A 60,948-nucleotide genomic window follows, 5' to 3' on the forward strand; every position below is an offset into this window, starting at 1 on the left:
AGAAATGTGTTTATGATGCAAACGAAATATTATTTGAAATAATTCAACAATTCAAACACATTCATTATTATTTTATTCATTATTTAAAAATAAAATAATTATTTTTTTTACTTTTTTAAGTTCAAGTTTGAGTTTGACATTTTGAACTCATCGATCTTGAGTTCGAGTTTCACAAAATTAAGTTAAGACTTGATTGGGTTGGACCAAAATTCGACCAGATTGGCTCGTTTGCACCCTAAATGGCTATATACTATTCCAACTCCAATACAGAGCAAGAAACGTTGCCATGTGTTTGGAATTGACAAAAACCAAAAGACAGACAAGTGTAGCCAATTAGCCATGTGGCACCAGTATCCACTCTAGCCGTCCATTTGTTCAAGAGCAGCGGCCATACCCAGTTGCTCATCACCGATTTTTCGGCTAATTACTCAAATTATGGTTGAGAAAAAAAAATTCGAACATGTACCGATCTGATAAGCTTGTGGTACAAATCTATAGGTACCAGGCCGTGTCAACCCGACATCCAAACTTCATCAAAAAATTTTTTTTTTGACTTTTGACACCACAGCCTGGCAGCGAGACTTTTTTTTTTTTTTTTTTTAAAAGCTGTCAGCTACTGGGCTGACAATGCCTGGTAACCGATAAGGTCTGAAAAAAAGTTGGCTGCCGGGCTCAGTCAAATTGTTTTTTTTTTAAAAAAATGCAAAGCGGTCGGCAGGCTTGTGGACCAAAAAAAAAATTGACTGGCAGCTCCCGTGAAGCAAAATATTAGTAAGTGAAGCACAATACATGCTTAGTTGAATTAGTTTAAGTAGATTAATTAGTTGTTTTAATTTGTTTAATAAATGTATTTAGAGTGATTGATTAAATGAATGTAAATGTAACTTAGCCTAGGTTTATTGACTTATGATTATGAAAACTTGTTAATTAGTTTGGCTAATCGACTTAATTGAAATAATTGACATCTATAATAAATGCAGTACATAAAATTGTGTCATTAGCATAGCTTAATATCGAAATTAGTATTATTGGTTTAATGCAATTCACCTTATTATGCAAGTTAGTTGATAATTAGTCCACGTTATTTAGTATATGATTAGTTTAATTAGTTTTGTGATTTAATTAGTTTATTTAGTTGCTTTTTAATTAGTTGAATAAATTAAATTTAATAGGTTCGATTAAATGAATTTAGATGTATTTGGTGAGGCATGTATTGAGTCTTAATTATGATAGACATTTAGTCGTGATAATTTAAGTATTTGAAATAATTGCTACATTTAATACATTAAATGCATAAACATTTTCATTTTTTTGCCTATTTTGTTTTTATATTGTACAACAAATTTATATTTATAAAATTATATAGTCTATTAAAAATTATATAACAAATTTAACAAATAAGTTCTCAACAATTTGATACCTACATCTTATTGTAAAATGAATGAGATTTTTTTGTTTAAAACAGCCTTTATTTAGTTTAACATCTTATAGAAGTAATTATTGATTTAACAAATCTATTTTCATCTAGTTCTATTGTTTGAATTTTGATATATAATTTAATTAACTCCAAAAATAGCCCGATTTAGTACATTAGGCGGCATAAATTTTGGATAAAAAATAAGGGCGAAATTGTTGTATTGGAAAATGGATGAAATTTTCAACATTATTTAGTGAATTTTGTATATGTCAAAACAAATATTGTGGTACATTTTATTTTTTAATTGAATTTCATATTTGAAATAATTGAGGCGTAAATATAAAAGAAAATTTAGTGCAAAAAAGAAAATTTTAATATGAGTATATAGTAACTTTAGTTGTAAATAGTATTAGTTATGAGTTTCAATCGATTATGATCAGGTATTATAATTATAATAACAAATAAAGGTGATTACTAATATAAAGTACTTATATGAATTTTTAAAAAAATTCTTGCCATTTCATCTTGTCTTTCCTTCATATTAAATTAAATATTTCAATAATACAATTTAATGTATTTATATTTATGTTCATCTTAAATTGATAATTTTATTGAATAATTTAAATATTTATAAAATCTTTATTTCAATTGAAACTTAATAAACAACTAGTTAAAATGCCAAAAAAAGAAAAAAATATTATTCATTCGACTCAATGTCATATAGTTACTTATATTATAATAGAATATTTAATTAACTATTTTAATTTATCAAATATAAGTATTGGACATTAGATGATGAATAAATTTTTAAGAGAACTTTTATTGTGATTTTAAAATATTTAATATTTTTGATCCATGCATACTTCGCTTTCTCCGGTGCCCGAATATACTTCTTCGTCCGTCTCTACATAGTAGAGTTGGTCTTCTTGCATTGTTTATGCTTCTTATGCGCAAAAAAGTGAACTTTTCACCGTAGACGTAACCTATTGTTCGATTTAGAAAGTGGAGTGAAGAGGTGATTTCCGTCCTACTGGAGCGAGTCTTCCGAACTGGAGAAGCGTCTTTATCCGAGACTGCTCCTAGGACGAGGTCACCTGCTTAGATTGCCAGAGGGGCTGAATCCCCCGGTGTAACTCCGAACCTTAAGTTAGTTCGGCTTGAAAGAAGCAATAAGGTAGAAGATGAACTTAGTAAAGTTTTACCAGAAATTGGTCCTCCCCTTCCTCAATGGAGGTGTTAGGTATTTATAGGGTACCATTGGGAGAGAGGAACTGTCAACACAGGTCCTCAGAGATTTGACAAGGACATCGTATCAGGTTGATTTGACTGGTCAGTGTGGGAAGCTGCATAACGGCAGTGGTCAGATACGGAGGGCAGGTGTCAGAGCAGCTTTTTATCATTCCAATGACCTGTGTCAGACGCCCTTTCCCGCCTTCAGTAGTTGTTTATTATTCTGGTGTCACTTCGGCGTATGACCCGAAGTTCTTAGCCGAAGTGGTAAAATAGGCTGCATTTGCGTTGGTATTCAACGTGCCGATGTGGGGCTTCAGGAGACCACACAGGATAGGGCCTCGGACTGGCCGAGCCGAAATGGCCGCCCTCACTAAGCCCCCCAAGCTTCGAGAAGGGCGAGATCGTGGTTTCTCGAGGTCGTCACTTCCTAAGGCTAACGAGCGTGTAGAGCACGGAACATAGCAGGGACATGTCACGACTGTGCAGATGGGACTAGGAGAGAGGTGAAAACGGGGGCTGTCAGCTTTAACGTCGGATCAGTAAGATCGAGTGTCAGATGAACAGCACCTTTATTAATGAGGAGAGAGAGAGGAAGTTTTAGGGAATCCCAAATGTCGCGCCTCTTCGATTTTCCCCTGTTGCCTATAAATAGAGGCATCTTTTCACCGTTTCATTTTTTACCAAAATTTGAAATCACTTCAGAGCTCTGTTCCGGTGTCTTTTCACTTCGGCGATCCTACTAGACCACATCTTCTTCAGTAATTTCTCCAACCCACATCTCCTAAGTAAGTCCACTTCTTTTCCTGTACTAATGGTTAGAACAGCTCGTACACACAAAGAAACAGTAAGACCCGACTTCATCGAGGCAGAGAGGCCCGACCCCTCCGAAAAGAGAACAGCGACTGAAGTCGAGGGAGGAGGTGCCGAGGCGTCTCACCGAGCCGAGGGTTCACACCAGGCAGAAACGTCTCATCGGGCCAGGACTCCGGAGGAACAGCTCGAGGAAATCGAGGTCGAACCCGAGGTCCTGTACAATGACGACCTCGGGAATGAGGTCCCGAGGGACGAGGGTGTTCAAGAACCTTTCACTCTTCCGAACGTGGCAACGCTCAACTACGGCCAGATGCCGAGTTTCAGCAGTAGCATGGGGCAAGCCTCCGTAGCCGAGGTGGTCCGTAAGTACCCCTGGAGGAAGGACTACAGCATTTATGTACCCCAACCACAACAGTCAGCCGCCCTGCCACCGAAGGATAGGGTGGCTATCTATGTAGACCAACTGGAGGCCGGGTTCAGAGTGCTAACAATGAGATTTCTTCGTGACTGCCTTAGGTATTGGGGGGTGAGAATCACTCAACTCACCCCTAACGCGATTCGCGTTCTTGTCGGCTTCCAGTTGCTCTGCCGACATCAAAAGATAGAGCCCACGGTCAACCTCTTCCGCCGATGTTACTCGCTTAAGAACAGCGGGAGTGAGAAGGGCTGGTTCTACTTCGGAAATAAGGTTCCGAAGTTGGTGTATGATGCCCCGAGTTCAATAAAGGAGTGGAAAAGAAACTTCATTTTCGTCCCGGCCGAGAACTTTCCTCGGGGGTTCTGGTGAAGGCCTCCCACCTCGGTAAAAGAAACCTCCCAGGGCAAGTGGGAGGAACACAACCTCAAGAAACTATTGGGGTCGGGTCTCAGAATTAATTGTTGGGACTTCCCTGAAAGGGTACTCGTGGAAGGCGGGCTCAGTCGAGCCTTAATCAGCTCGGATCATTCTATCTTATTCTCTTCTAGGCTCTAGAGACCATGTACTTTTCCATTTCCCTCCTTTGTTTATCTTTCTTGAATTCTAACTGACTCTGTTTCATTCTTTGCAGTGGTGAAGGTTTCTGACATGATCATTTCGGGAGGGCTCGAGGTGGTGAAGAGGGCAGCTAAGAAGCGCAAGGATTCCGCTGAACCCTCCACCAGACCGGCTAAGAAAATCACTACGGCAACGGGCGATTGCGAGCCCGCCGTGGTGATCATAGGCGACGGCTCACACACCTCGGGCGCACGAGGGAAGTCCAAATCTTCTGCCATTCCTGTGGGAGTTCCTTCCCGTGGAGTGACTATAGCCTCTCCACCTCGGGGTCGAGCGGCAGCCATCACCCCGGAGAACCCCGTCACGGGGTCTTCATTGTTCAACCTCCACCATATGCCTTCTGTAGCGGCCGGGGAGGACAAGAGGCACTCCGGCGCACAGTACTGTCCGGAGTGGGATATAAACGTAAACGACCGATGCAAAGATCCCCGAGTCGCACACGAGCTCCTGGTGCATTCAATTCTACCCCGGGACAATACTTACACCAGGAAACTCTCTCCCGCCGAGCTGATGCAGAGCGCCTCGGTCTCCTGAGCTTCCACCACGGCGTTCTTGGTTGAAATGCACCAACGCTTTGGGCACTTCATACAGACGTATGAATCACCTGCTGAGCTCCAGAAGAAGATCGCCGATCTGGAAGAGAGGCTGAGGACCACTGAGCTGGAGCGAGACAAGGCTGAGCTTGCAAAGAAGAAGGCCGAAATCGCAAACAACTCCCTGATTACTGCCCTCGATGAGGAGAGAGGAAGATGGGCTCAAGAAGAACAGTCGGCCAAGAAGGCCATAGACAAGGCCGGGGTTACTGCTGTGGAGGCCTTCCGGAAGTCGGAGGCTTTCACCCGCGACCTCGGCGAGCTTATCCTACCGAGTTACATGTTCGGCTACACATCGGCTGTCCACGATGCGACGCCCTTTCTCTCTTCTGAGCAGTTGGAGTCCCTTCAGAACGCTCCTTATTACAACGAAGATGCCAAGGAATTGTGCGACCGCATGGCCGAGGGCATCTAGGGCTGTCAACGGTTCGGGTCTGGACCCGGATCCGAATCGGACCCGTCAATATTTTTCGGGTATGAATAAATATATAGAACCGCGACCCGGACCCGGATTCGAACCCATTTTATCTAACAGAAAAACGGGTCGAATACGGGATATATCATTTCGACCCGTATTAGACCCGACCCGTTTTAATTAATTAATAATTAGAAAAATATACCAATCTATCTATCAAAAATCACCAAAAGACATACACCTTCTTTCATTTCCCCAATTTTTCGAACCCTAATGCCCTAGCCGCACATCTCCCTCTCACTCTCTTTTCTCTTTTGCTGTGCCTCCGCCCTCCGCCAGTCCGCCGTGGAACAGGCGAAGCCAAATCCATTTCTGACGCCTACGCTGATGGTTGCAGCTCCAAAGAAGCCCAGCTCTTCTAGGCTTCTAGCAGTTTCTGTTTTGCTGCCTCCGCCAGTCCGCCGTGAAACCCGCGACGCTCTCTCCATCTCTGACGCCTGACGGTTGTAGCTCCAAAGAAGCCCAGCTCTTCCAGGCTTCAAGTAGCCAAGCTCTCTTTCTCACAGTCACATGTAAGCTCCGTAGATGCTCCTCGTCTAGTAAGCCTTACGGCTTATGGTTTAAGCTATAAAAGTTGAGCACGGAATTCTGGATTGTTTGGTCCTCGTGTCACTGATTCAATCAGAAGCACTTATAGCAATTCTAGACTGGTCATCTTGTTTGTCCGCAGTAATTAATTTACCCAAATGTGGCAGATTTCTATTTCGGCAATAAAAAAAAAAGATTTTTATTTGGAGTAAATTTTTGGATTAATTGCATTTTGCACTCCTCCACTATGTGTGGATTGCATTTTGCATCTTCAACTATGTGAACTCATTATTATTTTGCATTTTGCAGTGAGCTATGTGAAACTCGAAATTTTCATTTTTTTTTTAAATCTCTAAAATTTTATTTCAATACGACAAGATTAGTTTAATTGGTCTAATTATGTGAGATCCTGTTGGGCCACGCTTTCTTTGTAGTTCACTTCTGAAACCTCTCAGAGTAAATTTACTTCCTTCACATAAATTGGCATTGGCCGTATGCCTCAGTTTGCAAACATTAAACGAACTTGTATCCTACTTTTGAATGCTTGAGGAAGCAAAATGCTGTTTCTTTCTCCCAACCCTTGGCTAAGATTTAATGATGATTGAAGTTAAATAATCTGGCCAGCTGCCTAACATTTTTAGTGAAATATTCTGCTTGAATTGGAATCTTACCGGACCCGGACCCGGGACCCGGCGGGTGCGGTTCCGGGAGACAGATTAAGAGACCCGTCGGGTATTTGGGTCGGATCCGAAATTAATACAGTGTGACGGGTCCGGGTTCGGATCTATCAATTCCGGCCCGTACCCGGCCCGTTGACAGGCCTAAGGGCATCCAGGCTGGAAAGGACCTAGGCGAGGTCCGAGCTGATTTCAACAAGTGGCTCCAGGAGTTCGAATTAGATGGCGAGGGCAGTAAAGGGAACCAGGCCGGCAGGGGAGCTGAAGGACAACAAGACGCCGAGGCGGAAGGTGAAACCATGGGAGGTCAGCAAGGCGCCGAGGCGGGGGGGGAGACCATGGGAGGTCGGGACCCTGGAGCAGGGAGTGCTTAGAAGCACTTGCTTTGTAATAGAGGGCTGAGATCGTAGATAACCTCGATTTTTTTCCTTTCGCACTTCAATAAAGTTGACTTTTTGTTCTTGCACATTTTTGCCTTCTTTTTGATTGAGTTCAGTTTTCTTCTCTTGACTACTGCTTTGTCCCCTTATTTTTCACTTGTAATGGAATGAGACTAAGTGGGAAATAACTTAAAACTTAAGATTGAAAATACGTACCCTTCAAGGGTAATACATTTTGAGATTTTCGGCATACCAAGTTCGGGGCACCCGAGACCCGTCTCGATATGCCAATTTACAATATCCATTTTGGCTGGACTCGACAACACGGTATGGTTCCTCCCACTTGGGATTTAATTTTCCCTGAGGTTCAGCTCGGCTGACTGAGTTCTTCCGAAGAACGAGGTCTCCCGGATTGAATCGCAAGTGCTTGACCCGGGCATTGTAGTAGCCAGTTAGGATATTTTTATAAATGGCGACCTTGGCTGCGGCCATATCGCGCTTCTCTTCGGCAAAGTCGAGGTCAACTCGCCGCTCCTATTCGTTGACCTCAGCGGTGTACGCAGCTATCCGCGGGTTGGGAGTGATGAATTCGGCTGGGACGACAGCCTCGGACCCATAAGTTAGGGAAAACGGGGTCTCTTGGGTTGCTGACCTCGGCGTAGTCCGGTAGGACCACAGCACGCTGGGGAGCTCTTCCATTCACGACGATCCAGGAGCCTGGTCTTGAAGCCATGGAGGAGAGTTCGATTGAAGTTTTCAACTTGTCCATTTGCCTGAGGGTGTCCAACCGAGGTGAAATGCTGTTTCATCTCCAAGTTTTCACACCATGCCTTGAAAGGATTATCCGCGAATTGCCTGCCATTATCCGAGATGACCACCCGGGGCAGGCCGAAGCGACAGACCACACTCTTCCAAAAGAATTTTTGAACAACGGCTCCAGTGATGCTTCTCAGAGACTCGGCTTCAACCCATTTGGTGAAATAGTCCACGGCCGCAACCACGTAGGCATAATTACCTAGAACCCTGGAGAATGGATCAATGATATCAGTTCCCCACTGCTCGAAGGGCTATGGCGAGGTAATAGGGATCATGAGGTTGGTCGGCTGGTGGTGCTCAGGGGAGTGGTGCTGACAAGAAGGGCAGTTAAGGACCATGACTTGGGCATCTACCCTCATGGTGGGCCAGAAATACCCAAGTAATAAGGATTTCTTAACGAGCATCCTGTAGCCGACGTGAGCACTACAGAGTCTCTCGTGTATGTCTTGTAGGATCCTTTCGCCTTCTTCCGACGTAATGCACCGCAGCCAAGGGCCGAGGTAAGACCTCTTGTACAAGAGGTCTTGTCGAAGGGTGTACCGACCTGCTTTACGTTGAAACTTCCTCGACTCTGCTCGGTCCTCGGGAAGTTCATCTCGGCTGAGAAAGCGAACTAACGGCCCCATCCAGGTGTCCCCAGAGTTAACGGGGTATACTACTTCTCCTTCGTACCCCGGCTTGGCTAGGACCTCTACGAGGACCGTCTTGTTCAGGTCAGAAAATGAGGTAGAAGCGAGTCGGGAGAGGGCATCAGCTCTCCTATTTTGTGACCGCGGTATCTTTTGGATTTCAAAAGACTCAAAGTGTGCCACCAGCTGGAGGACCTTGGAGAGGTAACGATGCATCACCTCCTCCCTGGCCTCGTATTCGCCTAATATTTGACACACGATGAGTTGAGAGTCACTATAGACCAAGATATGCGAGGCCCCGAGTTTACGAGCTAGCTGCAGGCCGGCAATGACAGCCTCGTATTCGGCTTCATTATTAGAGGCGACGAAGTCGAATCTCAAGGCGTATGAGCACACCTCTCCCTGGGGGTCTTCGAGAAGTAAGCCTGCTCCATTACCCTCACTATTGGACGAACCGTCCACACGCAAGGTCCAGCGTTGATGTTCGGCGGTGGACGAGGTGGTAACCTGGGTAGTAGCTGGGATGGCTTCGTTCGCCTCATCAAAAGTAAGTTCGGCAAGGAAGTCCGCGAGAGCCTGAGCTTTGATTGCCGTGCGAGGCTCGTAAGATAAATCGTACTCCCCCAACTCGATGGCCCACTTGGTAAGGCGTCCGGAAGCTTCCGGACGTGATAGAACTTGTCTGAGGGGCTGGTCAGTTCTCAAACAAACGTGGTGAGCCAAGAAATAGGGCTTGAGACGGCGGGCTGCGTGGATCAAGGCCAGCACGAGCTTCTCTGCTTGAGTATATCTGGTCTCCGGACCTCTGAGAATTCGGCTGACGTAGTAGATCAGAACTTGTACAACTTTTTCCCGGACCAGCACGGTGCTAACGGCCTCGACCACGGCAAACAGATATAAAAACAACTTATCCCTTGGCTGAGGTGAGGTGAGTGTCGGGAGGTGGTGAAGGTACTCCTTCAATTTCTCGAAGACCTGCTGACATTCCTCGGTCCAAGAGAAACTGTCAGCCTTCTTCAAGACCTTGAAAAAGGGTAACGCCTTGGAAGCTAATTGCGATAGGAATCGGTTCAGGGCGGCTAACCGCCCTGTCAGCCTCTGCACATCGCAAACACACCGAGGTGGAGACATTTCTTGAATCGCTCTCACCTTATCCGGATTTGCTTCGATGCCTCGTCTCGAAACGAGGTATCCCAGAAATTTCTCCGAAGTGACCCCGAAAACACATTTCTTGGGGTTCAACATCATCCGCGTCTTCCGAAGGACATCAAAGACTTCTCTCAGGTCAGAGAGGAAGGAAGAGGTCGTCTGGCTCTTGAGTAAAATGTCATCCACGTAGGCTTCGATATTTCGTCCGATCTGGGATTTGAAGGCTTGGTTGACCAAACGTTGATACGTGGCCCCAACATTCTTTAACCCAAATGGCATGGTGGTGTAACAATATGTTCCTCGATCAGTGTAGAAGGCCATTTTTTCTTGGTCTTCCTGACTCATTCCAATTTGGTGGTACCCCTTGAAGGCGTCGAGAAAGCAGAGGACCTCATAACCCATTGCCGAGTCCACGAGGGTGTCGACTTTGGGCAAGGGGTAGCAGTTCTTGGGACAGGCCTTGTTGAGATCGGTAAAGTCGACGCACATTCTCCAAGCCCCGGTGTCCTTCTTTACCATGACCGGGTTGAACAACCAGGTCGGATACTGAGCCTCCCGAATGATCTTCGCAGGGAGGAGCTTGTCCACTTCTTCACCAACAGCTCGACTGCGCTCAGGGCCGAGGTGCCTTCTTTTCTGTTTGATCGGGCGGATTCGGGGGTCGACGTTCAACTCATGTATCATGAGGTGGTGCGGGACTCCTTGAACCTCCTCTGCGGCCCAAGCGAAGACGTCCCGGTATTCTCTGAGGAGATCCACCATACCTCTTTTAATCGGACTTGGCAATCGGATGCCAACACGAATCGTCTGATCAGGCTTCGTGGGGTCCAAAGGGAGTTCTTCCACCTCATCCCCAGTCTCCAGTCTCGGGATCTTCTCAACTTACTGAGGATCAATGCTATCTATTGAGAGGATATTTGACCTCTTCTCGGGTCTCGTTTCGGAGGCTGATGGGGAGGCCGCTTGTAGAGTGGCGAGGTAACACTCTCGGGCAGCGCAGATGTCGCTGCTGACCTCGACCACCCCCGCAGGAGTAGGAAACTTAAAACTTAGGTGGTTGGTAGAGTATACTGCTCGCAAAGCATTAAGCGCAGGCCGACCTAAGAGTAGATTGTACGGGGAATCGACCTTAACTATTACAAAGTTGACGGGGATGGTCCTGCAGCGGGAGTGACGCCTTACGGTTACCGTCAGAGTCACCATCCTCTCGGGATGCACAATGTGTCCCCCGAACCCTACGAGAGGAGTTCTCACCGGGGTCATGTGCTCCTTTGCTAGTTTAAGCCTCTCAAAGGTGCGGAGGTACTTGACATCCACCGAACTCCCTGGGTCGATGTAGACCTTCTTCACAATGTAGTTGTTGGTGAGCACCTCAATCACCAAAGTTTCATGACTACTAGAAGCAGCTGGAACAGGATCGCTGGGCCCGTAGGAGATCACCTCGGATAGGCGGGAGCTAGACTCGACCTGATTAGGGTTAGCTTGCCTGTAAGTCCTCTTTCGGGAGTTTTGACTATCCCCTCCCGTCGGACCTCCGGCAATGGTGTTGATGACTCCGGCAATGTTGGCCCCATATCCTAACCCTTGACCCGAAGATCCATCTCGGGGAGGCCTCTTTGTCTCTCTAGGATCCTCAGGTGGTCTGCAATTGCTTCTCAAAATTCGTCTTTCATCCCGGCGTTGGTCACCCCGTTTGTCACGTTGATTCTCGTCGCGCGAATGACCTCCACTTCGGCGGATGAACTGCTTGAGGTGTCCTTGCCTGATGAGGTTCTCGATCTCCCTTTTGAGATCATTGCAGTCCTCCGTCTCGTGCCCTATATCTCGATGATATAGGCAGTAGAGGTTCGAGTTCCTTTTATCCCTGCTGCCGGACATCTTAAGAGGTGCCCTCCCGAGGTTGCTCTGTTCCATCACGGACAACACCGGGGATCTAGTGGTGTTCAAAGGAGTCAGCTCAGACTCAGGGATGGACGTCTTCCCTTTGGAAATCCTGTCGAACACGCTGCGGCGGTCTCGGCTGGGACTTTGGAAGCTACTCCCCGTCCCTGCTTCACTTCGGCCAACATCTTTCCCCCTTCAAGGGTCAGCCCTTGAGCGGGTGGTTTGGACCTCCTTCTTCATGCGGTTGAGGTCTTCAACTTGTATGCCCTTCTCGACCTTTAACCACAGCTCGTGGAGAGTGCGGGGATATTTTTTGTGAATCCCCGTGTTGAACACTCCGGAGACGAGCCCATGGGTAAAAGCGGCAATGGTAACCTGCTAATTGGGATCAGATATTTGCACGCTTTTTTCATGGAATCTCTGAACGTACGACCGAAGTGACTCTCCCGGGTTCTGCTGCATGTTCAGCAGGTAAGTCGAGGTTCGGGTCGTAGGTCGGAATGAGATGAACCGATGGAGAAATCTCTCCACTAATTCCCCTAGGGTTGAGATGCTCCTAGGTTCTAATTCTCAGAACCATTTTCGAGCAGTCCCCTGAAGGAATACTGGGAAAGCCCGGCAAATGACGGGGTCAGGGATGCAGTATAAGCGGAAGGCCGAGATGAAGGCGTGAATGTGATTCTCGGGATCATCTCGGCCGTCATAAGACGGTATCGCGGGGAGCTTGAAGTTTGGAGGAAGCCTTTCCTCATTAATGTCATCAGTAAAAGGTGGGGCCCTCATATAATTCACCCCGGGTATTCCCAGGGGCCGAGATTCTTCCTCAGGTCGTCGCCCCAGGAGATCTCGGGAAAAGGCCTTAGTCAGGGAGGCTACCTTGGAGGTGGCCTTGGAGAACGTTCGTTTCGACGCACTCCGGCTTGGGCGCCTCCCATCAGACTCCTCTTCAGATGAACCTTCAGGAGATCCATCTAACTTCCTTTTAGAGGATTCAGCCTTCTGCTTGCCTTGCCTCTTTAAATATCTCCCCAACTCCTCAAAGATGTTGGGGTTCTCAGTTACAAATTCGGCCATACAAGTTAGGGCCTCTTCGTTGGCGGGCTGAGTCCTTGGGGACTCCTGCCCTTCAGAAATATCTTCCTGTTGAGCTGCATTGCTTTGCTCAGCACCTATAGTGAGAGCTTTTCTACTCTTAAAACGCGTAGGTTTCATACTATGATGTCTTCGCCTTCTCACAGACGGCGCCAATTGAAGAGGTGATTTCCGTCCTACTGGAGCGAGTCTTCCGAACTGGAGAAGCATCTTTATCCGGGACTGCTCCTAGGACGAGGTCACCTGCTTAGATTGCCGGAGGGGCTGAATCCCCCGGTGTAATTCCGAACCTTAAGCTAGTTCGGCTTGAAAGAAGCAATAAGGTAGAAGATGAACTTAGTAAAGTTTTACCAGAAATTGGTCCTCCCCTTCCTCAATGGAGGTGTTGGGTATTTATAGGGTACCATTGGGAGAGAGGAACTGTCAACATAGGTCCTCAGAGATTTGACAAGGACATCGTATCAGGTTGATCTGACTGGTCAGTGTGGGAAGCTGCATAAGGGCAGTGGTCAGATACGGAGGGCAGGTGTCAGAGCAGCTTTTTATCATTCCAATGACCTGTGTCAGACGCCCTTTCCCGCCCTCAGTAGTTGTTTATTATTCTGGTGTCATTTCGGCGTATGACCCGAAGTTCTTAGCCGAAGTGGTAAAATAGGTTGCATTCGCGTTGGTATTCAACTTGCCGATGTGGGGTTTCAGGAGACCACACAGGATAGGGCCTCAGACTGGCCGAGCCGAAATGGCCGCCCTCATGGAGCGTTAGCAAATTTTTATTTTTTTAAAAAATTAGACTGGCTGCCATAGTAAACTTTCCACCGTAGACGTAACCTATTGTTCAATTCAGAGAATGGAGAATTCGGCATCAGTCACCAACCCCAAAGGTCTGGCTGGCTGATTCACTAGCTTTCCAGGTTTGCATTGGCCAAAAACTGCAGAAGGGCAGGCATGATAAACTGATAGATTTCTTTTTTCTTACTGCTTTTGTGTATATGATAAGACATCATTACTGTTATGATTATATTATAAGAGTATGGTTAATGAACCTTGCTGTTTTCTTGATTTCTTTTTATTTAGCTACTTGCAAGACAGCTGGAGGGGCATGCAAATGTGACTGATGCTTCAGAACGAGTTCGGCAAATTGTTTTTTTTTAAAACAATTTGACTGGCTGCCGGGCTCTCTTTGCCCAGCAGCTAGCTTTTTTTTAGACCTTGTCGGCTACCGGGCATCGTCAGCCCGGTAGCCGACAGCTTTTTAAAAAAAAAAAAATTTCCGCTGTAGCAGTGTCAAAAGTAAAAAAAAAAATATTTGATGAAGTTTGGGTGGTCCGGCACCAATAGATATTTGTACTAGAAGCTTGTCAGATCGGTATATGTCCGAATTTTTTTTTTTCTCGACCATAATCTGAGTAATTCGCCCCATTTTTCAAGCTCAAAAGTTTTCCGTATCCATTTCGCTAAAATGAATTGCTCTGCCCGACTATCTAAATCTATTCGAGGTTTCTACTGCTCCAGTGTTAGATTCGATACTGTTCCCTGCATCCATTTCCTCCATTTTCGTCAATATGCTCCACCTACCTATGTCAACTTCAGGTGCACTTCTGTCACTCTAAAAAATATTGACTTGGGAAGATTTGATGCCATTTGGGTAGTTTTTATTTTAGTTATTTTATTGTGTTTCAAGAAATAGATGCATGTATGTCTTGTGAAAGTTCAAGGCTTTTTTTAGTATACTACAAAATTTTTTTAAAACAAATAAAATAAAATTTTGTTTGTAGGATATAATACGAGGATACTAGTCAAAATCATGTTGAAAATAGGCAGAAAAGTGCAATATGAGGATGTAGTGGAAAGGCGTAATCTTTGACAGAAAAACTGTGATTAGACGAAATCAACCTGTTGGTGGGGTAACTAGACAGGAATACTCTAGCCTGTGCTTTGTGTATGCGTTGCTGCTTTGTTTTTAGAATGTGTGGCTGGTCCTGAGCTGAGATTTAGTGTGAAAAGGTGCATTTGTTAACCCTAAAGTTACCATATAAATTCGCTAGATTATATGGTGGGAAATGTGGTTTTAAGGATAAGGGGTTAAGCTGGCTGGGCACTTGGGCTTGAGTTCTTGAAAAAATGAAAGCAGAGGCACCAGGGAAATTGTCTCTCCTCTACCTCCTAATTGGTCCATCTGTGTTTCTTTAAGAGGAAAGAAACCGAAAAATGCCAACTGATTTAGATTTATTCAAGAATCTGGCACTTTAATTTTTCTCCTGCCATCTTGTTGGAGGAGAGATAGATTAGGTCACGTTCTTATAGCAAAGGACGGACTGGAATGCATGAATTCTGGGAAGCACTGCTATTCTTGAGAACCTGGAGTAGGAAGGATTTGGGTTCGCATCAATTTCTGGGAAGTCAACTTAAAGTCGATTCTCATAAGTCAGACTTTAAAATCAATTTTCAAGACATCAACTTCCATGTTTTTGGAAGACTTATGTTATTTTTCTCTTATTTTGAATGAAACAAGTGATATTTCAGTAAATAGCCCTTACGCTCAGTTTTGATATGTATGAGGTGATACATTTGACCTCATATCTGATTGCAGATATGTGTCAATTATCTTTCTACTTTGCGAAGCTGTTAAGTTATAGAATCAAGCAATTTGCTCAAGAAACATTGTGTAGAGGTACAATGATAACAAAGGATTACCTAAAGCAGTAGCTGCAGATGACTAATGAGAGCCAAATTTTGATGCAATGTATACCAAATATTGCTTCTCTCATGCTGAGTATGTTATTCTGAAACAAAAATATTGGTCATACTTTGGTGATTAAATACCATGGAGAAGGTTATTAATAGCTTGGGTTGTTTTAGATAATTGATTAGTCTGTTTCATGCACTCCCAAACTATAAATAGCAAGAGACCATGGAATTTTGGGGGGTGAAGTTGACATGCTGTGTTCTGAGGTTTTGAAAATGATCAAGCATGCTAGTGTATACAACATTAAGATGGAAAGTGATGTGGGATGCTGTCGAAATTTTGAGTATCTTGAACAATCCTTTTAAACGCTATGATTTTTGAATAAATTGTGGCAGCATTGTGTCTGTGGCCTACTTAAGAGTTTGTATTGCGTGTTCTTGAGTTATTCAAGGAGTTGGACTTATGTAACAATATCTCGTAGTTATTATGTATCAAGGGTTCATTGTAGATTAAAAGCAGTTCTATTTAGCAGCTTCCGCACTTCTTTTCAGTTTCTCCAGGTCCATTTCTCGGGCAAAGTTGAAATATTTCAATTTAAACATTCAGTGTTGATTGATAGCCAATAAGTATATAGTTAAGTATTTTTTTTGTATGAAAGAGGTGGAGGACTTGAAAAAACTGTTACTAAGGCGCATAAGTGTTTTTCAATTCGCTTTCTGTAGAAGTGTCCTGCTATGCTTTTAGTCTACTTGATATTCTTCTAAATTTGATCATATTGCAGAAACAGTAACTAGCTACATTGTAACTGTATTCAGGTTGAAGAATTCTGTAACATTGAAATTACTTCCTACGTGTGCATCAAAGACAAATTCCTCAGAAGGATCTGATAGGAAGAATGGCGAAACTGCCCAAGGCCCTCCATTCCTGACCATTTTGGCTGGTTTCCTTGTATTTTTCGTTCTATGTTGGATCATTGGATCTATTGTACTGTGGCTCATTGGTCTATCTGTCCGTGCACCTCCATCCAAATGACATCAAATTTGTACTCTCTGTAGGCAACTTTGTTCAATAGCTAGGTTCACTTTTCTTGACCATCGCATGTGGAATCCAATATGTTCTATTTCCAAGCATGAAATCATAGAATCCCTTTAACAAGCTGTTCATATTCGCAAAGTGTAATGCAATTCACTCTGGAGACTTTGGCTGGCATTGAAGCATCAAAAGTTTACTTCTTCAACCAGACCACTGATGAAAGCCCCCTTTTACTCTTAGCTTCTCAGCATGTTCTGATAATTCTTTTCTTCAGCAGTGCTCATTTCATGCCACCATTTTTTCTGGTCAAAAACATCAGGGATCTAGATCAGATTGAATATGAGTTGCCATTATCACACAGAGAACTCTACCACTGCCACTTCAATCCCTCTTTAATCTTCAATAACTAGAACAGTCACCCTTTCCTATTCCTCACCAGTTTTTGTGAAATTGGAAAGCATTCCCTACCCAGCTTACCCAATACACTCGTCATCATTTTGTTTATTCGTCATGATTTAAGTTGCCGATAAGCATGATTAAGTGAACCAAGTGTAGCAAGGGGGCTTCTCTCTGAAGGATGGAAATGCCCAAGCAACAAGAATAAGAACCATGTAATACCCGTTGCTGAAAATTGAAATGCACCATGCCACAACCTTTCGTGGGATGGGGGATGTTTACTATCTCTTCTAATTAACAAGGTAATTAATAAAATTAAAATTTCTCAAAGAGTTATACAATTTTCTACCAAAATATTAAAACAACAATCTAAATTACAAATCTATTTGGAATCTTTTCCTTGCACTTCATGATTATCATCTGCAAAAGTAGCTGTAAAATTACGTCTTTCATTGGAATTTGCTGTGATGACTGGCATCCACACATCAGCTGTACTACTCAGGAGAGATCGCACCTCTGGATCTGAGGATATCATTTTGTCAACATCATCCAGTTTTGAGGACAGTTTATCCAGCTCCTTTGCTATTTCAATCTAAATAAAAACACAATAAACCAACAGAGGTGAATAAAACAGTAAAAGCATACTGCTGAGAGCTGTGAAACAATCAATCTTGTCTTCAAAGCATTTAGTTGGCTGGAAAACGGCCTTAAAGACTACCTCATCAAGATCTTGCGCAGATTTTGAAGGGACTTTAGTAACCTCCGATCCCAAGGCTTCAATCTTGGCACGTAATTCTACTTCCTCTTGATTGGTTAATGATTCAACCTGTAAAAGTTTGTCATTAATGATCTTAGACAGAACAGAATACATCTCAGCTGAATCCCATTACCAAAAGAGAAGTGCCCAACTCACAAATAAACTGTGCTAACACAGTTTACCAACTGAAATGTCAAGAAACAAATTAGGTAGGAAGAGATTATGACCCAATAACAGTCAAAGGCATCTTAGTATGCTGCATCTGAATTTGAGTCATGAGTTAGTAAAATTTGTTGAAGCAATTTTTACTTATGTATGGTTTTATCCTTCCTAAAAAGTTGTTCTCAAACACATCCTACACAGAAGAAAAGGTTTATTATGGTATACACCCTTGGTTAAGAACTTCTCAAAGAGCTGGCTAGCTAATCATGAGCTACAAGAGGAGAAAAAAATGGTGGTGATCCATAGCAGGATTCTTAATCAGATATTTTAGCCAGCAATAACGGGTTGCACCTCACTTCCCTCCCAATCTCTCTCTTCTTCTTGTCAAGATGAAGCAATAGACCAGCTTCTTTTCATATTTATAACCTTCCTTCAGATGGGGATGGGGTTGTTGGATGGTCATTAAATCACTTTAGTAACCCAAAGGAACCATTTCTAAGATGCAAAATGGCTTTAAAGGTATGAATTTTGGGCTCATACTTTCATTCAAACCAATTTAATAATAAAATAATTCCTACCTTACTCCAATAAAGAAGTGAATTTTGGTTAAGGTATCAAAGCTATGCAGGTCATGGATGGACAGTAAAACAATCGATAACATTTTAAATTTCTATATACTTGTGACTGAAAACCTATGTATACCCTGCAAAAAAGAAGTTCTTGGTTTAAACTTTTGCACATAAAACCCTGAACCTGCAGATAGGAACATAATGCCTCTTCAATCTTCACTACAACATATACCTTTGAATCAGTTAATAATTACAGCAATGGCAATTACAAATATTTATATCTCAGTACCCTCCTTCACCAAATTGGAGATTTTAGACCTTAAAGTCCAAAGTGCTACTCAAACCTGGTAGCACCCAATAACCAATCCGAAAATAAGTACTATTAAGCATATCCATACTTGGAAATGTCAAGTGTTTACCCGAATTACCAAGAAGCAGAAGAAGTGCTAAAGTCAAAAATGTTGAAGGCTAAGCTGGATGCAGTATGTGCAGAAAAAGAACGTATAGTATGAAAGGGCAGAAATAGCTAAGTTCTTTGCAGGATATCGCTTCTTTCTCTATCAGTCCCAATAATTCAACAAGAGCACAATCTGAACCAAGCTATAACCTCCCAGTCCTTTGTGAAGTATAGCTCCCTAAGTTAAATAGAAAAGTGCAGCTCCTGTCAGGCTTTGCTTCTTTTCGTTTCACTTAAAAGACCATCTCAACAATGTATACGTTCCCCAAAATGTGTCCCCATTAAGCTTACTACAACAATAAAACAGACTCTGCAAACTCCAGTAATGGGAGAGTCAAGTAATATGTGAATTGCAAAAATTGCTCCTTAAGCTCGAGAGAAATCTAGCCACCAAAACAGCATTTCTCAACGTGAGGCACACTACAGATATCCATCCAGCAATGCAACAAATCAACACATTTTCTTTCGTTTACCATTTTACATGTAGATTACCAACGAAAGGGCTGCTAATACCTTCCCATCAAATAGAATATGCAAACAAACTCACTGTTGCCTTGCTGGCCTACAGGATTCCTAAACCGTTCTACTCGATCAGAAAGACACCCATAAAAGATCACATTTGTAAGAAAGGTGAACCCTTCAACATCACTTGACAAAATAAGTACTTAGAGATCTAACCTTCCTAGGTGCACCTACTTTGGTTGATTGCTCAATATCATTTTCAATCTTGGTCTTGTCTGTATCAGAAAATTGAGTGCTGAGGAAGCAAAAATAGAATGAAGAAACCAGTGCTAGTTCCCACTTCTAATTTGTGTGCCTTGTTAAAATGTAGAGACTAGAGAACATAGTAACTCGTTCTTCAAATATTCTTTCTATACAGTAGTTTTATACAAGTTACATATCTAACCAGAAACTTACTGATAGACTTTGGATCAATGGCAGTGTTGGAGAAGTAAAAAGAAACACTTGTGTGGGTATACAACATATGGCTAGAGCGGCATCAAACACACTTTCCTCCATAGTGAAAAACTACAGACGTGACAATTTCAAAAATCATGCCCATAAATCCATTCCTAACTGAGTCTTTGGACAGCACTCCAAATTCAAAGCATGAATGGCAGCATAAGGTGACACGGGGAATTTATTCAGAAAATATCTTCTGTTTTGGATGAGCTGTGTTTAAAAGACTAATAGTCATCTTAAATGAATCAAGAACTTATTTTTATCTTTTTTCTCAAGGAAGAACTTAATAAAGCACTATACTAACTATCTACATCACCAGCTGAAGGGATATCAACCAACAAGGGCAGCTAAGAATCAAATTAGAATTGGAGCTGGAATTGGATTCACATTCTACTAAAATTGAGCTAAAATTTTGTAGTATACAATTCAAATTCCAGTTCCAAGTATGATAGGCCCTATTTTCCTACAAAATACTTTTCCATTTTCACATCAACTGAAATTCTCTCAAGGAACCAAACACATCATCTCCTTCTTTTAAGTTATTCGACTTACATGCAGGATTCAATCCTCAATGTCTCATTTCCTCCCTTCTCCTCCCCTCCTAAAAGCTCGGAAAAAGAATATACATCCAAGACGTACAAAAACGAAAAAATCTTGATTACACAAACAGAAAAGGAAAAAGGAAAAATGACAACAGAGCCTATTCAGAAAAATCCAGAATCAAGCAATCAAGAAAAACCAATAAAAGAACTTAAAATTGACGTTGACCAAAAAAATCCCATAAAGAAATCTATCTATCTACCCGAACTCAGATAAGGAATCTTTAAATCCCAAGAAATTATTAATTCCAAGTTCCGTGTAGAATGCAGATACCTGTTGGAGGAGACTGGACAGGAGACCAAAGAGCTGAGCATCAGCAGGAGGAGAAGGTGCTTCTTGTGATGATTTACCTTCTGCCATTTTCGCGATTGCAGAAGATTTCTGGGCAGAATACCCAAGTTTCCTTTTGTGAAAAGCCAAACACGGGCTTGTACAGTTAATGGACAGTTGGAGACCGGAGTACGTGCCCCGGTTAGCTGAATAGTGAATACTCTTGTCTTCATTTTTTTAAATTTCTTTTTCCTCGTGGAAGATTTTTATTCTTTTATTCTTTTTTTTTTTTTTGCCCTTTTGAAAGTTATATCCCCTCTTTTTTTTTTTTTTTTTTTCAACATAAGTAGGAGAACTAGTAGAATTCGAGACCTCTCACTTACGCTCCCTTTCCCCGTACTACTCAACCCAACCCTCCCCCTAAAGTTATACCCTCTCTTAATCCATTTTTTTTTTCTTTTCATCCAATGCCTTTTTTTTTCATAGAAATTGATTATCCACCATCTCGATAGCATAGCAAAATTAGAGAGTAAAAATATACATGTTATAATGAAATTACCTACCTATTTAGTTGTCTACCTTTAATAGATAAAGGACATTTGATTCTTATTATTTTAGCAAATTTGTTAAGCATAATATTTTCAATTGTTTACCTAAATTCTTCGTAGTATTTATGTTTGTGTTTTTATATATGGGAAACAAAACAGAAGAAAGCACATTTTAATTATGACCAATAGGAATAATTACAATTATATGGTCATTTGATGAAGATTTTGATGTTTTCCTCATTAAAAAACTATGCTATAGGAACAAACAAAATTTTGAGTATTTTAGCACTAGCAAAACCAATTGCGTTCTCCAATATTTCTCCAGCTGAAACTAAGGTGAAAATGGTCTTTTTAGAATATAAGAAAAAATTTAAAAAAAAAAAATATAACACTTTCATTTATTTACTTTTAAGCAAAAGATAAGACTGGATATTTCTTGGTGGTTGGGCCTTATCTTTCCTATCAGATTTTTCCTATCAAGTGCAATATGATTGAGCAGGGACGGGTGGCACAATCCCATGAAATTTTTTTGGGTAGAAGTAATTCATTCATTGTTGAAGAAAGTAGAATGAGGTCATTGACAGTAATTGGCCCTGTTAGCCACTTTGGTGGTCCAGTCCAGGAATTGCCAATTGTTTGCTAACTTGGTAGTTTCCTATCCCAATATACAATTTGTTCCAAAAAAAAAATAAAGGAAAATAGATAAAATAAGAATTTTTTTTTAAAAAAAATTATTATTTTCTAGTAGAGAAGTGGGATATAAGAAGCGAGAGGGAGAAGGAGGAAGGCGAATTAGAAATCAGGATCTCTAATTTTGGGACTTCTACCTAATAAAATGAGAAGTAGAGTAAAAGCATATAATATTATTATTATCAAAAAGTGAAACACCTTGGTCTGAAAAGGAAAAAAAGAAAAAAAAAAAAAGCCATCATCTTCTTTTATGGCAACCTAAAGCTCAACCTTTTTTTTTTTTTTTTTTTGTCTTCATATTTTATTCTATTGGTGAGGTGTTGTTCGAGTGGTATATGAAATTAACTAGGTGTTTGAGCACTAAGACATACAGCTGGTGAAATTAAAATTTTGTATCTTGAGCTGGTGAAATTAACTAAAAGTTTGTACTCCTTTATCTTTCAAATGGAAAATACAAAGTCACATGAATCCTTTTTATCTTGAGCTGCTTTATAAGATGACCTTTAAGGCCCTACCAGATTTTATAAAAACAAATAAATGAAGAATTATACATGATAATGACCCGCAATATAATCTCCTCTTTAATAAAGAAAAAGAACACATGAAATATTGACAATGACATACATGGTAACGTGCATCTTAGAGCCCCAAAAAGAAGTCCTTTGAGTCAATGATCAAACAACACACGCAACCAATTAAATTAACACTCAGCGGAAATCAAAAGAATGGTCCAAACGGACATTTCACCAAAAAGAAGTCCCCAAAAAGAAGTCATTTCACCAACACTCAAGTCTTCCAGATCAGTCTCAATTCCCAGAACTACAGAAAAATGTTTGAAAATTTAGTTAGGTTACTTGATGGAATGTCTCTATTATCAGCCAACACAAGTTGATCAGTCCGCAACAACGAATTAATTTCTTTTTCTTTTATAGATATAAAAAAAGTCAAATTCTGCTACTGATGATGATGTAAAGATTGTACTCTGCAAACGGGATTTGGGGCAGGGACGGTCATCAGTATAACCGTCCCTGCACGATTAAGGGTCAAGATTGATTCTCAAAATTTTGTGCGGCTGAGATTATATCATGTAACTCGATTTTCGCGTCAAGTGTGGGGCCCACTACTATCTGTTGTGAAAATACATCCTGTGAAAAAAAAGTTACACGATGTACAAAGAAAGTTACGCCAAGTTGATAATGACTAAAATTGGCAGGGACGATTGCACCTGCAACTAGAAGTGGCAATTTGGATTGAGATCCATTTATCCATCCATATAATCCATAATTAAATGGATAATGGATTATCCATTTATAGTATTGGTTTTAAATGGTTGATCAAATTAAAACCATTAAATTAAATGGATTTATATGGATTATCCACAAAAACCATATATATCCATTTACTTAAAAACCAAATAAAAGAGAGGGAAATGAAATGACTAAAAAAGGAGTCATCCTAAAATTGCAGTTGGGGTGTGAAAAAGCCATCCCCGTGAATGGTAACCAACCCTGAAACTGAATGTTGGGGTTTACTGCTGAACTAATTAATCATTCCTTTGTTTCTTCTTCTAGACTCCACAGTACCTGGGATTTCGATTGGCTTTGAAGAGGTCAGGACAAAGGGAACATGCCCTGCTTGGTACACCCATGCACCTGATTACTAGATGTTGAGCTCAAAAGTCATCCGTGGCTTTAGTAGTAGACATTGCAAGTGTTGTGTGAGTACGAATAAAAGCCAGTGTTGGTATTTTTGTAGATACCCTACATACGGTCTATACAGGACTTCTATTGTTTGGGCTAGTTTACAATATATGCCTACTCTGTAATATGTAATATATATATACATATATATATATAATAATAATAATTTCAGATAGTTTTTTAGTGAAATGAAGGTTCATTTTGCTTGAATTTACATCCGTGGTATTTTGTGGCTTGAATTTACAAGAAATGGTAATACAAAAAAAAAGTAACAAAAATATTTAAATGGATTATAAATGGATAATTGGTTTTTATTTAATCCATTTAGATCCATTTATTAAATGGATCTAAATGAATTGGATAAATTTCATCCACTATCCATTAAATCAAAACCAATTATGAACCATTTATTCATATTGCCACCTCTACCTGCAACCGTCCGTGCCCCGAGTCCTCTGCAAACAATCTTTGATTACAGAGACATACTTTAATCTATAGTAATGATTGAAATCGTACGCATCTAAATTTTTTAAACAAAAAAAATTGGATATATATTACCAAATACACTAGAAAATGTGATCATGAGAATCTGCCGACTGCCTTGCTCACTTTGTCATATGCAGTGCTCCTTATCTTGATCCAGACTCCAATATGGAATTTTATGAGCTAATCTTTTGTCCAAGAAATAGGTCGGTTGTGTTCATTGTTTACGAATGGTCTATTTCGGCCCCACAATTTCGGCCCCACTCTAACACTAGGCGAAAGAGACGCGTGAGAGTCAAACCTCTCTCACATCAAAAACCCATTTTGTCTCATCCAGAGTAAATATGACTCTAAACCACCGGGCCAATGGCTCAGTGGCCACCACATCAGGAGGGGCTTAAATTCCTCTTGGATTGTAGGCGAGGGTTCAAATTTTATTTGTAGCGAAAAAAATTTAAGGGTTGTGTCAGAATATTTTTTTGGTTTAATTGAATCTGTATATCCACTAGTCTCCTATCACAGCCTTCTTAGGTTCTCTCTCCCCCTAGATTAGGATGAAATAGATTATCTATATCTATATGTATTCAGGAAGGGATTTTTAGCAGAAACCCTCTCAATGACTTCTAAACTTCTCATTCTTTTTTCTAGATTTTTGTATTTATTTTAATACATAAAATGTAGTAGGTTATAACCCACCTTATCACCCATCAATATTCCCACTATCTTACTCCCACTATCCCACTATCCCACTATCTTAACTCATCCTATAACCATTCCTACAAATTCTCTATTCCCACTATCCCACTATCTCACCCCCACTCTCTCTCATTTTCTTATTTGTTTTTGGTTCTCTATTCATTTTGTAAATGTATTGATTTTGTTTCTTTTATGAGCAGTAGTGGAAGATATTATGTGCAGAGACTTTAGCAGAACTCAACCTTCTTGTGGAGAATTGGAAATATATTCTTGCCAACTTAATTTTTCAGGTCAGTCCCCTCTACCTTTTAAGTATGTTTTGCTTTTGCTTTGCTTTTTGTCATGAATGATATTGCATTGATTTCCTGATCATCCATTATTTCTGAAAATTTTTTACAAAATCCTATGAACGATTGTTTGCTTATTGTTACACTGTAAAGCAAAGATAGTCAATAGTGGGATAAAGTATAAACACAAAATCACAATCGCATTTCTAACATAAGGTATTGCTTGCTTATATAATTGCGAATGGTATAGATTCATGATTGAGGGTTTTACTATTTCTAACATAAATTGTATATTATAAAAATTTATTTGTTTGTATTACTGAAATTTTTTTAATTATTTTTTATTGCACATTTATCACATAAAAAAGGTGTTACGATAGTTATTTTCATAATTTTATTCCAAAAATGATCGTGCATGAAATAAAAAAAATATTTTTTTGATAATAAAAAATAATTAAAAATGATTTATAATTAGAGAAAAACAATTCAGATACTACTAATAACTAAGGCACTATACGCCCATTATTAAAATTGGATTAATTTTTAATTTTGTCAGAAATTCTTTTGGCAAAATTGCATTCTAGCATTTCTTTTCTTTATCATTTTCTCTCTGCATTGACTGCAATAATTTTCACTTTACTTTTAATGGTTGGCCTTTCAAAATTGGTAGAAAGAGAGTTTATTAGCATTCAAATAACTGTTCTATGTTGCATCTTTTTAAGATGCTAAAAAAGGCATGAAACTTCTTGAAAGATGGTATCCTACTTTTTAGAGTTTGAATCACAATATTACCTTCATTTTTTTTTATTTTTGTATTTTTGCATCCATTGGATTAGAAAAAACGCGTCATTCTAAGTTTGGATAATGTTCAGTAGTGATGCCAAAGACCTAACAATATCTATATGAAAAAAAAATCCAAGGGACATAATTATATATCATACCAGATATCAGGAAACTAACTGCATAAAAGAAATAATCCTGACTCATATTTCGGCGCTCTACCTGACTCAAGACAGTGATTTTAAAAAAAAATCTGGTTTCTCTTGGTATTTGAAAAATTCTGAATTCAAACTGAACTTAAACCAAAAGAATAAATTAAAAATTATAGAGGCTGCCAAATTAAAAGACAATATTGAATTGGATATTAAAAGATGGTTTAAACATAGTAGGGACTACGAACCAAAATCTTTGAAAAACAATTCTGTATCAAAAAAAAAAAAATCTACAAGAACAAATTCATTTTCCAAAAAAAAAATAAAAATAAGCCTATAAGAACATACGCCCTTTTCCAAATTTAATAATTTATCCACATTATGAACATATTATAAACTAATACATTCATTTTTATTTAATATTAAAAATTGATTTTAAATATACAAGTGATAGCAGAGGGAATGAAGCAGTTAGCGACATGTGAAAAAATCGAAAAGGACAAAAGCAATTAGAGGGATAATTTCGCATAAAATTCATGGGTTAAAGTGCAATTTGAGGTATAGATGGGAGGCATTTTAGTGCATTTATTGGTTTGTTTTCAATAAGTGGTGATTGGTTTTGCGGGATTTGGGGGGTCTACATATACCAAAATATATTTATAAAGGGATTACTTCATTAACTATGAGTGCTAATAACAATTCTATTGGTGCGTAATTTTCACTTGATTACAACACAATTGTATTAAATTCTATTAATGCTACTTCTATATTAACTATTATATTTTTTTGTTAACAATTCTCATACAATGTATCACTTACTACACATAAAATAAATACAAAACTATTTATTTTTGATTTAATATATATATTTTTTCTAGATCAAAGAAATGAAAATATTGTCTCTCTTCAAGTTCGACAGCCATCCGCATCACCAATACTTTTGTGTGATCATGGTAAATATACAGTTTTTTATATCGTCAAAGATCGTGCATTTTCATTTGTAGTACACACTCCACAAAATTCAAAATAGTTAATTAAATTATCAATTTTGGCTTTCGTACTAAAAGTGGATTGGTGTGAAGAGTGTTCGCACCTTCAAGAAAGATTATCAAATCGAATGCTTAGTATTTGTAAGTATTTCATTTTAACAACATTCAATTGCATTCATTTGTAGAAATATATCATTCACTTTTTTAATATAAATTTTAATTTTTTTTTCAGGATCCATCTTTCGAAAAAAGACAGTTCTTGAATGATATACACATTCTATTATATTTCAAACTATTGTTAAACAGATATTACATTTAAATTTTGTTGGTTCAATTTTTCACCTTTAGTTGTTCACCATTTTATTTTTTTCAATAATATCAGCACCGTGCGTAGCACGGGTATTCACACTAGTATAAATGTATCGTTGCTGACGAAAAAAATAAAAAGTAAATACGACTCTAAAATCGGGAATATGGCCAAATTACCATGGCTAGAAAATCCTCAGCGCCATGTCGAAGTCAAATTTGTACGAAACAAATGGACCCAATTTCGGACAACTATGAAAGCAGGGATAAGTAACTCTGTAGGGTACATTTGACACACACAGCTAAATACGACCGCATGAATTTTTCATATTCCATCCAAGCATCGAATTTTTGGCCCAATCCTTGATCAATTTGGCCTTGAACGTGAATCTCGACCATCCAATTGCAAAATAATGCTAATTAATTTTTTTTAAAATCTTGCTACAGAAAGAACTCTTAATATCGGTCTGAGTTTTAAAATCTCGAGTTTTGTTGCTGTATTGATTTTCTTCATTTGTTTATTCTTTGCCAAATTACTATAACAGTCATGATAGTAAGATTCTTTTCATCATTCAGTAAGACATAAATTATAACTCTTAAAAAGGGGCATGCCCTGCAATCAAATTTACAAGGGGCATGAACCACTCGTAAAATTTCATAACAGACACAATTATTATTATTGTGCATGAAACTCGCATGAACAATAACAAAATATTGCACTCCTATTGTACGTGTGTACAGGTAATTAAAAAATACTTCCTCCGTCCCACTTTGATAGTCCTGTATTCCTTTTTCATCTGTCCTAAATTATAGTCCACTTTCCAATTGAAGAATGTAGTTATACTTTAATTTTCCTAAAATACCCTTATTCAATGTAAGTAGTTGTTACTATAAACCTACCCCATTTAATGAGAGTTGATTCTTGTTTTACCATCAATTCAAGTTCCCATAAAGTTGTACCATATTTAATGTGAGGGTATTTTAGGAAAATAGCAATCTAAATTTACTTTTTCAATAAATTTAACTACTTTTTCTTAAATGGTGTGAACAAAGAAACGGAACTATCAAAGTAGGACGGAGGGAGTAATTACAATTTGTTGAAAAAATGGTACACTATTCTGGTCCGTGCCCCGAGTCCCAAAGAATGTGGGTCACAAAATCCCAATCAAGAAGGAAATTTAATACTATAAAAAGATTGCCTGCTTGGCCATTTGGATTACTTTTGTTATATTATGTTGTGCATGGTTTTTAGCACTGATCCCTTTATCTAAGGGCGCAATTCTTGAAGCTTTCTTGTCCTTGTCCGTGGAAAAGGCAGTTGATGACTGTGTGATGCTTTTGAACAAAAACACAATAATGCACAAGATAGGAAGCCGCCTTTTAATGAGATAAGATATGCCATTTAGAGTGGACGAATAGTCATTTATGGCAAAGGGCAAGTGCGGCCCGGAAGGAGTATAGGTTCGGCAAGAATACACAACAAATCAACAATCTTTTTTTGCTTTTAAACCCCCCAAGCAACGCATACTTTTCACGAAAAATGTTACTATGTTTTACCATAATAATCCACTTTATGCAGTGAAATTTTGTAACGGTAAGGTTTTGAACATATGAAATCACCTAATTTTACTCCTGTTGTTAATCTTAAAACGTATGAGCAATTACACATTAATGATTTATTCAAATTTGTGATGAAGGCAAGTCAACCTTAGTATAGGAGCTCACGTAAATTAAGAGTTTAAAATAGTATGCATTTTTTTTTATTTTGTTTTTAGTTTTAGATTTTTCTAACGGGTGTCCAATGAGCCATCGTCAGTATTTTCATTGAGATCGCATCTATTCTATAACACCTATTACATGAATTTACATATTAACAATTGTTACTTTTTTAAAATATGAACACATAACGTGCCGATTACAGATCGTTTTTTTTTTAAAAAAACGTTGTGTGAATAAATGAGTTACATTCACTGTTTCGTTGTGTAAATTTAAAAATATGGTTGTTATCCACGAATTGGCATTCTTATTCCTTGGAAGCTGCAATCCCATTTAAAACTCATGAAATTCCTAAACCTCAAACAAATAGAAACCGACCAAAACTGTGTGAATTTGCTACCCAATTTCATGGAAGTTATAAAAAAAAACCTTAATCCCCACAAAATATTCCCCCTCAAGAGTGAAAACCTTAAAAACGCCAAAATAAATAGGGGATACTATTAGGGACCTTCGCTCAGGTTTCTCTCAATATCACTTAGCATCCCTAAAATTTTAAAAATTTTATTTATTTCCTTTATTTTTATTATTTGAGTAGCAAAATATTTTAAAACCCTGAGCTATTATTTTGCTTATTTTACTAAATAAAATGCTCCTAAACCACTTTGTTTACTCAAAAAAAAAAAAAACCACAACCTAAAAAAAATCTCTAATAGTACCATCACATCACAAAACTATAGTCTATAAAAATATAAATTTGGAAAATAAAAAAACATTTGTAAATAAATACACTAGCACTAATTCAACTCTATTTTCTCAAAATCGATTTCTTATGAACATTTTTTTCCCCAATCTCTTTTCAACCCATTCTATAAACCTTTAAGTTGTAGTACTAAATTACTATAAAAATTATGCAAAATACACAAAAAAATCATACCCTACTCTATCATAATCATAAAAAGAAAAAGATAAACAAAATTAATTTACTATGTTTCCAAATAAAAAATTGCATAGTCATCAAAATAAAAAAAAGAGTAAGAGAAGATATTGGAGAAAGGGAAAAGGGAAGAAAGTGAATTTTTGTTTCTTTTTTCTTTAATTTTTTTGAGTTTCATTTATTAGATATGTCAATTATATATTCAGTGAGAGATAATATAGTCATTTTGCAATTATAAGGGGGAAGACAAGTGATTATTTTTAAAACCTAACGAGGAGGTTTGTGATATTATCCCAGTAATTAGCCACTCTTTCACCTTTGGTCCATCTTTGGTCACTATTACTACAAGCAAGCACTAGCAAACTCTAGTTCGTTCGGTTGCCCGCCTTAGCTTCTTTCCTTGCCCATAATGTTTTTGCTTACTTTCATGTCAGTTAGGTGCCGCCTTCTCTTCGCTCGCTCACTCTCCATTTATTCTCTCTTTACACGTAACTCTCTGTACAGTCTTTTCTTAGTCTTCTCACACCCGTACACCTGGACTTCAACTGTTTTGTTCCATTAAAGCCATGGTGTGACACTATTTACTGCAGCTCCACTGTCCCATTCCTCTGCTCTGGAAGCAGCAGAGTTTCAAGAATTTCCTAAATAAAATCTTTCATGGTAAATTTCTAGTTGTTTTTGCTGTTCTCAAGTCATCTGTGAGTCCCTTTACCTGTACTGTTCTTTTGGTAAGCTTTGATCACCAAACAGAGAAGAAAAGCACGCTGAATTCTGTTTCTTGATTAAAAGTAGGATTTTCTCTGTTTTGTTTTTTCAATTGATAAGCAGCCTGGTGTTAGTTTGAGTCACTGTTGGTTAAATTCGAGTTCAGTTACTTTTATGTTGGAAAGGAAGTTGAGGTTTTGGAAAAAGAAATACGAGTTTCGATTGTTTCAGGGATACGAGAAACCGTATTTCCTCTGTTTTCTGAGGGGATACCAAATATGGGTTTTCAGGGTCATTCATGATTAAATTCTGTTTTCTCTGTAATACGTTTTGCTGTTAATTTGATGTAATCAGAGTAGAAATGTTAAGGGAATAAAGAAGGAAGATGCAGCTATGGAGGGACTAGTCCAATTTTGCCATGTCTTTAATGTTTCTTGAAAGAAACTAAGTGGTTCTCTTCTTGTAGTTAGAAAGAGATGAGTGGAAATTTCTTTCTTTCTGTTTTTTCCCTCTGCGGCGACTCTTTTCCTCAGGCCACTAAAGCTGAAGAGCTGAAATTCTTGTCTTTTAGTGTTCAAATTCTTATTAAATAGTTAAGGTGTGACATTTTGTTCATTTCAATTTTGGGTTTTGACAGGTGAATTGTAGGGTAATTTGATTTTGTTGTTGAGGTTATAAATTAAAAAAGGATGGCTTACCAAAGGAGGGGATCGGACCTCCAACCGCAGAGGCGTATTCTGCGGACACAGACTGCTGGTAATCTAGGGGAGTCTATGATGGACAGTGAGGTGGTTCCATCATCACTGGTAGAGATTGCACCAATTCTACGTGTTGCCAATGAGGTCGAGCCAACTAATCCCAGGGTCGCTTATCTCTGTGAGTCCATGACCATTTCAATATCCTTGTGTTGGTTGTTACTTATTACACAAATATGTGCATATGACATCTAAGCAATCCATCATCTAAAAACCGTTGGTGGATATCAACTAATTGGCTGTAAGAGCTGAGTGCATGTCTAGATGAATTTTAATACTGAAGGTTGTATGGCTGTTCAGCTGATAATGTTGTACCAACGTGGTATGAGAAGAAAATATGAGTTTAAATGCTATTAATTTACTGACTGTTATGCTACACTTCTTAATCTCAAACTAGTGTTTCAGTCTGCACAAGTCATACAGGCATCAAATTCTAGTTAAATGTTGTGGTACTAATGCTATCGCCCTCCTTTTTTGTGACTATAGGAAGGATGATAAGTTGTTTGGACATGCTAATGTTTATATGGTTTCCTGAAATTCACTTGTTACAAATTTTGTCTTTTAGTAGATGATTAGTACTCAAACTTTTGAGGCATTTAGAAGGGAATGAATGAAATGTATTTACACCATATTACATACTCTAATGGCCTTGCTGGGGGACTCAGGTCGGTTTTATGCCTTTGAGAAAGCTCACCGTTTGGATCCAACATCAAGTGGACGAGGAGTCCGTCAGTTCAAAACAGCCCTGCTTCAACGTTTGGAAAGGGTAATGTCAAATTTTCATGAAATTGAAATGAAAAAATTGTGTCTAGTTACTCGATGTAACTTTAGAATATTCTAGTGCTTGTATCAGCAAGAGGACTTTGTTATCAGGCTAATCCACCATATTTGGATTACCCAAACATATTCTTGCTGCTTGTCTTCATCTAAAGATGAATGAGCCATTTCTATTCCTACATTTTCCAGTTAAGTTTGCCTGAGCAAATTCGTATAATCTGGATATCTTGACAGGAAAATGATACAACAATAGCTGGAAGGACAAAGAGTGATGCTCGAGAAATGCAGAGTTTCTATCAGCACTACTACAGGAAGTATATTCAGGCGTTGCATGCTGCTGATAAAGCTGATCGGTAGGTTTTCTGCAGTCGTGGGCATTTATTTCTTAACAGCTAAGTGCAGATTCCTTGCTTAATGCTTCTTTATGATCTCTTTTCTGTCCAGTGCTCGACTCACAAAAGCATACCAAACTGCTGCTGTACTTTTTGAGGTCTTGAAGGCCGTTAATTTGACAGAAGCAGTTGAAGTTGCTGATGAGGTATTCTACTTTCTTTCCTTGTAGATCATAGATAATCTTGATTGTACAGGAAAGTATACTGGCAATTTGCAGAGGAAGTCTTTTCTATGCATCTGCTTGAGGAGGTTTCATCCTGTTAATTGCTTCAGTTCTCCATGTACATTTCTTCTGCAAAAGAAGTGGAAAAGGAAAAGAAAAAGAGAGTCAATTACAATAGTTACTCAACCTGTTAATGACAAGCCCCTTTGCTCATGCCGAAGACAAGTTCCTCAATTCATACTCAAAAAAGAGTTCCTTTAGTCATAACAGATTATGATAGCAGTCTCCACTTTTTCCAGAGATATAGATGCTTCCTATTTCCTTGATCTTACATCTTTCCAACCGTTTATACATCCCTAGTTTTTATGGATGTAGATTTTGGAAGCTCACACAAAGGTTACAGAGAAGACAGCAATTTATGTCCCTTATAATATACTACCCCTGGATCCTGACAGTGCAAGTCAAGCAATTATGAGATATCCTGAGGTTCGTTTCTAGTAATTTCATCAAATTATAGGTAAGGGCCAGTATTCAGCATATTTATGGACCTTTTGCATTGTCACAGATTCAAGCTTCAGTTTCCGCACTTCGTAATATTAGAGGACTACCATGGCCTAAGGGTCATAAGAAAAAAGTTGATGAGGATATTTTAGATTGGCTTCAGGTTATGTTTGGTTTTCAGGTAAGTGCTGCTTCTGCTAGAGCTGTATGTGTATATACATGGATGACTGAGAAGTAGGGCATGGCCAAATGGTTGCATATGCGACTGGTTGCATATGCGACTTAGAGATGAACAGCATTGCTCATTGCTTCTTGTAATGATTTTATTCGCTGAAGTATTATTCATCTACAGAAGCATAATGTATCAAATCAGCGGGAACACTTAATCTTGTTGCTGGCAAATGTGCACATTCGTCAATTTCCAAAGCCTGATCAGCAGCCCAAAGTACTTCGCTTCCATAATTTCACCTAAACTGCCACCCCTCAACTTTTTCTACTTTTTTTTGTGGGATCGCCCGTGTTCTGATGATCTGTCCTGTATGTCTTTGTATTCTAGTTGGATGACGAGGCACTTACAGAAGTTATGAAAAAGCTCTTCAAAAACTACAAGAAATGGTGCAAGTATCTTGGTCGCAAGAGTAGTCTTTGGTAAGTGAATTCACCTCCTCCTCCATAAGTTAATATTCTACACTCTGCTTTTTGTTTGTATCTTTACATTCTTTTGCCTCATTTTGTTGGTTTTTAGACTTCTTATTCCATTATTGTCTCCATTTGCAGGTTGCCGACAATCCAACAAGAAGTGCAGCAAAGGAAGCTGTTATACATGGGCTTATATCTTCTTATCTGGGGGGAGGCTGCAAATTTACGATTTATGCCAGAATGCCTCTGTTATATCTACCATCATGTACGATTACTTTTTTCCCCCTGTTTTATAGTGAGATATCCAATCCTTTTTGTCAACTTTGAAGGTCTCTTGTTACTTTTGGCTCTCTTCCTGCCTATTGCAACTAAAATTCTGTAAAGTTTTGCCTTTTCTTGTAACTCTTTTCTGTTATGCACATAAAATTGGAATCTGATTGAGTCCAGAAGAAGCATGTCCAGTTTGTAACACAAGCACTAAAAGATGCAGTTTTTATATATTTCTCAACGCACGTATCTGTTTCTGGTTCTGTACTAGAGCAATTTCATCTTATATCAATGCTGTACATGATATTTAGATGAAGAACAAGTGCTTATTTGATTCCTTGGTTGTTAGGTTAAAATACTATTCCTCAATATGTTGAGATCTTATTTTAATTGGTCTGGTGAATTTGAGCACAGTCAGTTACAGCATAAAAAGGAATGGTTTTGTATCATCTGCATTTAGTAACCACAGATGGTTTAGTTTGTTTTCGATGCATGATTGGACTGCCTTAACAGCTTAGTTTTCCATATATAGGTGAGCCTGTTATTTGGGTGATCAGAACATGTAGGGCAATAGCTTCAGTTGCAACCCACAAATTCCCCTGCTCTAAAGTCATGTTCTTTTGGTGTGAAGTACAAATTCCCTGGAAAGATGCATAGGGTTGGCTGTAGCTAGTGAGTTTGGATAATTGCTTGATTCTTGATGGAACTGTCTTGTCTGTATAGCCTGATAACATAAATTGTTGTGATGATTTGTCTGCCTGTGATATTCATAAACTCCACTTTTATGGTTAAAGGATTGCGTTTGTTTTGAGTGTATTCTATTCTACTTTACATAGAGAACTGATGCAGATTACGGTCTTCCTATCTTAGCTGCAAGTCAGGTCACTTAGTAGTGTCGAAAAGAAAACTGGTATCGGAGAAGTGAAAGGAATTTACCAATGGCAGCAGAAAAATGGGTATTAAGGATGGTTGTGGCCTTCTTGAATTGCTGAAGGTGTTGGGAGTTTTGTGCTTTGTTGGTAGAAGAGAGAAACACAAAGGATCCAGCCATTAGGGACTAGCGTCAAATATTAGGAAATAAAGAGAGAAGAAGAATAAAAAGGCATTGTAAAATTGAGCATCTGCAGTATCTTGGGGAACATACATATTCACTTTCTGGGCACTGGATTGTTGGAAACCTTGTATGACTGTGAATTCAAAAGAAAAAGGAAAGGCTGTTCCCAATGAAAAACAAATCTGATCAACTTGTCTACAGTAGCATATGTATTTCAATGCTTGTTGAATGCTTTAGTATCAAGTTGTTAAGGTATTAAATGAACTATGACAAAACTATTATTAGTAATAAATTTGTTGCTTCTCAAAGAACTGCACATCCAAGCTGACATATTTTTCAACTTATTATGCTCAAGTTCTGATTATATTGAATTCAATCAATCTCCTCGATATTAAGTTATTCTGCTGTTTATATTCAGATGGCCTTTGAACTTTATGGTCTGCTTGCTGGAAGTGTTAGTCCTACAACAGGTGAGACTATTAAGCCTGCCTATGGTGGTGATGAAGAGGCTTTCCTGAAGAAAGTCGTAACTCCAATTTATAACACTATAGCTGGGGTAATTGCTTCTTGCTGGCTTCTGAGATTCTAAACTTTCCTGTTTCCATCTTTAGCTTAGGTGGGTTTTGTCTCTTACTGCTTTTTCTGCCACACAGGAAGCTAAAAGGAGCAAAGATGGAAAATCAAAGCATGCTCAATGGAGAAACTACGATGATTTAAATGAGTACTTCTGGTAAGCTTCTTTAGAATAGGAGTCAATGTTTTCCAGTTCAAAAAATGTGCAAACTCAGTAGTGCTTGGCAACAAATTGCAGGTCAGAAAATTGTTTCAGGCTCGGATGGCCAATGCGTGCTGATTCCGACTTCTTCTGTATTCCTGGTGAAAGGCATCGCAGTGACAAGACTGAGGTATATACTATTTTCTGATTATACCATTCTTACCTCATTATTGTCAGTTACTAGATCCTCTCTTTTCTAATTGACTTTGAAGAGCAAAATTATTATCCTCTATTGGAGGCACAGTTCTTACATTTCACTTCAGGTTTTTTTTTTTTTTTTGTTTTTTTGTTGTTGATAGGGCTAGACCAAATTTTGTCTTTCAAATATTATATCCTCCTTTTAGCTGCAAAAATAATTGAACTTTTACCTGTCTCTGGTGATTAGGAAAGAAGAAGATAAAATTAGTAATGTTTCTGATAATATGTTAATTGGTTGGTTGAATGGAGCTCTTTTAACGAAATTTCCTATTTAAATATAAATGTGAAGTTACTTGTAAGTTGAGTAAACGGAACAAATTCTCGTAAATACTTTGTAAAGTTGTTCTTCCTTCTCTGTATTGCATTGAGTATCCCTTCATAATCTTTGTGAAGCTAACTGTTTTTGTCCAATTTCAAAGTGCCAAATTCTTTCACAACAAAAAATTCTGGATTTTCTTATATGTTGAGGCATACCCAATTTTGATGTCATTAAGCCTATTGGTAGATATTCATACTAAAATGCTCCATATGGTTGAGCCAATTAACTTTTTCATTGCTGAAGACTACAATATTTAGTCTTTCAGTGATAAAGGCGCAACAGTCAGTTTGGTAAGACAGCAAAACTGGTGCTTAGATTGCTGACTTCTATTGGATGATAATCTTTCTGAGGATAAGAACTGATAAATGATGAAAGCAGAACAGGAAAATTGATACTATTTACATTTGCATTTCAGAAAACATCAGAAATACAATGTTTGCAATATTCTAATTATGTGAAAGTTTGTTCACTGCCCTTCTCTTTCTCTTACCAGAATAATATACCTTTAGCTGTATGTTCACTATTAAAAAGCTTTCTTCTACCTGAAATGATTGATTACCTCTTTCGACTACTTGACCATGTTATTCATGTCATTCTTGTCTTTTGCAGCTTTTTATTAAAAATGATTTTCTTCTTAATCCCTAAATTGTTCATCCAGTTAATTTCTCTTGGACATTTTATCTGTTTCTTAATGAAGATAGTTCACTCGTTATCTGGATATATGACCTAAAGACTTGCTCCTATGTGGATGTGATGCTACCAGGAAAGTGAACGAAGTACAGGGGATCGATGGATGGGAAAAATTAATTTTGTTGAGATACGCTCGTTTTGGCACATATTTAGGAGTTTTGATAGGATGTGGAGCTTTTTTATTTTGTGCTTGCAGGTAATCATTTTATTTATGTTGTGAATATATTTAGCTTTTGGCTAGAGTCAGCTTACCTCCTTGAAGTTGACACTTAATCCTTTTCGAACCTATCAAGTTTAAATGGGGTTAAATTTTCCTGTTTCTAATGGTTATATTTGCAATGTCAACCAATACTTATTTCAAATTTGAATGAGAATAAAGATCCATTCACATTATAGCACTTATACCCCCATTAAACCTGCTAATTTAAAAAAAAAAAAAAGATCCAATGCCTAGCAGGAGATGAAGTGGAATGCAACTGTTGAATGAAAAAGAGAAAAAGAAAACTGGAGAAGCCAGAATTTTACTTCCTTTATGTTTTTTTGTTGAGGACTTCTCATCCTCGAGGTTGTATCACTTGTCTTTGTTTTATAAAATTTGTTCTTCTATCTTGAAAAGAAAATCTGTACAACTTAATAACAAAGAAAGAAGGATTATATTCACTCTCTCTTTTCCAGCTCTTCAACATCCCAAGTTTTTCCTTTCTTTCTCATCTTCTGCTGCTATTCATCAACTTCTTGACACACTTGACCTATGGCAATAAAACAAGGACCAGGTTACTTACTTCTCAAGTTGTAGTTCCATTATGCTGACCAGCAACTTGTTGGGAGCAGGGGCAAAAAACGCCTGCCCAACCTAGTAAAGTGGTGGGCAACCGAACGAGTATTGCAGTTAGGGGGTGGTCAGAAGCATACCCCAAGCAGCCTCCTGTGAGCCCAAAAAGCGCCGGGGGGGGGGCTGGGGAGATACTGGCTGCCCTCCAAAGAGATAATACAGCTCTAGAAGGATATTGTGGAGGTTTCCCTACACTTTAAGAGTACTTATAGAAAATCCCTCAGAACCTTCTGGAAGAGCATCATCAGAAAACTTATAATTGGCCCGTTTTACTTGGAGTTGTAATTAAGTGTCTCAGTAATCTGTTTGTTTTTCCTTTACCTTTTTTTTTGTTTTCTATTCCTCCAAGTATAACACCTATTATGTCATTAACACAGGCTATGATCATCGTTGCTTGGAATGGCTCAGGCGATCTTGGTTCTGTATTTGAGGCAAATGTATTCAAGAAAGTCTTGAGCATTTTCATAACTGCTGCAATACTGAAACTTATCCAAGGTGAATGGATATCATAATCTCGTTCTGTTAGATTACATTTTTGTGATGTCTTAATGCTCTATATGTCAACTAATAGTGACATGTGCGGTCTTTCATGTTCTTTGTTGTTAACATTTTTGCTTGTTCAGTTATTTCTTGATACGTTATTTTCAAGATATTCATGCGTATACTGGATATGCTTAACCTTGTTAAAAATTCACATTGCTACTGTAAATGTAATCCTGGGAAAGGATTAGGATTTTGACAATCACACCAAATGAATCAGCAAGGTCAGCAAAAATAGTGTTCTTATCTGGTTTATGGTGCTGTACTTTTGGTCCACAATGCATAAAACCAAAAATGACTGCTTAAGTTTTGTAGGAAAGAGGAGGTCATTGTGTGTCTACATTTTTCTGTATGCCACATATGCTGCACAAGATTGTATTTAATGTATGGCTTCTTTTTCATCATATATTCAGCTGTTGTGGATGTAATTATGAGTTGGAAAGCATGGCACAACATGTCTCCACATGTGAAGCTAAGATATGTATTAAAGGTGGTTTCTGCAGCTGCTTGGGTGATTGTTTTGCCAGTCACTTATGCATATAGTTGGAAAAACACTGCTGGAATTGCGATGACCATTAGGAATTGGTTTGGAAATGGTGCAAGTTCCCCTTCTTTCTTTATTATTGCAAGTCTGATATATTTGTCTCCCAACATGCTCTCTGGATTATTGTTTCTGTTTCCCTTCATCCGCCGGTATCTTGAGAAGTCGGATTATAAAATCTTCAGGCTCATTATGTGGTGGTCTCAGGTATATAAGCTCATGCATTCTAAATGAGTTAGTCTCCTGTATTTTAAGCTTCAGATATTTTTTCTGATTCTTAAAGTCATCTTGTCATGCAATCAATTTCCTTTGCTTGAACAATGCAGCCTCGACTCTTTGTTGGCAGGGGGATGCAAGAGAGTACATTTTCTCTTTTCAAGTAAACTTTCTGAGCTTTTCTCATTGCCTGGGAAGATTTATGTATGATGTATCCTGATCACTATTAATAATCATCTATCCCAGATACACTCTATTTTGGGTTCTCCTATTAGCAGCCAAGCTGGCATTCAGTTTCTTTATAGAGGTGATGCCACGAATCCTCTTTGTTTACCATGATTGCATCTCACAGAAAGTAAATGAAGCTACACTTTTAGCATGCTTTAAATATAATATTAATCCCAGTATTAAATCAGTAGTCTAGTCATGTCACGAAAAATTTCTGTCTCTTGGCGTTCCACATGATTGATTGATTATATCATAGGTATGATCGTGAAAATGGATTCTTCCACAGTTCGTAAAATACCTATAAAGTCAATGGCTGTGGATAAGATTTATGTAGGAGAGAAGTGTATACTTTGTATTTTTAAATTACCACCAAAAAGCAGAAAAGACTTTTGTATTCAGATTCTTCTTTGTTCTTGGTCTTCATGGTGCTGGATTAAAAGGTGGGTTTGAACCTAGCAAGACTTGATGCATAATAAGCTGTCATTATACTCTATCAAACAGAATCCTTTATTAACTGGGTGTAACTTGACCTTTAGCCGCATGCATCCCTTATCTGTTCTTTTAGTCTTATCCTTTTTTTCCCTGACTAGCACCATTTAGTTTCTTGTCCATCAATTCACATTTGAGAATCGATCAGTTTCCTTGTGTCAATAATCCTGTGATATATAGTATGATTTGGACAAATTGACTCTGCAAATAGAAATTAAGATAATTTGGAGGTGTAAGGGCTGCGGTGGACCAAATTAATGACATAGTGTTTCAGGTAGATTTGTAGCTGAGACCACCATTCTGCCATGACTGCTTTATGTTACACAAAGTTCTTTGTTCAAGGAAATTAATCTGGAGGTCAGTTATCAGCCTAGATGTAAAAGATAGGCTTGACAGATTTTTATTGCAGATAAAGCCTCTCGTAAATCCGACAAAAGAAATAATGAAGGTTCACATATCACGTTATGCGTGGCATGAGTTCTTCCCTCGAGGTATCCAATTATGTAAATCTCCCTTAGAGATGTTGTGTAAATGTAAAATTGCTATTCCTCTAAATGTCTATTTATGATCATTTTACAGCAAATAAAAATATAGGAGTGGTGATTGCACTCTGGGCTCCTATCATTCTAGTAAGTTCCTGGTCATAATAATACTAATTTTTTGCAGTTCCTAATGAGATAAGTTGTCCTCATTCTGATCTTCTCTCTTGTTGCTTTATGTCTTGCTTTCTTCATCTTTCCTTTTCTTTTTACAAAATGCAGTTTCATTTTGTTCCCAGGTCTATTTCATGGATATACAGATCTGGTATGCTATTTTCTCCACAATATTTGGCGGCATATATGGAGCTTTTCGGCGTCTAGGAGAGGTTGGTTAAACTTCTCATACTCTTAGTTTCAGTCTCTTTTTTTTTTTTTGGGGGGGGGGGGGATAGTAAGGGGGGGAATGAGAGCAGTTTTTTGTTCCTCTAATCTTAGGAGGAATCAGCATTAGGTTGGTAACCTTGGCCACTTGGTACATGGACTGAATTTCGTGCTATTGAATATCAAAGATATATTTGTTGTGAAAAGACTGAATAATTACCCCTTAATCAGATCTTTTAATCAGATCTTTTGCTTAGTTGATACACAATAACTGGTCCAAACAATGAGTTGCTTAGGTACATGTTGTAGCAAACCAGAGGGGCTGGTAAATCTAGCAGGTGACTTTTTAGAATTCCTACAAGGAAGCAATATTGGTATTTGTTATAAGGGTAAAGAATGCATTTTATCACTCTGTGGTTCAATTAAGCATTTTGCATTGCTTTATTATTGATTCATTGATTCTCTGTTTCTCAGTATCAGTTGAGCTTCATTTTAAGGGAAATTGGTAATTTGAAAGTATCAGTCTCTCTATGTTTTTGAAATGACCATATTGCATTTTTTTCTGTAGAGTTCAATCATTTCTTTGAGACATAGCATGTTACACACTGTGCTCTTGCTTTCATTAATTTCCAAAACCTCCATGAATTGTTTTTGGGTTTGCTTCATAAGACTGGTAGAGGCCTACTATAGCTTGTTGTCTTGTCACCTAGAGTTTGGGAAGGTAGAACAAGGAGGAGGAAGGAAAAGATAGCAAAGAAAAGAGAAAGGGGAAAGAAAGAGAGAAATGATGATCTGAAAAAAATTCATTTAAAAAATTGCCTGCAACTAATGTGGCACTTTTTGTAACTTGATGTGCTACTTGGACTGAATGGCAAGATATCACGTGTTTCTAATGTTGAGTGGCTGAAGTGTGACTTTGAACAGTTAAATTGCCTGGAATAGTACGTTTGAAAAAGTTTATTGACCATCACAGTAATCTAAATTATTCTTTTTTGTTCTTTAGGAGATCAGATGCTTTTTGATATTTAGCTTATGAATTTGGAACATATCTTCTGTCAGATAAGAACATTAGGAATGCTGAGGTCTCGCTTCCAGTCATTGCCTGGTGCTTTTAATGCCTGCTTAATTCCTGTGGAGAAGGGTAAAAAACCTAAGAAGGGACTGAAGGCAACATTTTCTCGGAAATTTGATGAGGTTCATATTAGTAAAATAACTTGCTATACTATGTCAGATTTGCTGTTACTTTATTTTTGTTGGTTTCTCAAAAGTTGTTGGTAACATTTGTGTACATATTGTTGCCTTCAGATCCCATCCAGTAAAGAGAAGGAAGCAGCAAGGTTTGCTCAGATGTGGAATAAAATCATTGAAAGCTTCAGAGAGGAGGATCTAATAAATAATAGGTATTTGATGATGCTATGCTGGTAGTATTTTTCCATTTCATGAAAGCCTGAATAAATCATTTTGGAGTCATTCAATAGGGAAATGAACCTGTTGCTTGTGCCTTACTGGGCAGATCGTGATTTAAATCTCATCCAGTGGCCTCCATTTTTACTAGCTAGCAAGGTATTGTGGCACCTGAATGTCTTTCTTTTATCTCCTGGGAGAAATATGTTCATCTATCTATTTCTACATATAGCTTCCTATTGCACTGGATATGGCTAAAGATTGTGCTGGGAAAGACCGTGTCCGTGAGCTGAACAAGAGACTGACTTTAGATGTTTACATGCGCTGTGCAATTCGTGAATGCTATCTTTCATGTAAAAGCATCATCAATTCTTTGGTTGTGGGTGAACGTGAAAAAGTGTAAGTTTTACATTAGAAAAATGGAGTTAAAAATGGAAGTTAGAATTCCGCCTTTTTTAGTTCCTTCTGTATTTACTCGATGTTTCTTACGTTCAGGGTCCTAAATGAGATTTTCTCCAAAGCTGATGAACACATAGAGAAAGGTGATCTAACAGTAGAATTTCAAATGGGTGCCCTTCCTAGCCTTTATGAGCAATTTGTACAGCTTATCGAGTACCTGGTACTTAAAATTGCACACACTTTTTGAGTTGCATCTATTTTTGGATTGTCTTGATACATACTGAGAAGTTTGTGAACAATACAGAAAGAGAATAAAAAAGAGGACAAGGATCAAGTAGTAATTGTGCTGCTCAACATGTTTGAGGTTGTGACCAGGGACATAATGGAAGACTCAATTCCTAGGTAAATTATAAGCATCTGATTTCTTCTGCATATTTGCTTGATAAGATAGTCCACCTTTTCTGATTAATCCAGTTCTACAGTATTCTAGACTCTAGTCATGGTGGCTCTTACAGCATGCATGAGGCAATGACGCCTATTGATAAACAATATCAATTTTTTGGCACACTGAGGTTCCCAGTGACAGAAGAAACAGATGCATGGAAAGAGAAGGTAAATTCTGCCAGTGGTGCATGACATTTGGACATTTTGATGTGTAATTTTCTGCTTATTTTGCAATAATTATAGTTGCATGTAGGATTGGTGATCTAGACTCATTAGGGGTTTGTACAACTGAAAAGAATTGTCATCTTTAATGAATGGCTCATTTTCTCGATTCCTTGCTTAACATTTTGCAGTATTTTTTATAAATTTTTTAATACTAACTTGTAATTTCATTAGAATATAACTGGCAAGTGTACTTGTATAGAGGTCAAAACCTCAGTATGACATCATGAGCCAACAAAACTATTTAAATCTTCTGTACAAAATAAGAAAAAAAAACCACTGCATGACCTAAGTATGCATGCTCAATCTTTGTTAATGTGGCAAAAGAAAGGAAGATCAATTTTGAGAGACCAATCTGAATTTACCATTCTTTTCAGATACAAAGGCTACATTTGCTGCTTACTGTCAAGGAGTCAGCAATGGATGTGCCCTCTAATCTAGAAGCTCGGAGGCGTATCTCTTTCTTCTCAAATTCATTGTTTATGGATATGCCTGATGCTCCCAAAGTTCGGAACATGCTTTCCTTTTCGTAAGTTCAGATTAACTATTATAGATATTCCCACATTGAAGAGCATGTCTTAGGAATGGAGCTTAGTTACATCATTGTCTCATAGGTCTAAGAGCTAAGGATTTCATTTATGGTGCTTGAGATAGTTGTTGCTTACATACATACCCTCATATGCCTGTGCATGTGTATTAGAGTAATGTCAGCAGATATAAGCTTTGCAAATAGGACATTGATTTTGTTATATAAGTCTACATTCCGCTATGGCTCACAACAATCTGCTGTCTTTTTTGACAAGTGGTAATTAAAAAAAATTAAATGTTTAATGCTTACAATTTATAGTGCAAGGCATGCAGGTATTCGCTGTATTGTGTTTACCAGAAACATAATTATTGATCTTCTAATTTTACATTTGTTTCTTAACATGTCATCACCAGGACCATGTAATACCTTAAACTTTGTTTTATTTGCGCACTCTGTCATGTTCTGATTTTTATCCAATGGTCTGAACAGTTTGTTAGGACCATGGTTTCTGTTCTTATTGTACATCAAAGTGCTTCTTGTTACAATATGCACTATAACTAGGACTATCAATGTCAGATCTCTATTCTGCTGGAGGTAGAGTTCATATTCTGAGTAGATTATGATTTTTGCACCTTCATTTAATTATTCGGCCTCAAATTATTTACCTTCTATGATGGCCACTATGCTCCTAATTTCTGTTAGTTGTTCCTGTTTTTGAGTGCATTTCTGAAAGGAAGTATTTCAGCTGCTGCAAAGTTGTGCTTCTTCTAGATAAGCACTATTGTTTGCTTATTAATTTCACAATCAAATGTTGGTTGAGTGTGGTATTCTCATAGACATATGGATCCTTACACCTTTTAGGGAATGCATGTGGGAACTGACATCTTCTAAGCTGAAAGTTTTAACCTTCTGGAGGTACAAACATCTGTTTTTTTGTCCTTTCAGCAAATCTTTTGGGAAGATCCTGTCCATAAAGCTTCAAACTGTTTATGTGGATCATAGTATGCTTGTCAATTTTCATATATTGCAAATCCTGCAGTTTCATGAAAAATTGATATTATGACCCTTCCTATGCCTATCGCGCGGAATGGAACTTGATTGTAACTGTTGACTAGACGAACATATCTAGGGAGGATTCCTTCCACTTGAAATTATCTTCTTTCTTTTGCATCTAAGTTGGCTTGCTTTTATTACTTTGCAGTACCTTAACTCCTTACTACAATGAGGAGGTTCTCTTCTCTATAAATTCGCTGAAGAAACCTAATGAAGATGGTGTTTCAATACTTTTCTATCTGCAAAAGATTTATCCAGGTAAAATATTTTCATTTTTTGGCCCATAATTGTCCTTGCACACCCTTGCATGGCATTTGAATGGAATTTGCCAGAGCGAACCATAAGAAATTTGTTACAGATGAATGGGACAATTTTCTTGAGAGAGTTGATTGCAGCAGTGAAGAGGATCTCATGGGGAATGTAAAATTGGAAGAAGAACTCCGTCTATGGGCATCTTACAGAGGCCAGACATTAACAAAAACTGGTAAAGAATTTATTTTGTGCTTATGCCATCATTTGAAGAGCATGCATAAAGGACTTACAGCTTGATATTTTATGTGCTTGCTTTTTACCTTTCCACAATTTCCCCTCCATTTTCTGCTGCTGGATTGATCAAGTGCGGGGCATGATGTACTACCGGCAAGCTTTGGAACTTCAGGCGTTTCTTGATATGGCGAAAGATGAAGGTGTCTAGAGAAATTTAATTCTCCTGTTTGTCACTGTAATTCGAGTACTGATGATTTTAGTTATTGGATTCCTTTAGAACTGTTGAAAGGCTACAAAGCTGTTGTATCAAATACTGAGGAGCAGTTGAGGAATGAGAGGTCCTTGCTAGTTCAATGTCAAGCAGTTGCAGACATGAAGTTCACATATGTGGTTTCCTGTCAACAGTATGGCATTCAAAAGCGATCCGGTGATCCTCATGCAGCTGATATTTTAAGGCTTATGACAAAGTAGGTTGATGAAATGGTTTTCCTTTGAATTTTAGTTGGCAATGGTCACTTGCATTTACCTAATATTTTCTGGTAGATATCCCTCGATTCGTGTTGCTTACATTGATGAGGTTGAGGAACCTAGCAAAGATAAAACCAAAAAGACGGTAGAGAAGGTTTATTATTCAGCTCTTGTCAAGGCTATGCCGAAGTCGGTTGACTCTTCTGAACCAGATCAAAATTTAGATCAGGTATTTATTGTAAATTCACAAGACATCGATTTGAATTCCCAGGTACAGTAAAAATTTTGTTGTATTTGCTATTTAAGACTCCTGATCTGTAGTTTTGAGTTTTTCAGCATTAGTTGATATCAATCTTGTGATGCCAATATGAAGTCCATTTTAATTAGTTATGTTCATGATTCTTGTCAATGGTGTTATATCCTTATTTTTGTAATATTGCATTTTCTGGTGAAATATTTTGTAGATCATGGTGAAGCTTAATTCTTTGTGATTTTACTCTTGAATATTTGACTGCATTTTTTAGTGCTTTGAATTAGATCGCATTTGCAAGATCTTATATAATTTATACAGGTTTATGGTGATGTGACCAAATGGTACCATTTAGATTCATCGCAATTTCATACATGTAAACCTCTTATTTTTGGCTGTATCATAATCTCTTGTCAGGTTATATATCGAATTAAACTGCCAGGGCCAGCACTAATGGGTGAAGGAAAACCAGAAAACCAGAACCATGCAATTGTCTTCACACGTGGAGAAGGATTGCAAACCATAGATATGAACCAGGTATTTACCAGGAAATTGACATGTGTGCTAAGATTTTTGGTATTGTATGAAAGGCTCCTTATTGTCTCATGTATAGGATAATTACATGGAAGAGGCCTTCAAGATGAGAAATTTATTGCAAGAGTTTCTTATAAAGCATGGCGTGAGCACCCCAACAATACTGGGACTTAGGGAGTACATTTTCACGGGCAGGTATTTATACAGTTGTTAATGTACCTGAATTATGGTCTTCATGCTACCATGAAATAGATTTGTAATGGTGTGATAATTACAGACTTTTAATTGCTATCTTTTGTATTCTCCTTTCTAGTTTTCAGCCTCTGAATTTATCTATGACTTTTTATCTCTGCAGTGTTTCTTCGCTTGCATGGTTCATGTCAAATCAGGAAACGAGCTTTGTCACAATTGGTCAAAGATTGTTGGCCAATCCGTTAAAGTAAGTCACCTGGATGCAGCCTCCAAAATTTATTCGTGAAGTATGCAAAGTTGTCAATCTGAAACTTATATAAGTATCTCGTTCCTCATAAATTATGTTAGCTGGGGATTTTACTTGTAGTTGTCTCATGAATACTGGTGTTTGTAGAAGTGATCAAGAATGTGACACAGTAGGATCTTGGAATTTCAGACAATCTGGATAAACCACAGTTTTACTTGCAGTTCTGGGAGGATGGGTTCTAAAGATTTGATTGAGGGATTAAATGGAACCAAAAGGCAATTTTAGCTAAGCATCCAGTGGGTTTTTTTTTTTTTTTGGGGGGGGGGGGGGTTTGAAGGAGTCAGTGTAATTGTTTCATAGTCATTTGAGCTTTCTTGTAAGTTCTGCTTGATTACCTGCATAATTAATTCGTACAAAAAAGTCAAGCTCTTATCTCTAATAGATGGTTATCTTTGTAGAACTAATTAACAATAGTATCCAGAAAATGTTTGGCTTGGTCATTAAGTTATTGCTAATATCAATTATCTTCTTTTTCTGTTTGTTTGTCTTGTTCATTGAGTTTCCAGGGTTCGTTTCCATTATGGCCATCCCGATGTATTTGATAGATTGTTTCACCTAACTAGAGGTGGCATTAGCAAGGCTTCCAAAACTATCAACTTAAGCGAGGACATATTTGCAGGCATTCTCACATCTCTGAAAGTTTCCTAATTATGTAGTTTTGCTGGATTCTGGATTTTGATATTTTAACACTTTATTTTTCCTGCTTATCTAGGTTTTAATTCTACGCTCCGTGGTGGCAATGTCACTCACCATGAATACATACAAGTGGGTAAAGGTAGGGATGTGGGCCTTAATCAAATTGCACTCTTTGAGGCAAAGATAGCTAATGGCAATGGCGAGCAGACAATGAGTCGTGATGTTTACAGGCTAGGTCACCGGTTTGATTTCTTCCGCATGTTGTCATGTTACGCAACCACTGTTGGGTTTTATATTAGTACCTTGGTATTCAACCTATCTTTTTGTCTACTTGATAATATTATACCAATGGAAAAGTTATTTATTTATTTATTTGTTTTTATCTCTCTGGATTAATACTTTAAATATCTTGGTCTTCTTTGCAGATAACTGTTATTATAGTCTATGTATTTCTCTATGGTCGTCTGTATCTTGTCCTTAGTGGTCTTGAAGAGCAACTGAGCAACCATCCTGCAATTCGTGACAATAAACCTCTTCAAGTAGCTCTAGCTTCACAGTCTTTTGTGCAAATTGGACTTCTAATGGCTTTACCTATGATGATGGAGATTGGTCTTGAAAGTGGTTTCCGAACTGCATTAACTGATTTTGTACTTATGCAACTACAACTTGCTCCTGTATTTTTCACATTTTCTCTTGGAACTAGAACCCATTATTATGGGAGAACATTGCTTCATGGTGGTGCACAATACAGAGCTACAGGTCGAGGATTTGTTGTGTTTCATGCTAGGTTTGCAGACAACTATAGATTTTACTCTAGGACTCATTTTGTCAAGGGAATTGAACTGATGATTCTACTACTTGTATATCACATATTTGGTAAAGCATACCGAGGTGTTGTCGCATACATATTGATAACAGTATCAATTTGGTTCTTAGTTGGAACATGGCTTTTTGCTCCTTTCCTCTTCAACCCTTCTGGATTTGAGTGGCAAAAGATTGTTGATGATTGGAATGACTGGAATAAGTGGATAAACAACCGCGGTGGTATTGGTGTGCCACCAGAAAAGAGTTGGGAATCGTGGTGGGAGAAAGAACAGGAGCATCTTCATCATTCTGGGAAGCGTGGTATAATAGTGGAAATACTGCTGTCTCTGCGCTTCTTCATTTATCAGTATGGTCTTATTTATCACATTTCAATTACAAAGGATCACAGAAGCTTTCTGGTATTTTGATTATTTGCACTTCGTACCACATCCTTATGACAAAGTTGTTAACCTCTTTGACTGAACTGGCCTTTAACTGAATTTATTTTATTGCTGTTTCTGTTTCCAGGTTTATGGTATTTCATGGCTTGTGATTTTCTTCATATTGCTATTGCTGAAGGTGAGCTCGGTCAAGATTTTAATCGTTTATATTCTTTTTACAAGCATGTCCAGTATTATATATTACTTTTCAGATGGTCTTATAAACTAAAGAAATTAGAAAGAAGAAGAAAGTTTTGCAGCATAAGTGGTTTTCTGCTATGTTCTAGTGTGAGATGAACTTGTATGGGATAGTTCCCTACTTTTGTTTCTTTGATGCTCCAACTGGGGTATCCGGGGAATAACTCTGTAACTGCTGGTAGTTTTTTATATCACACACAAACAATCAAGTAATCGTGTCTGCTGAATATAGGTTTCATAAGTTTTTATAATAATGATTGACAGAAAACCATGCTCTACAAAGGACGGAAATTTCAAACATTTTAGGGATGTTTCCAGTATAATGGCTTTTGTGTGCTTCGGTTTCAAACTGATGATTAGTTTCTGCTTGATAAGGATTTGTAAAATGACCTTATACTTGTCTTTCATTTCTGGTTTAATCTTTGCAGGCTATATCATTCGGAAGAAAGCGACTAAGTGCTGATTTTCAACTTGTGTTTCGATTAATCAAAGGCCTCATATTCCTTTCGTTGGTTGCAATATTGATTACATTAATTGCACTTCCTCACTTGACATTTCGGGATATTATAGTTTGCATCCTTGCATTTATGCCAACTGGATGGGGATTACTTTTGGTGAGTGAAATCTTCCCTAAGTCTGATATTTCAAATTTTTTTTTCCCTAATGATTTGGATCCCTATTTCAATTGCATTAAGTAAATTTCAGAGGAGTTGACTAGTATTTCCACATTAGGTTTGTGATTTTCCATGACCATATCCAACACTTATGTCTTCTATGGTTCTGATTTTTCACCCTCTGCTACACCTGAAACAAAAATCAGATTGCTCAAGCTTTGAGGCCTTGGGTTCAACGAGCTGGGATATGGGGATCAATCCGGACGCTTTCACGGGGTTACGAAATGTTAATGGGCTTGCTGCTGTTCACACCCGTCGCCTTCTTGGCATGGTTCCCTTTTGTCTCGGAGTTCCAGACACGAATGTTATTCAACCAGGCGTTTAGCAGGGGTCTGCAGATATCTCGTATCCTTGGTGGTCCAAAGAAAGATCGATCCTCGAGCAACAAGGAGTAATCGAGTTGGAAAACAAGGTAAACTGGTGTAAATATTTTTTAATGCAAAATGCTCCAGGTAAACAAGGACCCTGCTCGTAGATTTCGTCGAGGATGCAGTGCAGAAATGGGGTGCTTTAGTAAATGCAGCTGCTCTATTTGTATAGCTTTTCGAATGCTGCATTAAGGCACACAAGCAACAGATGCACAGTAGTTCAAAAGTTGTAGCAACTTTGATCAGATGAATGGTATCATAGTAGCAGAAACAAAATGCCCACTAACACATCAATGGCTTCGAGAATAATTTAGCAGGACTTAATATTTCTTTCAGGACACCTAATCAAACAACCAAGCTAATTTCTTTTGCAGTTGTCAAATGAGCAAGGCAACTAACCAGAGAGGAAACACGATTTATAGGACTCGTATTGCTGAAATACGTGAGACTGGGAGGAGTTGCAAAGCAAAATCACTAAGAAAAGGCATGGTTTGTCTGTAAAACTCGCAAAAAAAGCAAGAAACCAACAGAATTTTTTGATGATTAAATCATTGCTAGTAATTAGTACGACACAAATTGTAGTAAAACTAATAATAGTATCTTTTGTTTGAGGGTCCGATGTAGTCACAAGCATCGTCAAGTGCTTGAAGGACTAGTTTATGTGCAATTGTTTGCTCCTCCATTTTCCTTTGCATTTCATAAACAGACTTCTCAAATTCTTGTTCTTCTGTAAGTCTCCTCTGGCTTTCGTCTTCAATCTTTTGCGTTTCCTCTCCCCCACCATTTTTAGCCATTCCTTTTCCCTTTCTGCTGCTGGCAGTTATAGGTACAATGCAACAATCTACATGTACCCCATATTCACAAGAAGCACTTGTACAATAATGAAGCCACTGAGTTTGATCGATCATTTTGCGACATACATCACAAGCATGGGTTTTTGTCTTTGTGTGGATGCTCAAAGATCAGCTTAAGTACATGTGGATGCTTGTTGCGAATTTGGACGGTTTTAGGCAAAGAAGCGCATTGAAGATGGGGATCAAACTCGCATTGAGCACAGCTTAAGCTGAAGGATTTACCTTCGAACAAACAAGCGTTGCAAGTATAGGATTGGCTTGAGTACGTTGGGGTAGGGAGGAGAGTCAGGGGATGAGGATGAGAAGGGTCCTTGGAGTGTTGAGGCAGCTATCATGGAGGAAGTAGTTACATGATAGACATCCATGGAAGGGTTCTTGAACAAGAGTCTCACAACCATTGCAGTTTATTTCCTCACCTTCTTCAAGCATGAGGGGCATTAATACATGGTGGTGGCTGAAATGCTTGTTTTCTTGCAGATTCTTCGTCTCTCTCTCTCTCTCTCTCTCTCTCTCTATCTGAATGTTTTCAGGTTAATTTGGGTTGGGTGAGGGTGTAGTACCGTTTAGCCGTGCAAATATATAACACTACAATGGTGCTTGGTGCATGTATCAAGCCAAACTTCCCCCAGCTTTCCCAAATATTAAAAGAAGAGGAAGAAGACCAGCCAACTTGCTTGCCTCTTGTAAATGGTAATCCTGCAGTTCAAAAATTTCCTGTACGTGTTTTGGTTGACTACAGCTCTAAACAGTGCATGTATAAACAATAAGATGGTTTTGTAGTGGATCCTAATTATATTTGGGGATGTGAATGAAAATGAAATGTAGTCCTTTGTATTCCCCTCTCAACAACCATAGAGTTAATAATAACAGCAGCATCAACACTGCAACAAAGCTGCTACAAAAATAAATGAACGAGAGTAAGCACATCAAGCAATAAATGGTACTGTGAAGTATAATGCACTGAAGTTTTCTGCGGTGTCATTCTCTACCCCTGTACCACTTCTGAAATTAGGAATGCACTTCCATCTTGCTGAAGATGTGGAACTCTTGCCTTGCTAAACTGTGCTTTAGTTTTTGTACATTAGCCTTATATTCTAGTGAACCTAAAATTGGCAAACAATAGCAACAAAATTGCATTGTACGCATCTTATTTTTATGTTAATCAATCAAATTTGTTAGGTTAATACGATCCACAAAACCAAAACCTAGGGGCAAGAGGAAAGTTCAACTTATAGGACAAATTCTTGTGAAAATTGAGGCTATGACAAGTTGGTAACTGTAGTAGCTCTACTTGTTGATTGCAAAGAAGAACAATGAGGATGACTCTAGCATTTCTAGGCTGTTGATCATTACCGTTTTACTTGAAAAATTTGTCTATTACAAACATGCCATAAAACTTGGCTGCAAAACGGACCACGTAATTGTCCATCCATGGGGTCTGCCCCATTTTCAACATATTTTTAACTTTCAAATTTTGCAAAGTTCAAGCGGAGAGCTCCATGTGTTTAAACTCGGACCGGATCCATCGGTTGAAACGGAAATCGGTCAAGTGTCCGGTCCGAGCTATTTTAAAAATCCGAATTGGTCAAGACTCGGTCAAATCCGGTCAAAATCGGGTTTGACCGTAAACCTGAAGAACCGGTAAAAATCGGATTTTTCTTATTCTCCATTTAAATTTTTTTCCCCCTTCCTGATCTCTTAACTCCAAATCCTTGTAAAGCTCTCCCTCCTCTACAATTCCATTTTCACTCTTTGACTTCAATTCAAGCATCAAAAATCAATGTTTTAACCTTTTATTAAACAAGATATAATCTTAGATCTTGTATTCAAAAGAAGAAAAGATCCAAAAATGCAAAAAAAGGAGTGGAGAAGAGAGCAGTTTGAAGAAAATAGATAAAAGCATGATATTTCATGGGTTTGAGAACAAATAACTAATAAATAAGAATGAAAATGAAATTAAAAACAAAAAAAGAAGAAGCAGAAGAAGAAAGGAGCTGTAGAATGGCAGAGAAAGAGGAAGATGAAAATGCCCTATGGAATGCGTCAACCGTCAGGAGTAGAGGAAGAAATAAGAAGTGTGGCGTGGGGTCAAAGCACTTTCATCCGATACAGGGTCAAAGCATTTTCAATATTATGTTTTGACCCTTGAGTCGTGTTAAAGTTTGGTGTTATTTTTTAATCAAGCCTATAATTTTAATTTTAAACTTGTTAATATTTATTAAATAATATAAATTGCTCCTTGATTATTTTAATTTTTTTGTATTTTATTGTTAAATACATTTGAAATATTAAATATATGTGAATATACCTTTATTAATATTAACATGATCTTAGGTATTTTAAATATAATTTTTTAATTTTTAAATAATTTTTATTTATGATATTATCCTATTCAATCCCCGATCGAATCCATTGACTCTGATCCCTGACCCTAACCGAGTCGATGCCCGGTACGAGTTTGAAAATACAGGTGGAGAGATCTCAAGTTATCGGGCAATTCTTGAGAATCTCGATGAGATATTTATTCATGATCCTCGCAAATCGAGAAAACACATTCAGCGCAGAATTACAAGCAAAAGGAACTGATTCATCCGTGAAATTCCACTAGTGGATTCATCCTTGCATGTTGAGGATTTTCAAAAATTGAGCAAGAAAGAAAGAAACAAACAATTAGTAGTAATAATACTTTTTGTGTGATGAACCGACATAATCGCCAGCACTATCTAGTGCTTGAAGCATTGCTAGATTTGCAATGTGCGTCTCCTTCATTTTCCTTTGAGCTTCAAAAACTGACTTCTGATAATCTGCAGCTTCGTTGCCACCTTTCCGATTTTGCTTCTTCTTCTCCTTCACAATCATTGGCTGTCCAACGTCGCCGGCCGTTTTAGCGTCCATGGTGCAGCCCAAATGAGCCCCAAAATCACAACCATGACAATAATAATGCCACTCATCTTGATTCACATTATTGCTGCTGCATATATCACAGACTAGGAGGGGATCACCGCGCGATGCGCGGTGGTAATTTCATGTTGCCCAGAAAATGCCCAGATTTTCAACTGGAAATATCATAAAGCGTATGAATTGTATCTGAGTAATTTAGCTATAAAATTAATAAGCTTTTAGATAAGCAATGGTATAAGAAAGCGTGAGCAGGTAAAAGTTTGCATGGAACATGGTGTTGAGAAAAAAGGTTATAAAGGAAAAATCTACTGAAACAAGTACATAACAGTTGGAAGGCATCAATTGGAAGGCGAATTGAAAAGCTACTGAAACAAGTACATAACAGTTGGAAGGCATCAATTTAGATACATAGTGGTTGCTGATTCCAGTTTATCAGCAAACGTAGAAGGTGGTAGACCAAAAGGAGTTTAAAGGGTATTTCATGGACAAAATACACATCTTCGATTAATACATCAATCAGCCTTCTAAGGATGCATAACAACCCTTGCAAAAATATATGATAGCATGTTAGGCAATATCCAAGAGTCAGGTGAATGCAAAACTGAACAGGAACAAGCTAGTTGAGTTTCTGCTTTTTGCTAGAGCTGCACTCTGCATTTTCATCCACATTTGGTTCAATGTTCTGGGGTTCATCAAATCTCTCAGAAAGCCGAACACAAATCTTTGACCGATCACCGTTACCTCCTGTGATAACAAATTGTTTATCATGCCATGCTGTTCATTTGCCGTAAAAGATAAGCATAGGACAGAAACCAGGTATTTGATATTTACCTGGAGTCCCCAGCTGTACAGTCTCAGTTTCCTTGCAAGGGAAAGGAGAGTCATCTTCTGTTTGACTTGTTAACTGGGCAGAAGCGGCTGGATCATCAATTTCAGAGAAGAATATAATTGTGTAACGTTGCCTTGCATCTGCCAGCTGTGCTTGGACAGGTTTGATGTGGAGCAGAAACGTTTTTGATTTAAGTTCCTTGTGGACAAACTCGAGTGGAAGTTCAACATTCTGTTAAGGAAAGAAAAAAACAAGAGTAAAAATTATATACCATATTTAGTATTAGGATTCAGCACATAAGAACCTGATCAAAATGCTGCATTGCTTCTAGGCCATTAAATGTTAATAGTTTCTCTGCTAATTCGCCAAATACTGAAGCTGGGACCACACCAGTGCTATCAGTCAAATCGACATCAAAGCGGCATCTGAAAATGGGTACACAATATGCAGGAAGCTATTTAATGACAGCCACAGTATTAGATAACAACGAACAGAAATGCACCTATTAAGAAAGGCATACTATTTAGCACCTAGGCACTGCAGGATGTTTCTCTTTGCATGAGTTACAGGTAAACACCACTTCATAGTCTGCTGCTGTAGCTCGGCAACAGTTTTTGCAACTCATGTACCAATATTTCTGGAAGATGTGCTCAAAAGATATTTGTGCCTTGACCCACACAGTCTAAATGACTAGCAAGCATGAATATAAAAATATGATCATAAATGAGAAAATGTATGAAAGGAGGCTAACACTATCCAGTTACAAACCTTTTGTGATGAAGTTATGTTACAAATCCAAGTTGTTTTCTGGTCTGACTTTAACGACAGCTGTGGATTATATTTAATATAGTCTTTTTTTTCAACAATCTCTTTAATCAGTTTAGTGTTCCTCAATGCCCTGGGTGAAAGGACACACACAAATTATCAGAACTGGTAGACAAGACAACATTTAGATTGAAGCTGTGTATAGAATGATGACTGAAAATACATTGTACCAGTTCTTGAGTTCTCTTGCTTCTTGTATAGGGGGATCAACCAGAATGGCTGAATCAAACCAAGTACCAAGTGCGACGCCTTTACACCGTGAAAAAATGGAGAAAGACTTACAGGTGTTGTAGACGAGCATAAAAGGCAAAGCACTAAAAATGGAAAAAATAGAAGGGGGAACAAACCATTATAGTTATTCACTTTGACCCTGCGAGCAATGATCACAGGATAGGTGTGGAGTTTAGATAGCATTTCCGCTCCTTCATTAGCTAGAAAGCTATCCCATAGAGATAATAGGACCGTCTGTGATCTGCATTTGTGGTAAGAGGTAACAGTTACAGATTGGAAAAAATGACTGCAAAGGAAAAGGAGAGGCAGCTTGAAATTTAATATAAATCGAAGATTAAAGCTCTCACTCTTCATTAAGCAGGACAAATTTCTGAACATCTGATTGCCTTGAGTTTTTGGTAATTGTTCTCCTCTCGAGTGCACTAATCACGACTCCCAGCACGTCTATGAATAACACAGAGAAGGGGATTATTAAAAGTTTGGTTCACAATGTAAAGACAGTAAGTGTAAAGCGTTGAAAGGCTCACCGACTGATTTAGTTTTGTCATCCATGTACTGAACTAAATCAGTAAACTTTGAATAGCAGAATTTGACTTCCATGACTGTATCATCATCAGGAATTTCATCAATGACAGTCCTGCTACTGATTACCCATTGAACGGTAAGTTCAGGTGTCTGGAACTTCAGTGGTATAGGCCTGACCTCAGCATTGGAGATTTTATACTTTTTATAAACCTGCAAAATCTGACTCATTCTAGAAATGTCATCATTGAAGATGATTCCTTCGACCCTCGATCCCTATTTAAAGAGGTGAAATTAACACAGGATGTAGAAAGCAAAAAAGTAGCGTATTTAAATAATCACATCTAAAACAGAGCACCAGGTTTGACTAACTTCTGAATCGCAGAAAACAAACTTCTGTTTTCTTGTAGGTGTTCCCAGTGAGTTTGTGACCTGTTGCTTTTCCTGAACGGTGATAATGCAGCTCCAATTTTTCATGTGAGGCATAACATCTCGCATCGGCAGCAAGTTAGCCATCCTATAAACACATAAGCTGTTGCATAAATGAACAACAATTTAAAGATCCAACAACATTGTAATCTAAGAATAAAGGATCTGCATAGCACCTCTAGTTAGCATAATTCAAGCAGAAAATAGGCTACTGGTTTGTTAATCTAAAAATTTCAGGAAAGACTATGTTCCGAGTTTTGCAGTCTACTTTTGTGCCATCAAATGTCCCAGGAACAAGAAGAATTTTAACTTTAGCTGCAGTCGTAGCTCTGGACAGAGCAACATACAACTGTCCATGGGAAAAAACTGGTTCTCGTAGATAGATGCCGACGTAGTCAAGAGTTTGACCCTGTGATTTGTTGATGGTCAGAGCAAAGCAAAGTCGGACAGGAAACTGTGTTCGGACGAATGGAATCCCATTTTTGTCATTGTCGGGTGACTGAAGAGGTATCCTTGGAATAAAAACTCTTTTTCCTCGGTGATGACCAAAAACAATCTCAGCAGAAATTGTGTGTTGCCCGAGATCTCTACATATTAACCTTGTTCCATTGCATAGACCCTCAGCTGGGTTTAAATTCCTCAGAAGCATTAGCGGGCAGTTTTCCTTCAATAGCAACTTATGAGGAGGGAGACCTTTAGGATTTTGAGAATTGAGGAAGTCCTCATAATCACTTTGGTGCCGCTGATCAACAGTTTTGTCCGAGCTAATATAAGTTTGAAGGCTTCCAGGAAACCTCCTAATCATTATTTCATTCAGCTCATCGACTGAGCTATTTTTAGGAGCAAGAATGCACCTATTTATCAGGCTATACGGATCCTGTGTATACAGGTTCAAATCTGGAAACACGCTTTCTATTAACCTGTGTATAAGAAGATTCGTTTATAATGGAAGTCAAAGGAATAACTATAAAAACGAGCAGAATTTGAGGGCACGTAACCAGCTAACCTGTTCAAAGAGTCCTCTTTATCTAGATAAGGAATAACTATATTTGGCGATAAAGTTATTTCGCCCTGGGCATCAACAGGTTCCCTCCCCTCTCCCACACTCAAAAGAAACCGTGAAAAGCCTGGATCAAACATAGCTCGCATGTTTTCTGTGAGCTTGATTTTGTGTAGTTTAGACCACAGGGGAGAAACAGGGAAGGTTGATTCTATGAGTACTTCTTTAGTTGCTTGCTCAATGACAGGTAGAGTCTGCCGAAAATCGCCTCCAAAAACTACCACCTTTCCGCCAAAAGGCAAATCTGAATCCATTAAATCCTTCAGCAATTCATCAAATGCTTCAATTGTTTCCCGCTTAGCCATTGAAGCTTCATCCCACAAAATAAGAGCAGATTCAGAAAGGAGTTTCGCAGCGGAGCTCTGCTTACTAAGCTGGCAACTCTTAGTTTTTGAGAAATCAAGCGGTATCTTGAATCTTGAGTGAGCTGTCCTCCCACCAGGAAGGATTGACGCTGCAATTCCAGATGTTGCCACTGCAAGTGCAACATGGTTCTGCGAGCGCAAGGTGGCGAGAAGCGCCCGGTACAGGAATGTTTTACCTGTGCCACCGGGGCCATCGACGAAAAAAGCTTGTCCTTCCAAGGAAAAACATGCGTTTAGGATCGTATCATAGGCATGTTTTTGCTCGAAATTCAACTTTTGAGACAATAACAGATCTTCAGGTGCCACAGCTAAGGTTTTTTCACTCTCAATCTCCTTTGTTAACCTTTCAGCGTAACCACGTTTAAAGTTATCGGGGACAAAGTGGAAATCAGCAATGCTTTTGCCCATTTGTTCAAACGAGTTATTTATATCCTGCAGGACTTCTCTTCTAATTTCAGGGGGAGAAAGGCCATGGGACGGCTGATGGTGGTTATAGTCGGCAGAAAGTTGAGGTTCAAATGTTTCCCAGAGCGACCTAGGATCTGCCGGGGAACAATAAACAAGAAGAGTGGCAAATAATAACCTCAGGGAGGAAGGCATCTGAAATGCTACTGCTTCCTGAAGCGTGTCCTCTATGTATGCATCAGACTGTAGAAGACCGAGAGCCAAAGCAGCCTCTCTAAATGAGTCAAATCTCTGTTCATTAACAGTCAAAAGGTCTTCAAAAGAGGTCGGGCCAGGAATGTGAGTTAAAAGTAACCTCAAATAATACCTTTCTCCTTCTTTTGGACTAACAGTCACCATCCTACCAATCACTTTTCAACGCTTTCTTTCAGTCCACTCTTTATATTTAGCAGACCAAACAAAATGTTCAGGGAAATCTCTATAGACGCACTTCAGATTTCCTGCTTTTTGATTAGTTCTGTTCATGCGGAAAAACTGAGTTAACATTGTTTTAGAAAAATCAACTTTGCTTAGCAGCTGCAACAAGTCAGAATTCTTGTCAAAGGAAACAAATTGTTGGTCTGGAAGGTGAACTTGAAGGGTGTAAACTGCTGGAGTCATTTCATTGAGCTTAAATTCATAAATGCGCCAAAAAGCTTCTGGAGGTGAAACCCATCTACCTTTCTGGAAGTCTTTTATTTCATCAATATCATTGGCTGATTCACAGGAAATGATCTTAAAGCTCACCAGATCATGGCCTTTGAAAACATACTTATACAAGTATTTCACGAGTTTCAGAGTTGAACAAATTTCCACGTTGATGTGGCAATCAAATAAGGCAAGTAGGTATGGGTTGTAAGGCACAACCCATCTATTATCAAGAGTAAATCTGCGGACTCTGACTCTCTTGCCATCATCTCTTCGTCTATAATATGGGTAAGTATCCTCACCATGAGTGGTTTGAGCACAAAAGTTCTTTGGATAGTGATTTTTGCAGGATCCATCTCTCATGCAAGGACAAGATTTATCCATGGCTCCGCAAGGACCATGGATCATATGTTTGACAACAAGAGAATATAAGTGAGGATATCGATCTTTATCGGGCAACTCAGCACAAATCACCTTGTCGTATGACTCCGGATTAAGTAGTTTATGACCAGGTTTTAAGATCAATAATAGATGGGCATGAGGAAAGCCTCGCTTTTGAAACTCAATCACATAAACGCATGCTGCAACATCACCAAAGATTTGTTTATTCAGAATTTCTGCTTTAAGAAGTTCAAACTTGGCTCTAAAAACTCTAGCTAAAAGGTCTGGCCGATCCTGAGGTTTTTCATGGTATTTCAAGTTTTCTTGAATCTCCTTCCATGCTGGATTACATGTCATAGTAAGGAAGACATCCGGTTTCCCGTACTTTTGCACCAGAGCCATTGCATCAAGGTAGCGACGGCGCATGTCTCTGGGGCCACCTATAAAGGAAGCTGGCAAGAAGACCCTACGACCAACCTTAGAAGCAGCAGTTTGGCCAATAGAAACACTGTCAAGAACTCCTTGTAAAGCTTCAGAGCGTATTTTGTTTTGGCGATGTCTATGGAAGTCAAGTCTAGATGTTTCTATCTTGACATAACCATCAACCGAAAACTGCTGTAGCAATCTAAGAGTGTGCAACAACATTGATTCATCACTGTCCCGTATCTGAAATCTATAACAGTAGTACTCCCTAACCGAAACAGTATCATCCTCTGATTTGCCTTGGTCAGCAACTATAAAGAATGAAAATGTTTCGGACATTATTAGATGATATAATGCAAGGGATAGACCTAGTCGCTTATAACAAGGGAGGAATGTACTTGCCTCTCTGTTCCAAATCAATTAACTCCGACGAGGAGTTAACTGAAGCTGGATCGATGTTAAGATCAGCCTCACAGGCGTCACCTCTCGTTTTCCTTTTGCGAAGTCTCTTAATTCCATGGTGCCAGCCACACTCACCACGAGGGAAAAGGAGAGGGTACTGCAAAGGGTCATAACATCCATAGTAATGCTGAATCCTATGGCTACCAGCTGAGTGAGAATAAACTCGAATATGAGCGCGCCTATCGGATGACTGATCGTCACTTTCAGTCCATATAGCTGCAACTTGCGAGGTGGTGGGAAGATTATAGACTCGTTGGTCAAGTGAAGGATAACAATTAAGGACAATGTTCAGGTTGTCAATGTTTGGAACATCCCTAAGGCTTTTAAAA

At 38.5% G+C, this 60,948-nt stretch overlaps 6 protein-coding genes and 1 long non-coding RNA gene across 16 annotated transcripts; 2 read left to right on the top strand and 5 right to left on the bottom strand.

Moving 5' to 3' along the window:
- Positions 1-10,628: 10,628 nt before the first annotated feature.
- LOC113724105 (uncharacterized) lies at positions 10,629-11,660 on the bottom strand. Its single transcript, XM_027247044.2, has one exon. It carries the CDS (start codon positions 11,658-11,660, stop codon positions 10,629-10,631), a length of 1,032 nt encoding a protein of 343 aa, XP_027102845.2.
- A 2,345-nt stretch (positions 11,661-14,005) lies between these two features.
- LOC113726952 (uncharacterized) lies at positions 14,006-16,563 on the top strand. Its single transcript, XR_011839274.1, has 2 exons — positions 14,006-14,312; positions 16,224-16,563. It is a non-coding gene; the product is annotated as an uncharacterized lncRNA (long non-coding RNA).
- Positions 16,564-17,024: 461 nt separating this feature from the next.
- On the bottom strand, positions 17,025-20,831 carry LOC113726951 (uncharacterized). The gene is made up of 3 exons (XM_027250873.2): positions 20,618-20,831; positions 17,555-17,662; positions 17,025-17,428 (listed from the first exon to the last, which is right to left on the bottom strand). Exons 1-3 carry the CDS (start codon positions 20,702-20,704, stop codon positions 17,219-17,221), a joined length of 405 nt encoding a protein of 134 aa, XP_027106674.1. The 5' UTR covers positions 20,705-20,831; the 3' UTR covers positions 17,025-17,218.
- A 9,466-nt stretch (positions 20,832-30,297) lies between these two features.
- On the top strand, positions 30,298-51,933 carry LOC113726950 (callose synthase 2). Of its 10 annotated transcripts, none has more exons than XR_011839275.1 (44): positions 30,298-30,555; positions 31,238-31,476; positions 32,021-32,121; positions 32,367-32,485; positions 32,577-32,670; positions 33,064-33,174; positions 33,254-33,370; positions 33,542-33,634; positions 33,746-33,837; positions 33,967-34,093; positions 35,568-35,705; positions 35,803-35,879; positions 35,961-36,054; positions 37,205-37,327; positions 38,341-38,458; positions 38,917-39,251; positions 39,371-39,423; positions 39,507-39,567; positions 40,387-40,468; positions 40,557-40,606; positions 40,756-40,842; positions 41,897-42,031; positions 42,143-42,237; positions 42,316-42,400; positions 42,474-42,640; positions 42,737-42,860; positions 42,945-43,042; positions 43,123-43,252; positions 43,684-43,835; positions 44,697-44,750; positions 45,037-45,146; positions 45,247-45,372; positions 45,506-45,574; positions 45,652-45,841; positions 45,918-46,071; positions 46,510-46,629; positions 46,706-46,821; positions 46,982-47,065; positions 47,632-47,744; positions 47,838-48,067; positions 48,187-48,932; positions 49,094-49,144; positions 49,632-49,817; positions 50,024-50,580. XR_011839275.1 is itself a non-coding variant. In XM_072075507.1 (44 exons), the coding sequence occupies exons 2-44, from the start codon at positions 31,290-31,292 to the stop codon at positions 50,270-50,272; spliced, it is 5,895 nt and encodes a 1,964-aa protein (XP_071931608.1). In that variant the 5' UTR covers positions 30,298-30,555; positions 31,238-31,289; the 3' UTR covers positions 50,273-50,580. The 10 variants fall into 10 exon arrangements, 5 of the variants coding, with proteins under 5 accessions (XP_071931608.1, XP_071931610.1, XP_027106672.2 ...); XM_072075507.1 differs by having other exon boundaries at positions 48,187-48,984; XM_072075509.1 differs by having other exon boundaries at positions 48,187-48,984; positions 49,936-50,102.
- A 2,466-nt stretch (positions 51,934-54,399) lies between these two features.
- Positions 54,400-55,496, bottom strand: LOC140004431 (uncharacterized). The gene is made up of 4 exons (XM_072077258.1): positions 55,360-55,496; positions 55,134-55,254; positions 54,832-55,060; positions 54,400-54,744 (listed from the first exon to the last, which is right to left on the bottom strand). The coding sequence occupies exons 1-4, from the start codon at positions 55,452-55,454 to the stop codon at positions 54,617-54,619; spliced, it is 573 nt and encodes a 190-aa protein (XP_071933359.1). The 5' UTR covers positions 55,455-55,496; the 3' UTR covers positions 54,400-54,616.
- A 1,241-nt stretch (positions 55,497-56,737) lies between these two features.
- On the bottom strand, positions 56,738-59,065 carry LOC140035573 (uncharacterized). The gene is made up of 3 exons (XM_072076847.1): positions 57,843-59,065; positions 57,049-57,756; positions 56,738-56,939 (listed from the first exon to the last, which is right to left on the bottom strand). Exons 1-3 carry the CDS (start codon positions 59,063-59,065, stop codon positions 56,738-56,740), a joined length of 2,133 nt encoding a protein of 710 aa, XP_071932948.1.
- A 15-nt stretch (positions 59,066-59,080) lies between these two features.
- LOC140035574 (uncharacterized) lies at positions 59,081-60,496 on the bottom strand. Its single transcript, XM_072076848.1, has one exon. It carries the CDS (start codon positions 60,494-60,496, stop codon positions 59,081-59,083), a length of 1,416 nt encoding a protein of 471 aa, XP_071932949.1.
- Positions 60,497-60,948: the final 452 nt, after the last annotated feature.

This window comes from Coffea arabica, chromosome 2c (genome assembly GCF_036785885.1).
Source record: "Coffea arabica cultivar ET-39 chromosome 2c, Coffea Arabica ET-39 HiFi, whole genome shotgun sequence".
Classification (NCBI taxonomy): Eukaryota; Viridiplantae; Streptophyta; class Magnoliopsida; order Gentianales; family Rubiaceae; genus Coffea; species Coffea arabica.

Excerpts from the sequence above, each read along its gene's own strand:
- LOC140035574 (XM_072076848.1), bottom strand. The coding sequence starts at position 60,496 with ATGTCCGAAACATTTTCATTCTTTATAGTTGCTGACCAAGGCAAATCA.
- LOC140035573 (XM_072076847.1), bottom strand. The coding sequence starts at position 59,065 with ATGGTGACTGTTAGTCCAAAAGAAGGAGAAAGGTATTATTTGAGGTTA. Across the intron at positions 57,757-57,842 it reads AAAGAGGACTCTTTGAACAG|GTTAATAGAAAGCGTGTTTC; the intron begins GTTAGCTGGTTA and ends TCTTATACACAG. Across the intron at positions 56,940-57,048 it reads ATTTTTAGATTAACAAACCA|CTTATGTGTTTATAGGATGG; the intron begins GTAGCCTATTTT and ends TTTATGCAACAG.
- LOC113726950 (XM_072075507.1), top strand. The coding sequence starts at position 31,290 with ATGGCTTACCAAAGGAGGGGATCGGACCTCCAACCGCAGAGGCGTATT. Across the intron at positions 38,459-38,916 it reads AATACTGAAACTTATCCAAG|CTGTTGTGGATGTAATTATG; the intron begins GTGAATGGATAT and ends TCATATATTCAG. Across the intron at positions 47,066-47,631 it reads TTGTTGGCCAATCCGTTAAA|GGTTCGTTTCCATTATGGCC; the intron begins GTAAGTCACCTG and ends TTGAGTTTCCAG.
- LOC113726951 (XM_027250873.2), bottom strand. The coding sequence starts at position 20,704 with ATGGCAGAAGGTAAATCATCACAAGAAGCACCTTCTCCTCCTGCTGAT. Across the intron at positions 17,663-20,617 it reads TGTCCAGTCTCCTCCAACAG|GTTGAATCATTAACCAATCA; the intron begins GTATCTGCATTC and ends AAACTTTTACAG. Across the intron at positions 17,429-17,554 it reads CTGCGCAAGATCTTGATGAG|ATTGAAATAGCAAAGGAGCT; the intron begins GTAGTCTTTAAG and ends GTTTTTATTTAG.
- LOC113724105 (XM_027247044.2), bottom strand. The coding sequence starts at position 11,660 with ATGGAACAGAGCAACCTCGGGAGGGCACCTCTTAAGATGTCCGGCAGC.
- LOC140004431 (XM_072077258.1), bottom strand. The coding sequence starts at position 55,454 with ATGAGTTGCAAAAACTGTTGCCGAGCTACAGCAGCAGACTATGAAGTG. Across the intron at positions 55,061-55,133 it reads CAATGCAGCATTTTGATCAG|AATGTTGAACTTCCACTCGA; the intron begins GTTCTTATGTGC and ends TTTCCTTAACAG. Across the intron at positions 54,745-54,831 it reads TGTACAGCTGGGGACTCCAG|GAGGTAACGGTGATCGGTCA; the intron begins GTAAATATCAAA and ends TTGTTATCACAG.